This window comes from Dermacentor silvarum, chromosome 10 (genome assembly GCF_013339745.2).
Source record: "Dermacentor silvarum isolate Dsil-2018 chromosome 10, BIME_Dsil_1.4, whole genome shotgun sequence".
Taxonomy (NCBI): Eukaryota; Metazoa; Arthropoda; class Arachnida; order Ixodida; family Ixodidae; genus Dermacentor; species Dermacentor silvarum.
The window spans coordinates 116,803,909-116,865,677 of record NC_051163.1 but is presented as its reverse complement, the minus strand read 5'-3'; the positions used below and the strand labels follow the sequence as shown (position 1 = coordinate 116,865,677).

The 61,769-nt window shown below is 46.7% G+C and overlaps 2 protein-coding genes across 2 annotated transcripts; one reads left to right on the top strand and one right to left on the bottom strand.

Annotated features, from left to right (window-relative positions):
• Positions 1-15,152: 15,152 nt before the first annotated feature.
• LOC119431786 (E3 ubiquitin-protein ligase RING2) lies at positions 15,153-15,617 on the bottom strand. Its single transcript, XM_037699255.1, has one exon. It carries the CDS (start codon positions 15,615-15,617, stop codon positions 15,153-15,155), a length of 465 nt encoding a protein of 154 aa, XP_037555183.1.
• Positions 15,618-15,681: 64 nt separating this feature from the next.
• LOC125941100 (zinc finger protein 513-like) lies at positions 15,682-58,799 on the top strand. Its single transcript, XM_049658043.1, has 3 exons — positions 15,682-15,688; positions 17,598-17,906; positions 58,165-58,799. Exons 1-3 carry the CDS (start codon positions 15,682-15,684, stop codon positions 58,722-58,724), a joined length of 876 nt encoding a protein of 291 aa, XP_049514000.1. The 3' UTR covers positions 58,725-58,799.
• The last annotated feature ends 2,970 nt before the right edge of the window (positions 58,800-61,769 follow it).

The following is a 61,769-nucleotide window of genomic DNA, read 5'->3' as shown; positions in this document are numbered from 1 at the left end:
TTTGCTGGCCGATTCGATATAGGATGCCCCGCCCGCCGCCTAGTCGGCGTCCGAATAGAAGTCACCGCCTATTCGGCGCGGACTTCCGGCGGGGGTGGGGGTGGATTGGGGCGCGGAAAAATAGAGAGTAAGAAGTCGCCTCAACCGTCTGTGGCAGTCGGTTCAGGCAGTATTCATGAGGAAGAAACCGGCAAGAGGCAGGCGTGTAGATGGTGGCTGTTCAGGGGAGCTTTTGGCGGGAAGAGACGTTCAGTGGCTGCTTGAACGGCGCAGCTTCGTACGGTTACTATGGCGCTGGGCTTCTTGTTCTCGAAAAATGGACATTTCCAGCCTACGGATTTTCCCATCCTACGGTCATCCACGTTCACTCATAAGTAGCACGTATTTTTTATGCTATTAGCTATCTTTTGTAGCGTTAATTTGGAAGGAGAGCGCGTAAGGCTACGTTTCTTTGTTTCGAGAGCTCGTCTGCGCTTTTCGATCTGTTGAAAGTGACATTTCAACAGCGCGACCAAAATGTCATGTCTTGTGGTTTCTGGAGCTGCAGTCAATGTGCAAGAGTTTGCATGCCAAAGCTTGTCGTGCACGCGAATTAAGCGACTTCAGGTGCGTCGTGATATGCATTGAGCACCGACGTGTACATGCAGTGCCCGTAGCGTACTATACAAGGGGGCCCAACTATCATGCACCAAGATTTAAAAATATACAAATGCCACATAGCCGGACAGATACTCAGATTATTTTTGGATTCCGCCTAATCACGTAATTAGTCTTAATTATTTTAACTTCGCAAATAATATAGTTAGATAAAAAGTGTCAATGATAAAATTGTAGAGCAACATGAAAAACTCCCGGTACAGCTTTCTGATGCTCAATACGTGTTACATAAAAGGGTTTTACTGAGCTTGAAAGAAGCCCGCGAATACATGCAAAATTGCCGCGCGATTCGCCACACGAGGCACTTTGCGCGTATTCGGGGGCTTCTTTCACACTCAGAAAAACGCTTTTATGTAACACGCATTGAGCAACAGAAAGCTGTATCGGGAGTTTTTCATGTTGCTCTACAATTTTTTCATTGACACTTTTTATGTAATTATAATATTTGAGAAGGTAAATTAATTAAGACTAATTATGTGATTAGGCGGAATGCAAAAATAATCGTGAGTATCAATCTCCAAGCGACGGCAAACGATATTACCTTGGTTCTGTCCAGCTACGTGGTATTTGCATATTTTTAAATCTTGGTGCATGATAGTTGGGACCCACTGCATAAGACGTGCGCACTGTGTATGTATACGTAGGTTGCTGTCGTGGTGACCCGCCTAAGGTAATTTGAAGAAAGGTGAATTTCGCCCCGCTAGCGTCAGATTTTCGCGACGGTTGTTTTGAGGCTAAAAAAATGTCGCAGTTTCACCTGAAAGGCGAAGCATCAATTGCGATAGCAAATTTGTAGAGAGCTATACGGAGTAATGATATTAGCTTTATCAGCTGTATAAACTTGGACATGCAGCAGCACCGGCAACACGCAGAATTATTGTCGACGCCTTCGGCGTTTTGCCCGCGTTCGCTCAAAATGCGTGCGGCGTTGGTGACTGTTGCCGGAACCTCTGATATAAATAGGCACTTGGTGCCGCAGCTAAACGTCGCCTCCCTTCCCTCCCCCTCCCCCCCTGCCCCTCCCCCTCGGCCTCTCGCGCGTCGGAAGAAGGCGCGTTTGCTCTACATATATGGTGATTGTAAAGGAGGAAAGAGACGCTTACTTCTGCAGCCCTTAAGCGAGCACGGCGCAGAACGCGCGTTTGTTCTCCGCCGTGCGTTCACTCCCCTTGAAAGCTAATGTGAGACTGGGCATGCATGTGCGATGCGTATTTAGGTTTTGTCATGAAAAAATCTTAGATTTGTCAGAACCTGTTCATATTAAAGAGTTATTGAGAGGCCACGAAGCATCTGGTCCGATATTCAACACCGAAACAAAAGTTATACATGTCCCATTTCTGAAACTTACGTAGTACATGTCTTTATTTCAGATACCAGAGCAGGATCAGAACAGAATCAGTCCAGTGACCTGGCTGCACAGTTTTTTTGGTAAATGGGCTTACGCAATTCAAGGAAGGACATTTTCAAGTACCCATACAAGACTGTCATTGATTAATTAACATTTTATGTTTGTTACAACCACTAACCTACTATTAAAGCCTTTCACTACAAAGTATTCCTGTTTCTGTTGTGTTTGTGTCTAAATAGTTCAATAAAAGTCGACAAAAATCAACTGTAGTGAGAATTAGTCTACAAATCGCTCGCCTTCTATATATAGCGCGCTTCAGAACATAAACGTGTATGCATGAATTGAATAGCTAATTATATAGGGTGTCCTTTCTTATGTCAAACTATCTTCTTCTATTGCGATAGCAATTATATGGACACTCCAAAGCGGATTTCTGCCGTCGGCGTCGCCGTCGCCGTGAAGTTCCGTGTGACGTCAACGGCGATGAAATCGTCGCCGCGCTCCGGACGCTGCATGTACGAGTGAAAGGGCGCGAGGGACGTGCGCTTTCACGGGGAGCGAACGCACGTCGGAGAGCAAACGCGCGTTCTGCGCCGTGCTCCCTAAAGGGCTGCAGAATTCAGCGTCTCTTTCCTCCTTTACAATCACCATATATATATATATATATATATATATATATATATATATAGAGAGAGAGAGAGAGAGAGAGCAAACGCGACTTTTTCCGTCGCGCGAAAGGCCCGGGGGGGGGACGGGAGGGAGAAAGGGAGGGGAGGCGACGTTTAGCTGCGGCACCAAATGCGTATTTATATAAAAAAACGTTGCGAGGCGAGAAGGTGGGTAAGGTTTCCGACGCAGCTCGACGAGTGTCCCATTCTGATCTCGTAGAAAACCTCCGAGCCGCCCCCAGAGGCACCGGCAACAGTCACCAACGCCGCGCGCGTTCGGTGCGAACGCGGGAAAAACGCCGAAGGCGTCGACAACAGTTCCGCGCGTTGCTGGTGCTGCTGCATGTCTAAGTTTATACAGCTGATAAAACTACTATCCTTACTCCGTATAGCTCTCTACTAATTTGCTATCGCAATTGATGCTTCGCCTTTCGGGTGAAACTGCGACAACTCTTTAACTCTTGTTTAAGATACCAGCATTCCGTTTCCTCATCTGGGTTGCATTTAACAGGTGGACATTACTTTCTAAATGAGTAGTAGTGGATAAGTTGCTAATTGACAAAATCGTGCCAATTATATTTTTAATCATTAACTTTAGTGCACATGTTGCAATGGTAGAAATGAGCCCGTTAACATACAGGGCCTATTCCGTTGAAACCACTTTTGTAACTAGTACAACTTTCAAGACATACGTCAAAGTATGGAGCAAAAATGCCTTGGTGTCACCTGTATTTTCTTGCTGCACTGCGAATATCATCATCATCATCATCATCATCATCATCATCATCATCATCATCATCATCATCATCATCATCATCATCATCATCTCATCATCATCATCATTATCATCATCATCATCATCATCAGCCTATATCTATGTCCACGGCAGGACGAAGGCCTCTCCCTGCGATCTCCAATTAGCCCTGCCTTGAGCTAGCGTATTCCAATTTGCGCCTGCGAATTTCCTAACTTCATCATCCCACCTGGTTTTCTGCCGTCCTCGACTGCGCTTCCCTTCTCTTGGTATCAATTCTGTAACCATAATGGTCCACCGGTTATCCATCCTACGCATTACATGGCCTGCCCATCTCCATTTCTCCCGCTTAATGTCAACTAGAATATCGTCTATCCACGTTTGTTCTCTGATCCACGCCGCTCTCTTCCTGTCTCTTAACGTTACTCCTAAGGTTTTTCGTTCCATTGCTCTTTGTGCGGTCCTTAACTTGTTCTCGAGCTTCTTTGATCTCGAATCTCCCTCATGACTCCAACTGCGAATATATGCAATGCTAAAGGGTAGTAATGAGGACACCAACTCATTTTGCTGACTTTGACTTCGTATATCTCGAAATGGTGCTAGTTACAAAATTGGTTCCGATTGAATAGGTCCTGCGCGCTGACGGCCTCGATTATAATTAAAAATATAATTAGCGCGACTCATTCAATAAAATGCTGCTGCACTTGCAACTTATCCAGAATTTAATGTCTGCAGTTAAGGTAACTGTTGAAGTAGCGGTATATTTGATATCTCCGCCAGGGGCCTTAAAAATCGACATAAGAAAAAAAAGCACTCAGTGCATATTAGTAAAAAAAAGCCTACATATAGATACCGGAAAAAGAATGCTGGCCGTGGACAAGTTACGTTGTGACCGTCGTGCGGAAGTCGGCGGCCCGTATGGCGGCCAACCATGGTCACAATGAAGTAACCACCGTCCATGACGTTGGCCGAATGCCGAATGCCGGCCAAAAAGATTGACCACGTGCAAGAACCGAGCCCGGCCCGACCCAGATGGCCGAGATCGGGCCTTCGTCTTCTTAACTGGCCATGGGCGTCTGCCCAATTTCCTGCCGAGCTCATTTTTTTGCTTGGGCAACTGGAACGTTCATGATAGACATGTTCGGTAGGGTGATGCCCAACGACGATACTCCCATTCTGATTGTGGGGGCAAGATTCACTATTCGAGACCAGTCACAGCTTCGCTGGCTTCCATCTTCACAGTAGTGGAAGGGCTCTGAATTTTTACTGTCATTTTCCCAGGAAACACAGAAACAGCTAAAAAACGTCTAAAACACTTCTTTAATAGATAAGCGAAACGTCTAAAGGAGGTGTCAGTTGAAACGTTATTTAGCTGTGTACTTCTAGATAACCCCCTGTGGGCTATAACGCCACGTTATAAATGTCTAGAAAACTTCTTGAAGGAAGTTCTTGGGACATTTTTGGACTTTTATTTCCATTTGTGAGTGATTTCGACATCAGTAATCGCAATAATTTATATGAGAACTAACAACAACAGCCATTTGTGTGATCCTAGAAAAGACGGCTCGAAAAAAGCCAACCAAAACAAGATTCGAACTCGTGAACATCGCAAGTCAGACGCCTTAATCACTGCAGCATGTCAGCTCTTCTGGATTTGGGCAATAGTGGGAACATCTAACGCAGCTCAACGCAGGTACGCATCACTGCGTTTGTTATGCGCGGTAAGTTTGACGTTTTATGTACTTGAAGGCATATGCAACTGCAAAAGAACAGCTGCCTGATTTCTCATAGAAAGACTGAACCTTAGACATATGGGCGTAATGCGTAGCTAAAACAGGGCACGTCAGACGAAAGAGAAGTGAACATTACTTAAATTGTCTTGACTCTTGCGTGCCACTTTTGCGCTAATCATCGCGTAATGCAATATTAGCTATGGTCTATAAGTTTGTTCTGCTCAGGTATATACGTATATGTTACAAGGATTGTCCGCAATTGAGCAGCCTCCACACAGAGAATGGCATAACAGCTCTGTTATGCTATCCTATTATAGGAAATGTTATTTGCCTGTCGTAATTACATGTTTTGTTTTCTTTGTTTTTTTCACCTCATACGTGGCCATATTCATGCAATTCGTGAAATATATTTTCCTAAGCACCTTTAAATGTATGCGCTTTACTCTGTGGAAAGAATCGAGGCACTAAATCTTTTTAGAAATCAAATTAAGCTTCCTAAATCTTCTTACAAAATATAGAAACTTAGAAGTACAGTGTACAATAATTTATTCACGGTCGAAAACAACAATGTCCAAATATGCTCTTCGAAGTGGACGTTTTGAAAACGCTTTCAAAAACATCTTGCCACAAATGTTTATTCAACATTTGATAATATACCGAGATGTCTACACGCCTTTCAAGTCATTTCAAAAGCTTTCTGGAAGTTTTGTGTTTCGTGGGTCTCTCTTCTAACGATAAACCTATTACCACGAAATTGATGAAAGTAGAGGTCTTCAAGAGCACTTTATCAATTTAATCTGATCCAGTGTCTCTCTTTAGTGTCTTTAAACATGTTACTAAATTAGGTAGAGAAGCATTTTCTTGCTGATTTTTTTTTTGCATTCTGCCATTATGGGACACCAGCCCCTGCGTTAAGGGTCAAACCGTGGCTGAGGCTCCACAGCAGGTTTGATGACCGAGGCAAGCCACAGTACCCGCGAAGCAATTATTATTGCCGTTCCAGTAATCACATTTCTTGAACGTACTTTGCACCCAACCGCAGAGAAAACACGTAATATTTTATTTTCCAATGTTAACAGAATTAAAAAAAATCGCAGATGCATACAACACAATTTCTCTCATTGAACTGGATTTCTTAACACAGCGGACGTTAATTACACTCGAAATCGAAACTAATAGTTGCCTAATTAATAAACAATCACTAATCAGCTTTCTGAGTGGTTACTTTGCGCACATATTGCAATACCCAAAATAAAGCCAGTGATTTCACTAGGCACTTCTACTTAGAACGAATTTTGATAGGAGCAGACGTTTCGAGATAAGCGCTATCAAATTTGCAGTAAAAATGCAGTGTTGTTTCATTTACCTTTTGGAGACAAGGTACCTCAGACCGGGTTGGCGCATCTGAGATCTTAGTGTGTTGTAACCAGTTCCAGAAAAAAAACGGCCCTTTCGCTACTCCAGGGCCTCGTAGCGAGTCGCAAAAAATATCAAAGCGGAGGTGTCAAAGAGACAAGCGATAATTTGTTTGCATAGTAGAAAACAAAATTGAGAAATAACCCTATAATGCTTGACTTAGGTGTCTGCTAGTGGCACTCGCACCTCGGCGTTGGTGTACCCTGGTGTATTGTTTGGGTTAGATGTAAACTGCACTACACTACACTTGGCCCGGCGTCCTCGTCGTCTACTTCCAAGGCGAACGGAACGGGCGGGAAACCGCCACGCACACAGAGGAGCGGGCGAGGGAGCCAAGGAGGGCGCGACGCGTAGCCCCCCAGCGGACGGCGCACGAAGCGCACCTTACGCGCCATTGCGCCGCTGACGTGAGAGCATGTAACGAGCGCCAGAGCGCAGCTGGTGCGCACGAGTGAGCGACGAAGCAAGTGCGCGCCGGGAGAGGAGAAGCGAGTGAAGAGGGACTGACGTCACTCCTCCGCTGTGTTAGGCAGGCGTTCACTCTGTGTCAGGTGGTGTGTAGCTCTAATTAGCTTGTTTTTATTTTAATTAGTAATGAGTGGGTACCCCTGGTTTAAGTGGGACGTCACCTCTGGTCTTGGAGTTTCACGGGAACCTGTACTGATGCGGTAGGTATCTAAAGTGTACGATTGTGTGCTTTGGTGTACGGCAATAAGACTTCCCTTAATTGTTTCTAATTTTTGCTGACACTTAATTAGCTCTTTACTGCACTAAACCTGTGTTCTGATGTCATATCTATCATCAACCATAGGTAGAACCATCGATATCTACCTGTTTTTATTTGTCTATGATTTGTTTTTAATTTCTTCCCACCTCAGTGACAAACCGGAAGTCGGTCCCTAACCGGAAGTTGCTGCGCAATAAACAAAGAGTGTCGCTCGGTGCTCGTGGCACTAAAAAATGGTACGGGTATAATTACAGCACATATAGTCGAAAATATTCCTGTAAAGGGTGCACCGCCGTAGACAGAGGTATGTTGAGGCGAAGCCGCCGTACAACTCACTTTCAAAAAAAAAAAAAAAAAACAATGGAGTGACTTCGCTTTGGCTAAACAGGGTTCGCGCGAGGCAATGGTGGCTGGAAAACGGCTTCGCCAGTGCCCGCAAGAAGGGAGAATTAGTCGCAGAGTAGATAAAATTAACGGTGCCGGCGTAATTAGCTCTAGTATCGAAAAAATGTCACAGTTTCGCCCTAAGGGCGAAGCAATGAATGCGATAGCAACACAGCAATGTCATACGAAGTAAGGTGAGCGGCTTTGGTAGCAAGAACACGCAGAACTGTTGTCGACGCCATCGGCGTTTTGCCCGCGTTAGCTCAAAATGCGTGCGGCGTTGGTGACTGTTGCTGGAGCCTCTGATATAAATAGGCACTTGGTGCCGCAGCTAAACGTCGGCTCCCTTCCCTCCCCCTCCCCCACGGACTCTCGCGCGTCTGAAGAAGGCGCGTTTGCTCTACATATATGGTCATTGTAAAGGAGAAAAGAGACGCCTACTTCTGCAGCCCTTAAGCGAGCACGGCGCAGAACGCGCGTTTGTTCTCCGCCGTGCGTTCACTCCCCGTGAAAGACGCGCCCCTCGCGCCCTTTCACTCGCACATACAGCGTTCGGCGCGCGGCGACGATTTCATCTCCAAATGACGTCATACGGAACCTCACGGCGACGGCGACGGCGACGCCGACGGCAGAAATCTGCTTTTGAGTGTCCATATAATTGCTATCGCAATAAAAAAATGTACCACATTGCACCATAGTCTTTAGTATCTCCGGGATCGGCCCACTTGGCCTCTTTTTCAAAATAAGAAAGAAAGAAAACGTTTAATAATAATAAAAAACAATATTCCATATAAAAGGCAATACCTGTGGTGTCTTCGACGACGTACCTAGATTTGGTGAATTGTTTCTCTCTTCAAAAGGTAGAAAAGCAAGCTGTCGTATATTGCTTACTGGTGGGTATTGGTCCGAATAAGGATGAATGGCTCAACCGTGTGTCGACACTAAAGAAGAAAAGGGCGACGTAATTGCGTGCGAAATACAATGCGAATAATATACGAAATGAGTGAATAATGAACATGAAAACGAGATAGAATATCGCGAGATCAACATTTATTCGTCACATAAGTTGCACTACCATGTACGACGACCTGTTCTTTGCCATCGACACTGGGTTGACCCCCCCCCCCCCCCCCCCGCCATTTTTTTTCTAACAAAACGCCTTTTTTATGCATTCAAGCTCAAAAATGTTCGGAGCACAAATGCGCTTCATCGCAAGCTTTGTGCACGTTTATCTCAAATTGATGTCATGAACTAATTAGTTTACAATATGATTACCAAAATTCTGTTCTGAAGTGATACATTCATTTTTATTTTTAATGCACGTAATTGTCCGCCTCTGAGAGTAATCGAGATTAAAAAGTAGAAGTGGGCTACATGCCCCGAGTGATTAAAAAAAATTAACATCTTTTAACGATAAAAATAGACGTAGGGCACATGGAAGATCTTCATAGGACACGGTAACCATATAGTTAAACGGACTAATAGACAATTTCTTATTACCAAACACATGCAGAAATTAATTTACGTACGAGTGCGTGAACCAAAACATGGTTTAATGTACTTCACGTTCTTGATGAGAGAAGATGTTAGCAAGCGCCTTTCACAATGCTGCATAACTTGTTTCCGGAGTTTCCTACGAGATGCAAATGTGAACAAATACATTGCAGGAGTTCAAACAAAGGAAAAATGCCAAGTATACATAGAAGGTATATGCACGTGCTCTGTGTGCATTATCAATATAACTAATCAACCTAATTTAACGTACATAATTATCGGCACATGTCAGCGCTAACAAACCAGACAGCAATGCGACACACCTCCTGGCTGACAAACACCTGACGGTGTTGCTTAGTGCAACCTCGGGCAACACCATCGGATGTTTGTCAGCTGCTGCAAAAATCTGGTAACTCCATCCCACTGTCTTGTAAAAAAGTGCACGTTTGATAAAAAAAAAGCTGTTATCTCAACGATCGCATCAGAAAGTACAAATACAACGTAGACCACACTTTGGATTGGATTGCTTTATTTTACCATCAAAGTGTACATGATGGCGGCAGCCTGCAGTAAAAGCTGCCTCAAAGCAGCTTGAGCGATTGAGAAAAAATTTATCTCCAGGGCATTTATCCTCTGCAGGGACTGTGGCTGCATGCCACATTTTGAAAAAAAAAAATCAACGACCGTGCGCAGAAACCACAATAAAACTACGCGCGAAATTTTAGAAGAAGAAACCTTAAAGCTACGAGACAATTGTACCAACACTATTTCACTTGCGATTTTGTATTTTATTTGATTCTGGGGTTTTACCTGCCGAAGCCACGATATGATTATGAGGCACGCCGCTGTGGGAGTCTCCGGAAATTTTGACCACTTGGGGATCTTTAACGTGCACCCAATGAATGGCATACTGCGCTTTTGGATAAAGAACTTCATTTCCTGCGCAGCTCAAGCAAATAAAATTTCAACGCGTGCAACGCTAGACGAAGACTGCCCAAAGATGCTATCACATGTCTTTATTTGTCTCTTTTTCATGCGACCTTTTTTTTCTTTTCTGTGCACAAAACCGATCATATCGTGCGTATAAATGTCGGTTCATCATCAACAAAGCTAAGTTCAGTTGATACTGAACCGTGCTGTCGGTTTAACGTTTCTTGTATCCTCGTCTACCCTGCGCTGCTGCCTTGGCAGAAAATAACACTATGCTCTATTTCATCTTCATCGCAGGCAACGCTGCGGAAACTATGCAAGTCCGCAGTCATAGGAGTCTCACTCCGCGTGTTTAGCAGAACAATTGTTTTTTTATGTGTGGTGCCTTCTAATAAAAATGGGGTTGATCCCTCTTATATAGGAATCGGTATAGAACACGAAAGTGAAACGTGTCTTCACAGAAGTAGTGTAATGTTTATTGCACATTGATATATAATGTCTATTGGTGTTTTGTGGCTAAAGCGCCCTTAGGCGTTGATGCACCCACGCTGACGCCTGGTGGCACGTCTCCTCCATCACGACTACCAACGTCGATGACCATGAGCAACCGTCGTGCATATGGAAGCTGCACTACGCTGCACACGCTAGCACAACGCGAAAGACGAAGCACGTAACTGACACACTAATACAACGCGCAAGACAAAGCACGTAACTGAATCGTCACCGAGTCAAATCAGCGCGTACAGCGCGTCGTAATTGCAGCCTCCGCGATGAACTTCAGAAACATTTTCAGAGCTAATTGCGGAGGCCACGCTCCGCTGTGCTGAGTACGGTGAACGCCACCTAAGTGGCGTTGGTAGTGCTTCTTGATGCCAGCGTCCCTTCGAATGCTGGCATCGAGGCGTCGTAGTGCTGAGACCACCGAAGCGTTCACTGTCGGTGCGCGTCAGTGTCATAATGCAGTACTTCTCTTTTCTGCTCGTAGGCGGTGGCACCGCCCCGAGCAAGAGCGCGGGTACACGGAGGAGTGTTAGATATATAAGGCGCGTCTGTGTAGCTCTCTGCAAATGCGTTTGTGGCGCAATGGGTTAAACGCTCGGCGATCTATCGTCGCGGACCGAGAGGTCGTGGGTTCGATTTCCAAATTTTGCATGTTTGTGGAACTTTTTCTTCTGGTTTCTTTCTTTGTATTATGTTCGTGTATGTTCGTGTGACGTATTTCCGTGACGGAAATACGTCAGTGAAGTCTTGGTGGACCCCGGCATAAAACACTTTCGTGTTAATAATTGCTTCGTGTATTACAGCTACAACTTGTGGACCGAAGGGTACATAAACCATCTATAATTTATACACATTTGTGCTTCCAGTAAGAATCCGGTAAGCTTCCTGTTTTAGGCGCAAGCGGTGTGCTGTCGCCACAGGTATCGCATAAACATGCATATCTGCTTGCTGACTAGTTTAGTGTCAGATATGCATTGCCTTTAATGTAGTGAATGACTGAATCATATTTCGCAATATGAAAGTGAGACTTAATGTTACATCGAATTAGATGACGCATACCTATATCTTACATGCGCTCGTCCGTTTCGATGCTGTCTCATAATAGCCTGTCTTTGTCGCAGTATCTTCAGCATCACGAACGAACTCGTCCAACAACTTTTATTGATCGCTAGCTTACTTTCAACTGCAACGCACCATTCCTTGATGGCGAATGCGACAGTTAAAAGAAGCCTCTCTATACTTCGTAGTGTTGCCTGCTTTGTACGACGCAGAGTATACCATGGTTCTGAACAGTTTTGAAGCTGCATATTAGGCAGCGGTAGTCTGGCAGGCACGTGGGGGGGGGGGGGGGGGGTATGCTGCAAAGGTGAGGACACCAACTACGGCAGGCCACACTTTGATGTCACTGACCCCCCTGCACTGCCCGATTAGCTGAGCGTAGTATGTATGTATGTATGTATGTATGTATGTATGTATGTATGTATGTATTATGTATGTATGTATGTATGTATGTATGTATGTATGTATGTATGTATGTATGTATGTATGTATGTATGTATGTATGTATGTATGTATGTATGTATGTATGTATGTATGTAAAAATCATTGTTGTATTTATTTTCATTTAATCTCAACCTTTCACTACAAAATGAGTGCTTGGTTAGCCTATTCTTTATGGCGTTGATGATGATAAGTGGTTCTTGAGGGAAAGGGAAAGGTTGGCGCTATCTTCTGCAGCCCTTGAGGGAGCACGGCTCAGTTGCAATAGAGACAGGTAGGGGGAGAGGGGGTTGCCTGCGCTTCTCTCGTTATAGCGTCACGCGCGTCGGAGGTGCCGGCGCGGCGGCAGCAGTGGTTGCGGCAGATGCATGGGAAGTCTCGTGACCGCGGCGGCGCTTGTGTCGGCGCAGTGTGGTGCCGTACGAAAAAAAATGTATGCTTTCATAATGTATGCAGCCTAAACAGCTTCACCGGTAATCCGTCCTCATATGACTGTTGCGCACCACGAATTTTTTATTCTCGTCTCATTCAAGCTATCGCCTGTGGCCAAAATAAAAACTGGCGGACGCACACGTGTTGTGCAACTTGACGCACGCGGTAATTGTCTGAAACAGCTGCTTGGCGTTCGCACGAAAGCAGTATGCGTGTACCTTTCAATGGAAAAATAAAGTTCGGCTATGGCTTAATGGGTAAAACAGCGAGCTATTGTGCCGAAAATTGTGTTCGATCCCACCTTGGCGGACGTATTTCTTTCCTTTATTATTTATAGAGTCTTTTATTCGTGTTACTTTAATTTTTGTGTGAGCTATCGGTAAGGCATCAACAGCAACCACATTGAGCAAGGTGCGGGAGTGTTCGCCTAGAAAGCTTCGCTTTAAATTTCCACACAAACACGGCCTATCTATCACAGCCAAGTCAAGATTCCAGCTTTCAGCGGAACGGTTGCTTTCAGCAGTTCTTCTTGGAATCTGTGAGCAGCATCGTCGGTCGCCTTTCCCAGTGTTCACGTGCGTGAAGTGCGCTTTAGCTGCCTTCCCCAGTGGTCGTGTGCAGGCAGTGTGCTTCAGCTGGGCTGCATCGGTCGTACGATACCGCGTTCTCCGGAACTAGTCGCACGTCGAGGCGAGAGGAAAGGACTTGAATCCTAGCGTGTATGGTTGTCGAGTAGAGAGTCTCAGTCATTCGGTTTTATTGCGATAGCAATTATATGGACACTCAAAAGCAGATTTCTGCCGTCGGCGTCGCCGTCGCCGTCGCCGTGAGGTTCCGTATGACGTCAATGAAGATGAAATCGTCGCCGCGCGCCACCGAACGCTGTATGTGCTAGTGAAAGGGCGCGAGGGACGCGCGCTTTCACGGGGATCGAGTGAACGCACGGCGGAGAAGAAACGCGCGTTCTGCGCTGTGCTCCCTTAAGGGCTGCAGAAGTAGGCGTCTCTTTCCTCCTCTACAATCACCATATATGTAGAGTAAACGTACCTTCTTCCGACGCGCGAAAGGCTGTGGGGGAGGGGGGGGGGAGGGGCAGGGAAGAGAGGCGACGTTTAGCTGCGGCACCAAGTGCCTATTTATATCAGAGGCTCCGGCAACAGTCACCAACGCCGCACGCATTTTGAGCGAACGCGGGCAAAACGCCGGCGGCGTCGACAACAGTTCTGCGTGTTGCCGGTGCTGCTGCATGTCCACGTTTATACAGCTGATAAAGCTGCTATCATTACTCCCTATAGCTCTCTTCAAATTTGCTATCGCAATTGATGCTTCGCCTTTCAGGTGAAACTGCGACATTTTTATTTGAGTAACACGACCGGACGCGGCTTCAACATGGTTCCTACGTCGTCGCTGTAGTCCTGCGACGGCGAGGAGACGGCGCTGGGCTTGACCCCAGTTGCGCCAGACATGTCGTGGTCAACTAGTCGCGGTGGGTCTGTCTCCTGAAGCATGAAAATGTCCGCGGATACCGTGTGTCGAGTTTTCTGTCTGAGCTAGGTCAGTATGTTGGAAAGAGGCTTCTTTACGATGTACAGGTGTTCCAGAAAGTAAATGGAGCACGCGAGCGGTGGCTGAACTGCACCTCCGTGCACTAGCGGCGGCATCGTGCACTTCAACGCATGCGCAAAAGTAGTATGTGGGAGACGTGCGATGCGCTTTTCAGCATTGCCTCATTGACGGCTCAGGCGAAGGAAAGGTTATTTCAACGGGCGCCACTAGGGGAGCTCTTTGGGCTTGCAGCAACCATTTATCGGTGGCAAGCAGCTCTTTGCAGAAGCGTTTGCTTTCTGCAGGTGTACTGAGAGTCCCTGGGCGAGCTTTGTTTCCTTAGCAAGAAATAACTGCATTGGAATTTTTTTTGCAGAAATCCATTTTTGTACTCACTGAATGTAGCATGCTAATTTGCCGCACGCGGAGGGAATCTATCGCGCTTACAAATCGCCGAACCACGGCACGACCACGAAGTTTGTTCCCGGTGACGGGGATACAATGGCGATTGTCGCATGCCAAGAGAAACAAAGGTCGGCCACTGACGCTAATCGCGCATGCAAGAAGCAGACAATTCTGACAAGAGCTGCTTCATCGATAAATGGTTGCTGCAAGTGCAAAGAGCTCCCCTAGCGTCGACCGTTGGAAGCAGAGCACTTTCGCCAGATCCATCGATGAGAGAGTGGTCAAATGTGTATCTAACGGCCACCGCAGATTACTTTTGCGCATGCTCTGTAGCACGAGCTGCCGACGCTAGCGCACGGAGATGCATTTCAGCCGCCGCTCGCGCACTCCGTTTACTTTCTGGGGCACCTGCGTATGGTGTTGGCCAATAACGTGGTTTCCACTCGAAACTTCTGTCAATTCAAGGGAATTCATCCGAATACTTTTTTTCCTGCGCAGTCCAATGTGGACACCAGTGGTGTTGTCGAGGGTGCTGTCTATTGGACGCCCGTGTCTTTGGCCGTGCTTGTGGCAGTCGTGCACGTAGACAAAACGTTGACAGTCACTGCCGCTATAAACTGGCACAATCGTCCCTGGTGAAGCTCACGTCTTCACGGCGCTAGCGAACTTCTTGCTGCACGTTCGGTAGCTCTTCGGCGCCCTGTTCTTCAGTTGCTTGAGCGAGCTGACAATCTGGTGACTCAGCCGGATTAGGCAGGTGGGCCGCACAGTACTCCTCTTGGTTACGGAAGAGCACAGCAATCATATTGTCCATGCAATGGTCACGTCGCAGAGATCGCTTCGACTTGATCTTGGTGCGACATACCGGGCAGCTTTTGTTGCACCTGCGGAGAACAGCAGCGATGCACTTTTCGCAGAAGCGGTGTCCGCACTCTGTAGTGGCGACAGTGTTCTGCAGCAAGCCTAGGCATATGGCGCACGTGAACTCATTACGAACGCTGTCGGCATGCACGGCTACTTCTTCCATGGCGTCTGTGACGAGCTTTTGAGTTGTTCGCTGCTGCTCGTACGGGTTCAGTTGCCATTTGCCGCCGGTCCCGTTTGGTGCACCGGACGACGACATCTTCGGCAAAAAACAGACAAGTCAGTCTTAAACCTGGCAACTCTCGCCGTACCTATAGGAGACGATGAAAGGTGCGAGACATACGTAGTACGCGCGGCATTATGCAAATGGAAAAGAAGTCACGCATCTTGTAGTGCAGTTTGGGAACGATCTCTGCGCCACCTGTCATATCCGCTGCGATATACTTAAGAAGTTCGTGACTGTTCGTCAATGCAAACAACGTGATCATGTTGCCTTTATAGGGATGGCAGTTACACCTACACTCGAGGAACGTTCCCGCCGCCATCATCCTGTCGAGGTAGCTACTGCGCATGCACGGCATACGCGTCGGAGGTTACAAGGTTCCAAAAAACAAAGATGCGCAGTGGCGTAACCAGGATTGTTTATTTTTTTGCAGGGAGGGAGAAGGCTGGTGTTGTCGCACGTCATTTTACGTCAGGTATCATGGTTCACAAAAATTTAGGCTGGGTGGGGGGCACGTCTCCAGTGTGCCTCCCACCCATCGTCGTCATCGTCCGATCGTCGTCATGCATTCGTCGTCATAGCGTCGTCGTAATGCCGTCACAGTTATTACATCGCCGTCGTTGTAGTTTCGACATCCGACTCTTGCCATGCGCCGTTGTCGTGAGACATCATCATCACACAGTCATCGTAATACAATTGTCGCTACGCCATCGCCTTCACGTTGTCCTTTCACCATCATCATCATCACTTCAGTAAGGTTATTCATTGCCGTCATCCCGGCGTCGTCACACCCCCATCGTCGATTCATCGTCTTCATTCCTTGTTCGTAATTCTATCGTATAATCATGCTGGCGGCATTCACTCGTGATTATGCCACATGTCGTCACGCCATTCTCGTCATTCTGTCGCTATCAGACAGACGATATCATGCATCCGTCGTCATCATGACGCTGTGGTCGCGCCATTGTCGCCATTCAAGCTTCTTCGTCTGGTGGTCGCCATACCCATGTCGTCTGCCATTGTACTCGTACAGTCGTCGTCATCTCATTGTCCTAATGTCGTCGTCCTCACGCTGTTGTCGTTAACACCATCGCCATAATTTAAAAATTGACATCTTATTGTCTACATGCTGCTGTTGTGCCGCCTTTGCCGTCCCATCGATATAGTTGCGTCTTCGTCTTTCCATCATCCCTGCGTCGGCTTCATACAGTCGCCGTACTGCCGCCATGCTCATGGGTAACATCGGCAAGTGAATGACAAAGCAAAGTGGGACGATATTGGAGTATGCGGCACATATAAGCCGGAATAGGCCAAAGTCTCAGAATTACCATTACACGGGTTAAATAAATGTAATTTCGGGAATACGGTTTGTCGCTACATTGCTCGAATGCTATTCACATTGCCGTTGGCAGGCATCGTGAGATGAAGTCTGCCGTAATTATTTCATTGACACTTATGCTCTGATTATAATATTTCAGCAGTTTATTAAGCATTAACAACTAATCATGCAGTTAGGCGAAATACAAGAAACACTCTGACTTGCTCGAAGCGACGCCAAACAACATGAACTTGGTTCTGTCTAGCTACATGGCACTTGCATATGTTTAACTCTTAGCACAAGCTACGTGGGACACGTGGTATACTCGCAGACAACGTTTGGTGGTATTGAAGGAAAAGCTACGGAGGCAAAGTACACGCGCAAGTGGCAGTGCTCCTTAATATAGTTCCAAAGTGTAATTCGCGTTAAAGTCGGGTAATAGCAAGCACAAACATCCGATTTAATACACCGTGTATAATAGAATAATACCTAAAATAGACGACATGGTATCACATCTGGCGTATACGCTCGCTTCCCTTTCTTTTTGTTCGCTTTTTGGCAAATGCGAAATCGTCGCACGCGGAAGCGGACACAGCGTCTGCTTCAAGAAACCCAAACCCAAAGCGTTGTCGAACCCTGCCGGACTACTTGGCGTAGTAACACATTAAGACAAGTGCAAAAGCCAGTACTCACATAAGATCGCTCACGTGCACCGCCGTTCGCCGGGCTCGTTCTCCAGCGCGCGCCTCGCACGCGCAAGTGCCCTTTGCAAGGCAAACGCAACAGCCGAGTCGAGGAAAGAAGACGCGTTGGTCTGGTCGGGTCTGTTGTGCTCCGAGAAGGCCTGTGCATTCCAGCGTGTAACCCAGCGAGAGTAGACGCACGGGAGAAACTTCGCAGCGTCCACCTTGGGACCCAACAGAGACGCAAGACCGTGCAAGAGCTTTGCCTCCGACCGACTCTTCAAGCGACGCTGCCAGGACATATCACCGGAACGCCGTCAAGCCGTGAGCACGCTGCGCTTCGAGAGAATGGTTTGAGAGACGCTAAGCTTGCAACTTGTGTTTGGTTAATGTAAAAAAATAGCTATATTTGCCTTTTTGTACAGTAATCGACTCACTTGTCTACAGGGCTAGAGTAAGGGCGCTGTGGCCGATAACGCTTGCTTCGACATAGTTTGCACCTGAACACGTGCAGTCGCGCTGCATTAATATTTTTCGCCTTGCCGGTTATCTAGGCTTCAACAGCTGCAATCACTTGCGACCACCGATGAAAGTGTGATAGGATGCGTGAGCAAAAGCGAAGCTGACACACAGCACAACTTACAGGAGAGCAGAGTGCCCCTGTGGCACCTTTGCTTGCGATCGAAGCTGTTGACGACTCGGTAACCGACAAGACGAAAAGGATTAGAGGTGTTCCATTAGCCTGACAGTGCGCGCTAAGATACACGCAATCTTGAACCGATCGTTTTGGCTGGCAGGCGTCAGTGCAGCTCAAAGTACGGCGATCGAACGCTGTAGACTTATGTGCGGATAACTGTATAATTTTACTTCGCGCGGAATCGAACCAGGGACCCCTCGCTTCCGAACGCGCGGCGCTAGCCACTACGCCACGAAGCGCACATGGAGACACGCACCACGATGACAATAAATACCCAACATTAACGAAAGACTGCGCGTTTCTAACGCGTTTGTGCTAGTGCGTTACGGCCCGTGTAAGAAGCTGGTGTAAGACGCTGTTGCCTCTCCGCCTTACCCCCGTATTCATAAACGCTCCTCGACTTGAACTTGACTTGCCACCGCCTTAGGCAGCGCGTTCGAAACGCGTTGAAGGCGGTGGCAAGGCAAGTTCAAATTAAAGTTGATTTTGTATATATACACACAGTGTTTCTCACGTCTTTACATGATGATCGACTGGGCGAATTACACGGAAGATTCACGGTTTACCGATGATTCCCTCCGGAGCTTCGCCCACTCATCATCATTCACCCCGTGGATATGCTGTGATTTTTTTCCCTAGAGAAGCGAGACGTATTTTATTCACTTCTACAGAGTACAGAGAAAACCACTATATGAAGGTATACAATCTTTAAACAGTAAAGTAGTCACTTAGAAGAAAGAACGTGCATTATTCTGCCGTCTAGCGTGACATGGAGCCGTCTGTAAACTAGTAGTCTCCTTCGCCATGTGGGCACAAATCCCTGCTGTGAGCAGGAACTTCGACGCCACAGGCTTCCACGAAATGGTCTATGCAGTCCTGCGGCACCGCGTCCTTCAATTCTTTCCGGGTCCACAAGGAGCATACTTTGAGGCGTGATATTCGCTGGTCACAAGGAACGCTTGTGACGTTTCTCCACGGATGGTTTCCGAAGAGCCCTGTTAACACGGTTCCTCTTCATGGCAGCGTTCGATTTTGCCTTTGGCACTGTACTGCTCACGTCTGCGGTCCTTCCTGACGTGCCTTCATCCTCGTCCGAACAAAGCACAGGCATTTTCTCAGCCACAGTGCTTGCATCCTCTGACTCTCACTCCAAGGATAAGTACGCCTCCGGCGCCCCCGCGTCTATCGGAAGGTCCGTGGCTTCAGACGCTGCTGGCGTCTTGGGACGGTCTGCTCTCAGGTCCACATAGTCTGTTTCCATCGCAGGGGCCGCGTCTTCAGACGCCACTGGCGTCTCCGGGCGTTCTGGTTCTGCTTCTGGGTGGATCACTTCAGCCGCCTTGGCCGAAACCACTGGCACTCAAGGGCACGGAGCTTCAAGCACTCCGCTGCACTCTGGTTCCGGCTCCCCGAAAGTTTTATCTGTTATTAGAGACTCAGCAGGCGAAACTGCTGCCGCATCTTTCACTGGAGAATCCACGTTCTCAGTTCCGTTTAGCATGGCTGGTGTTTCAGGTCCAGGCACCCATGAGGAAAGGTTAATGTTACGAGGCTGCAATGTTTCTACAGCTTCCTCTTCGTCCATGAGCAACTCTGTATCGTCGTTATCGCCATCTTCTCGTGTCATAGTAGCGTATGTTTTCCTGCAGTCGTCGGCTTCATTGCCAAACTTGCGGTATTCAGAACACCGCGGAATAAGACAATCCTTTCTTATACGGCCCGATCTCTTGCATCTTAGACACAGCGTGGTCTTCCAGGCACAATTACAAGAGTATTGCTGCCCTGTATACGAATTTGATGCAGGGAGCATTTCGACAGTAAATCCGTGTTTCAGTTTCAAAATCACTGACCTTGATGAGGTTTGGGCTCCCTTGAATTTCCCGGTCAGCCACGTCTCCCTGCTCACTTCCTCAACTTTTCCAAACGGTTCCAGTGCTTTTCATATGACATCGTCGCTGATATGGTAAGGAAGACAATGAAGCTTCACTCTCACCTGACTGTCGTTGGGATCGATGACAAGGCATTTTTTACCTTTGATGCGCAGTCCCTTTGCTTCTACGAGCACTTGCTTCGCGGCAGTTGAATGTGTCGTCAATGGCCAGACATGATTCATCTGGTATGCACCTATCGACGCCCCATCTTTGACTACTTGTAGTCGCTCACATTCTTCCTCCAAGTCGTTGATTAGATATGGCCTGGCAGACACATCACAATAGCATAAAAACAGTGTTCAATGACATATTTTCAGTTGGCAGTTGGGGCAGAGTAACCTTGCAGTCTTCAGCAGAAACAGTAGAACCGCGGCCTGTGGCCGCTGACACCGCTCGGAGAGAGCACATGATCGCAGCCTCCGACGCGCGTGAGAGCCGACGAAGGAATGATACTACGCTATACACGCATGCCTGCAGAGCTCCGCTGTTTGATCAGATTTCACGCACGTGGAACGGGTTTAAATTGTTTTTGGTGCGTTTTGTACGCGTCCGCCGAGCCGGTTCGTCATGCCGGCGCGCTGTTAGCGCCGTTGGAAGCGTAAAATACGCGAAGAAAGGCAGTGGGATTGCCTTTCTCTCTTAGCCAAGAGGCGAAAAGCAGCGACAAATGGGGCGCATGCGGGCGAAGTGTCGCGTCAAGTGGCAGCCGTCAGACACCGACTCAATCAGCGAATTTCACTCGCATTAAAAAAAAAACAATCTGACTAAGCGGCTGTTAAATTAACAGTGTCGTGCTGATTTAATTCTCGATGTAAATTTATACTGCGAAGGCAGCAGGTAACCGCCGGGACATATGCGGTCACGTTGGCGTTTCGTTATGAAAACAGCCATTTATAGTTAGTCTGTTCTCTTCTTGACATACTGGATTAGTGTGAACTGCGTCAACAGCGGCTCGCTACTGCAGTGAACAAGCATTTGAACCTCCTGCTGCATCGATTGATGCCGCTGATACACGGGCACTTTCGATCACGGATGAGCCAGATCCAGATAGAGTGCTTTAACACGGGCATTTATAATCGCGAAAATTTTGCAACCACTTTCATTTCCATTTATTTATCATTTATTTAATTGAATTAAGAACTACAAGTAATTTCGCAGTTGGCCTGGTGTCATTGTTTGTTGGCTCCTTGTGATCTGACTATATATAATAGTTACCATAATGCATAGTTTCCTGTTTTTTCTGACCTTTTATGCTTGCCTGAAAGCTTTCTGCATTCAGTAAAGTCTTCTTCTCCTCGACAAATACTTGCTTGAACGCAAACAGAGTATGACAGTTTATTGCGAGTGGCAGAGTTCTTTCTTTGCAGGGTTCAAGCAACAGAGGGAGGCCCTGCTTGAGACTGGCGACGTGTTTCGACGCTTCGTCCGGGCCATTCTGATTGTGGCATCTTTCTTCAGTTTTTTTATCCTTCCATGTTTGGCTTCCAGGGCGAGAAGGCTTAAGAGTTTGGTGACAGCGATAGCAGAGGAGACGTTTTTGCAAGCGTGTCAGGGATACGTTTGCAAATATTTCTTTTTCTAAATGTGTACTTTCCTGATTACTTACCCGACTGTATATGTATAGTATGTTTTTGCTATATATACTATATATTATTCATCTAAATGCATTTTACAGGGGTCCTGCTTCTGTTTTATGCCATATCCCTGATTTGTGGTGCATCTGTACTGCTATTCATTAGAATACATAGATATGCTGTTTACTTGTAATAGCATCCCTGCTATAAACTTGTTGATCACTTCCAGCATGGAGGTATTTCAAACCATGATAATTAATACGCTCCTTTAAACTGATAACGATAAGAGGTAGCTAGCTGGCATTTGAGTGATGTAATTTTGCATTGCAGGAGAAGTAAGAGGCCGACGAAGCCATAAACGATATTGTGCTGTTAAGAGGAGGCATATCTCTCTCTGTCAGCCTTAAAGAATACAGAAGCTGGCAGAAGAAGAAATGTAAGGATTGAAAGCTTTAGGCACTGCGCAAAGTGCAATTGATGTACAGATGGTCATCACACGAGAACGCGAGTGTGTATCCCATTTTATGACGGGATCAGAAGCAGCATTGTCACAACGTTTGTTCGGTATGGTCCAATTACAAAGTTTTGGTGTGGTAGATGGAGCTCGCAATGTTCGCTCAGGCTAATTGCCCGCCACCGGGAACCCTAATATCACGATTGTGTTGGTAACATGCTTTCTGCTCATGCTCATCGGCTCGGGATCTATCTGCGCAGTACGATGTATCGAAAACAAGTTAGTAATAATGCTCGGCACTTGATACCAGGCGATACTTAAGATCACTTCAATAAACGCTTACTTTGAAGAACTCCAGTTAAGAAGAGCCTACGCTTCAGTTCGTCAATAGAAGTTATCTCGTAGCGCAAAGCACATTCAGATGCTAAACAGCAGCATCAACGCGAGATGGTTACTAATAGTACTTAGTTAACGAAACAGTGTACATTTTCCGAGTCGATGCCAACATCTATGCCTAGAAGGAGTCGCTACATGTTGCTAACCGAAAGTGTTTAAAAACAGTCCAACCCCCGGCCCTTGGTTATGATACTTGCATCGCCTAACTACGTGTATACGCTGAGCACCAACTGTGAACGTCGAGGGTAAATACTGAAACACACTAAAAACTGAAAACCATCATGCACACGTGGTTAGGTTTTTTTCGCGTCTGCGGTCACAATTATAAGCACAGTGGCAAATTTATTGTCATTTTTTTCTTTCGTTCCAGGATCTTTATAAGAAGAATCTCCGAATTTGACGCCATCAAGACACTCCACAAGATGTATTCGAAGCCTGAGAAATGCTTCCGTGAAGACGAACGTTTCAGTGCTGAAGTAGACGTTTGAAGTGCCCGTAGCATCAAGCGAACGAAATTAATGCGCATTTAAGGCGGACTTCGCTTAACAACAAATCTGCTTGAGGCAGAATGTGTTGTTCTTTCCTTCGTGTGTTTTCTGTACTGTTTGACTCATTTATAACGAGATATTTACGGTGTTGTTGCTTTAAGCCTAAAGCGCATGTACTCAGTTTAAAATTGATGGCATATTTAGCGCTAAACGTTTAGGCGAAAGTACATTCAATTGTCAATTGCTTTGTTGTTGTTTATTGAAGTTATTATGCATTTTACATTTTTAGTTTTTGTTCATGGATACAGTGTATTTGTTTGCGGATTGTGATTGCGAATGTGTACTATACTTGTTGATAAGAACTGCTTTTTCGTTTAGTTCATATTTGCTGAAGACATAATTGCCGCCCGTGCGGTCATCAACCTGTCTTGCATTTTGTCTTTTCTTCCTATATCTTTGCGCTGTACCATTGCTGTTGATTCTGCTTTAAGTTCGACTCCCTAACATTTACTATCATCATCATTATCATCATCATTCAACAATTTGTAATCCAACGACAGGCGGATTCACACCAGTGGTTGTTTGAGGCGTTGGCGACTGGCGGTCATTACGGACTCGCAGTGACCGGTGTTCGCACCGACAAGCGCTACCTGCGAGTTGACAGCCTTAAACTTGTCGACATCGGCCGCGTTTACATGAATGCAACAGTGGCGTATCGCATTTCCTAGCATATCACAGGTAAAAATGTGTGACAGCGTTTTCATGTCGCACATTCTTCCTATTCCGAAACAAACTGGTACCAGTTTCCGGCGAGTGCGTTTTACCGGTGAGTGGAGGAGAGCACAAGGCGGCGGCCGTGTCTCTCCCTCAATACGATCAGACAGCGTTTACACGCACTGCGCAGTCTACTCACCTGTCGCATTACAGCTAATCTCCTATTTAGCGCACTACCGCCGTGTAATTGGATTCGATGCACTTGAAATTGCGATGCGCGACTTATCACATTCATGTACACGTGGATCTTGCTATAGCCTTCGTAAGCGCTTTCGCACTGAACGAATCAATAACTCGTAATTAAGCAGCATCAAATACTGGAAAATCAGATAACCTCCTTTTTTCCCATGATAGGCGAGAAATTCAACCACGCAAATATATGGGGCGCACGCATATCTGCGTTTTGTATTGCGAGCACGCTTTTATTCTTCAGCCGTGAATAAATAGGTGGCCTCGAAATCCCCGCGCCAGCAACAGTTTTGTCTAGATGGCAGAAACCAATCTAGAAGGCACTGCTTTTGCTGACTGCATGCGCCAGAAGCAATTGTAGAGCAATACGCATGTTATGCTGGCCTTCATGTTATGCTGGCCTTCGTCGATTTGGGCGCCACCTATTGAAACGAGCTTCGCAAAGGGCATTGACGATAGAACCACGGCGTCAATTGCCGCAGCGCTGATAGCTGAAAAAAAAAGAAAGAGAAAGCGATAGTGCCATGGTTATTCCGGTGACACAGCCATTACCACGTAAAATAACCGTAAGTGTATTCTGTTGCCCTGTTCTTGAACAGCAATAATTGAAAAATGTTGCGAGCGACCTGGGGTGCCACAGGTGCTTTTTACCGCATCATCCATTTGTGATGGTCACTTTACCACCATATTTATAGCACGATCTTTACGATTGCTCGGTGTGAATGCGCCTTAAGTGAACTCTAAAGGGGAAAAATAATTTCACTTGTATTAGTAAATCGACATTCTACAACGTCAAAATAACCACTCTTCCCAGCAGAAGATGCCAGAAAAGTCAGAAACACGCAAGACTGATGGGGACATCATAGATATTGACTGCTTGTTCTAGGGCGCACTTAATTGTCTTTTTCGGCAGCAAACGGACTATACATTGTATTCTAAAGGAAGTAAAGATTGAACTTGGCATGTTTTGCGAACTTTTACTACGAAAAAAGAATGCTTTAACATACGCGAAATCACATTGAAGTACGAGTCCCCACGCGAAATTTGGAACATTGAACGTTTGCTTTAGTATCACATTATTACCAAATTGACAAAAGTAAAGCTTTCGATGAATGTTTTATCTGGGTACACTTATTTAGTGTTTTATAAGTGTTCCTTTAAGGCATCTCCCAGCCGTCGCCAATTACCTGCCTTAGGATAGGCGACTGCCTCTAATATTTCCCCTAATCCCTAATCTTCATCGAAGACTCAATAATATGCGGTTCCCCAATTCCTAGTCTCCACCGTAGATTTCACCGCATGCAGTTTGGTACGCTTTTCCAATTCCCTTCGCCATGCTAAGTGTAACAGACCGGCTATGGATCTAGTTGTCGACTTCCCTGCCTTTGGTTCCCTTTTATTACTTTCTCATCATCATCATAATCTTCAGCCTATATTTATGTCGCTGCAGGACGAACGCCCTGCAATCTCCAATTACCCCTGTCTTGCGCTAGTTGAAATCAACCTCCTCATAGTATCCCTTGAAATGTCCAATGTTTCGATGTCGCCTTGGGATTTCCGCAGTGCTCACGAAAGGCGAAACGACAGAAAAGCATATTGCACGGGGCACGCGCTGTCCTTTTCTGCCGTTTCCTGTTTTGTGAGTGGTGCACAAGTCACGCTCAGTTTCTCAATCCTAATTTCGATGTCGCCCTCCCTCCCTCCCCCTACCACCAAATCTTTCACAGTGCTCTGTTGAGTATGCTTTTCCTCCAGCATTTCTATTTACAACACATACTTCAGCAAACAGCGCAAAAACGCATCACAGAATAGCAGCACACGACACAGGCGCTCTTGTGCTCCTTTTCTGTGTTCCGTTCTTTTCGTGTGCCCCTGTTCTGTGTCCTGTTTTCGCGCTGTTTGCTCAAGTATGCATTCGTATCAACAAGCCCGGCTAGCCACCATAATGATGTTTAAAACAGGGTTAACTTTTCCGTACTTTCATGCGATGCAGTTGCTGCTGGAGAAGGCAGTTGTCGTCGACGCAAGAAGGTCCGCAAGTTCACAGCGAGGATCGCCGGCACAGAAAAAAAGAAAGATGCTTCTTCTACCGGTGGACGGAAAAGCAGCGCTCGCACAGAAGCCACACGAAGCGGTGATCCGTATTGCTGCCACCTGTGTGCTTACGTCTCGGACAGCTCGTGGCAATTGAAGAAACACATAGGGACACACAGTGCAGAGAAAGAGCTGCAATGTCATTTGTGTCCCGCGACATTTGCGTCTCTCGGAAATTACAATCGCCACATGCGCGGACACACTGTCGTAAACACATACGAGTGCAGCTTCTGCCCATTTACATCGGCCTACAGGTCGTCGATAGACTACCACATGAGAACGCACACGGGTGACAAGCCTTTCGCTTGCGCGATGTGCCCGTATGCAGCTAGGAGCAGCATTAACCTCAAAAAGCACGTACGCACGCACACGGGCCAGAAACCATACAAGTGCCCGAAGTGCCCTTATGCTGCCTCGCAGGGCGGCCACCTGAAGCGGCACATGAACCTGCACCCTTGAACATGAGTTTAACTTAACGCTCTGAAATACACAAAATTCATTAGTGAAATGACAAGGTTGAGTGGTGTCTGCAATAAAAAGTTTAACTTTAAAGCAACTTTCTGCATTGATGTCATGTGTTCTTCGTGGTCTTGTTGAGAGGCTACAACAGAAGGAGTAGGCAGGAGAGTTTTTATATTGCATGCAGATGTGTGTGTGTGTATGGGTGGGACGGCCGGTATAAACTATTTGTATAAAAGTTGCGACCTTCGAGTGTTGGTAATTTCCATTAGCCCACAACTCTGGCCTCAAGTCCACGCTACTATACAAACGATACATTTATACACTTTGGAAATGCAGCAATTAAACGCCATGCCTGGCAGTCGGTTCTCATTTATGGGGTCATAAAACCGCCTCGCTATGCATTTCCCAACTTCTTCCAAATTCATTTTCAAAACATCTGGCATTATCTTCAGGTACAGCAAGCTCTTGTTTTGAGTGCCTACGGCATTGGAAGCCATCTCAGAGGAACCCACCGGGGTTGCTCAGAGTGGCTATGGTGTTGGGCTACTGAGCACCAGGATTGCTCAGTACATAAAGTTCGGCTCGGGTACTTGTTTATATATATATAACAAGGATTGTCAGCAAATGAGCAGCCATTCACACAGAGAATGGCATAAGAGCTCTGTTATGTGTATGAACCCATCATATTATATGAAGTGTTATTTGCCTGTCGTAATTACATGCTGTTTGTTTTCTTTGTTTTTTTCACCTCATATACGTGGCCATATTCATGAAATTTGTGAAATTTCTTTTCCTAAGCACATTTAAATGTGTGCGCTTTACTCTGTGGAAAGAATCGAGGCACTAAATCCTTTTAGAAATCAAATTAAGCTTCTTAAATCTTCCTACAAAATATAGAAACTTAGAAGTACAGTGTGCAATAATTTATTCACGGTCGAAAACAACAATGTCCAAGTATGCTCATCGAAGTGGACGTTTTGACAACTTTTTCAAAAAGCTCTTGCCACAAATGTTTATTCAACATTTCATAATATACGGAGATGTCTACACGCCTTTCAAGTCATTTTGAAGACGTTTTAAGGAAGTTTTATGTTTCGTGGGTCTCTCTTCTAATAATCAACCTATTACCACGAAATTGATGAAAGTAGAGGTCTTCAAGAGCACTTTATCAATTTAATCTGACCCAGTGTCTCTCTTTAGTATCTTTAAATATGCTACTAAATTAAGTAGAGAAGCATTTTCTTGCTGTTTTTTTTTTGCATCTTGCCATTACGGAAGACCAGCCATTGCGTTCAGGGTCAAAGCGTGGCTGAGGCTCCACAGCAGGTTTGATGATTGAGGTAAGCCACGGTACCCGTGAAGCGATTATTATTGCCGTTCAAGTAATCACATTTCTTGAACGTGCTTTGCACCCAACCGCAGAGAAAACATGGGATGTTTTATTTTCCAATGTTAACAGAATTAAAAATATCGCAGATGCATATAACACAATTTCTCTGATTGAACTGGATTTCTGAACACGCTGGACGTAAATTACACTCGAAATCGAAATTATTAATTGCCAAATAATAAACAATCACTAATCAGCTTTCTGAGTCGTTAATTTTGCGCACATATTTCAATATCCAAGATAAAGCCAGTGATTTCACTAGGCACTTCTACTTAGAACCAATTTTGAAAGGAGCAGACGTTTCGAGATAAGCGCTATCAAATTTGCAGTAAAACTGCAGTGTTGTTTCATTGGCCTTTTGGAGACAAGGTACCTCAGACCGGGTTGGCGTATCTGAGATCTTAATGTGTTGTAAATACTTCCAAAAAAACGGCCCTTTCGATACTCCAGGGCCCCGTAGCGAGTCGCAAAAAATATCAAAGTGGAGGTGTCAAAGAGAGAAGAAGCGATAATTAGTTTGCAGAGTAGAAAACAATATTGAGAAGCGACCCTAATTCTTGACTTATGTGTGTGCTAGTGAAACTCGCACCTCGGCGTTGGTGTACCCTGGTGTAGTGTTTGGGTTAGATGTAAACTACACTACACTGCACCAGGCTCGGCGTCCTCGTCGTCTACTTGCATGGCGAACGGAACGGGCGGGAAATCGCCACGCACACAAGAGCGGGCGAGAGAGCGAAGGAGGGGCGACGCCGTAGCCCCCTAGCGGATTGCGCACGAAGCGCACCTAACGAGCCATTGCGCCGCTGACGTGAGAGCATGTAACGAGCGCCAGAGCGCAGCTGGTGCGCGCGAGCGAGCGACGAAGCAAGTGCGCGCGGGGAGAGGAGAAGCGAGTGAAGAGCACTGGTGAAGAGAGACTGACGTCACTCCTCCGCTGTGTAAGGCAGGCGTTCACTCTGTGTCAGGTGGTGTGCAGCTTTAACTATCTCGTTTTTATTTTGATTAGTAATGAGCGGGTACCCCTGGTTTAAGTGTGACGTCACTGATGACATCCCCTCTGGTCTCGGAGTCACATGGGAACCTGTACTGATGCGGTGGGTGTCAAGAGTACAATAGTGTGCTTTGGTGTACGGCAGTTAGACTTTCCCTAATTATTTATAATTAGTCCTGACACTTACTTAGCTCTTTACTGCACTAAACCTGTGCTCTTATGTCATATCTATCATCAACCACCGGTAGAACTATCGATATCTACCCGTTTTTATTTGTCTATGATTTATTTTTAATTTTGTCCCAGCTCTGTGACAAACCGGAAGTCGGTCCCTAACCGGAAGTTGCTGCGCAAGAAACAAAGAGTGTTACGCGGTGCTCATGGCACAAAAAAAAAAAAAAAAAAACATGGTACGGGCATAATTAACATCAATATAGTCGAAAATAACCATATTGCACTATATTCCTGTAAAGGGTGCACCACCGTAGGTATAGATATGTTGAGGCGAAGCCGCTGTACGGCTCATATTGAAAATAAATGAAGCGACTTCGCTTGGACTAAACAGGGTTCGCGCGAGGCAATGGTGGCTGGAAAACGGCTTCACCAGTGCCCGCAAGAAGGGAGAATGAGTCGCAGAGTAGATAAATATTTTTTTATTAAAAAGTAAATTAAAATTAGAGCAATTAGGGCGAGCGTAATTAGCAGCAGTATCGTAAAAAATGTACCACATTGCACCATAGACTCTAGTATCACCGGGATCGACCCACCTGGCCTCGCTGTCAAAAAAAGAAAAAAAAAAGGTTATAATCAAAATATTCTACATAAAAGGCAACAGCTGTGGTGTTTTCGGCGACGTGCCTAGATTTGGTGAATTGTTTCGCTCTTCAAGTGGTAGAACAGCAAGCTGTCGATATCGCTTTCTGGTGGGTAGTGGTGCGAACACGGTGAAAGAATAAGGAGAGGTGCTGACACTCTCCCCCCAACGCGCGCGAAAGCGCCGCTCGCTCGCGTCCAGATTATGTTCGGCTTAGTTGCAGCTGGTTCGGCGCCGTCGTAGAGGGCGCTGCGGTATGCGGTCCCAGCCTCGGCGGGAAGGCGCGTGCTTCGTTGTCTTTGTGCGCTTTGTGATTGCATGTGCGGCCGTGCTGTTTGGAAGGCACACTTTTTGTTCACGCGCGTTTCATCATCTTGTGCTTGTGTTTTGTCGCCACGGGCCCTCGACCAAGGTGGAAGCGGCCTTCTGAGAGTTTGAAATGGGTAGAAAGTGCTTCGTCACGAACTGCAATTCTGGAAACCGAACTTGTGCGCAGCGTGTGCCTCTATTCAAAGTGCCGTCCGACAGCGATCGTCTAGAGCAGTGGCGCCGTGTAAATCGGAGGGCATACCGAACTCTAATGCCTACCGAGCATGTTTGCGCCAAGCATTTTTCAGAGGATATGATATCGACGGCATATTACGCGGAGCTCGATAAAATGGTGCTACTTGACGCGCCAAAGAGCCCTGTTCTGTCTGCAAATACAGTTCCCACCTTATTTCCGAACTGCCCAAAGAACCTCACACGGTCAAATAAACCTCGAAAGCCGCTGCGGAAGAGAGAACCTGCTGTGTGCCACAAAAACTCCTGTGTGCCACAAAAACTGCTGTGTGCCACAGCAGTCAGTGCAAATTTTGCTGCATGTAAAAGATATATACTGGGTGTCTTAACTATCATGCACCAAGATTTCAAAATATGAAAATGTCACATAGCTGGACAGAACCAAGGCAATGTTGTCTGTCGTCTCTTGGAGATAGTCAGATTATTTTTTGCATTCCGCCTTATTGCATAATTATTTTCATAACTGATTAATCAACTTTTCTAATGCTATGATTAACTAAAAAAGTGTGAACGAGAGAATTGCACAGCAACATGAAAGATTCCCGATACAGCTTTTTGTTGCTCAATACGTGATACATAAAAGTGTTTTCCGATCGTGAAAGAAACCCGCGAATAGACTCAAAATTGCCTCGAGGCGCTTTGCGTGTATTCGTGGGCTTCTTTCGCGCTCGGAAAAATACTTCTACGTAGCGTGTATTGACTAATAGAAAGCTGTATCGGGAGTCTTTCAAGTTGCTCTCCACATTTCTCATTGAAGATTTTAATGTTATTATAATATTGAGAAGTTGATTAATTAATTAAGAATAATCATGCAATTAGGTCAACTGTAAAAAATAATCTCAGTATCTCCAAGGGACGGAAAACAACATTACCTTGGTTCTGTTCAGCTACGTGACATTTACATGTTTTTAAATTTTTGTGCACCCTGTATAATACTGCTGTTTTCTGTGCAGATGTGTGCCTGATTTTCATATTTGTGCCATCCTGGATACTGAATGTATTTTTACAATTCGCGTGCGGTGTATATTACACGCTTGCATGTTATTATTCAACATTTTTCCATTGTGGGAGTGTATGAGAGCGTAAGCTTCTGGGATGGCTACCCTCTATTAAAATTATCGAGCTGCTTCATGCACAATTTCTTAATTATTCTATTTTTGCAAAATAATAAATAACAAGTCTATGAGATTATTGTGTGCTGGGTATAAGTGTATTTGTGGACAGGCTGTAGCATGCATTCTAAAATACGCTTACATTGGCATATTCTCATATGCAATTTAAGAAAAAAGAAAGTCACCTCTTAGATCCTGCAAGAGTCACTCGCTCCCCAAACGACGAAATCCAAATGAATAATATACAAAGTCTATATTAAGTGGAATTGAAATAAAAAGATTTTCACAAGTACATTGTATTAGTGATATTGTAATCCAAGATAAAACGCCTGCCTTCGTCCCGCCTGATAAATGATCTTTTGAAAGATTTCTTTACATAGCTATGTGCTTTCTCTCATAGGTTCTAGCTATGAACACCCACTTTGCTCTAGTGCGTTGCATATCGCAAGCTTGCGCCGTTTCATTTCTTAAATTATATCGCGCCCACACTGAATTCGCGTGACGATGCTTGAACGGTTTTCTGAGTTTGAATTTTCCGATGCAGTCACTATTTTCTTCTGATCGAGGGGTAGCACGCGGGCTTACGCTTTCATTTTTTATGCTTGTATGCGTGACTAGATCGGCCGCAACAAAATGTGCGCGCGAGCGGAATGTGAGTGGGCGTTGAGTGCTGCCCAATCGATCCGTGTTCACGTCATTAACGCCCTGCACAATATACGTTCATGTTAGCAAAGCATTCAGCCTGGTACACTTATCACCTTAATCTGAAATAACGAATTTCGTTCGCGCTTTGAGTTTTACTGGCGCCACTATGAACGAAAATTTAGCGGAAGCAGAGGAATGCCAAGCCGCCGGCGCCGCTAAGCTGGTGGTGATGATGATGATGATGATGATGATGATGATTTATTGGCATCCCCTTTGAAACGGGGCGGCGACAAATAGTCACCTAGCCTGCTTGATTTAATCAGGTATACTATACATGTTCTTTATCTAGCATTTTTGTATACCTCTCATTAATATTCTTTTTCAAAATTTTACCTTGTACCGCTGCCTGTGATTTTAAGAGATCAGATCGTATCCATCTTTTCCCTGCTTTTTTCCACCAGTACTCTAATCGTCTCTTGCTGATCTCTACGGCTGATCTGTTTATGTTTCCTTCCACTTTAAACCCAAGCGCTTCTGGGAGTAGCACGTTACCTACGGTTCTCGCTGGGTGGATCCCGTCGCATTCCATTAGGATGTGCTGAGTGGTCTCTGGATCTTTACTGCAGCATACACATGTCTCATCTAGTTCCGAATATTTGTTCCGATATGTTTTCGTCCTTAGGCAACCGGCTCGAGCCTCAAATAGCAAGGCACTGCCCTTTGTGTTATCGTACAGATTTTCCCTTCTAATTTCTTTCTTCTCATTCTTGTAAATCTCCATTGTCCTTTTCGTTTCCATGGGACCGCTGGCCGCGGCGCCATCTATCTGCTCGCAGCAGAGCTACTCGGTGCGCCCGCGCGCGGCCGAACATAATCTGGACGCTCGCTCGCGCGCAGGGTCAACACCTAAATATTCTTCCGCCGTGGTTGCGAATAAGGATGAATGGTTCAACCATGTGTCGACTCTAAGGAAGACAAAGTCGACGTAATTGCGTGTGAAATACAATGCGAATAAGATACGAAATGAGTGAATAATGAAAACGAGACAGATCGAGAGATGTAATCAACACTTAATCGTCACATAGGTTGAACTACCATGTACGTCGACTTCTTTGGCATTGACTCTGGGTTGACCCCCCCCCCCCCCCCTTTTTTTTTTTTAACGCAACGTCTTTTTTATGCATTGAAGCTCAAAAATGATAGGAGCACCAATGCGCTTCATTGCAAGCTTTGTGAACGCTTATCTCGAAATTGGTGCCATGAACTCATTAGTTTAAAAGATAATTAACAAATTGTGTTATGAAGTGATATATTCCTTTTTATTTTAATTGTTCGCCTCTGAAAGTATAATTATATTTTTAACGATAAAAAAAAAACGTATAGCACATGCAAGCTCTACACAGGACACGTTTACCATATAGTTAAAAGGACTAATAGAAACTTTCTCATTACCAAACACATGCAAAAATTAATTTACGTATCAGTGCGCGAGCCAAAACATGGCTTTTTATGTACTTAACGTTCGTGATTGGAGACGTTACCAAGCGTCTGCCACCATGCTGCATAACTTGTTGTTTTCAGTGTTTCCTGCTACATGCAAATGTGAACAAATACTCGTACATTACATGAGTTCAAACACAGGAAGGCAAAATATACATTGAAGCAGGTGCTCGTGCTCTGTGTGCATTATCAATGTAACTAATCAAACTTAATTTTACGCACATAATTGTTGCCACATGTCAGCGTTAACAAACCAGACAACAATGCGACACACCTCTTATCTGACAAACACCTGACAGTGTTGCTTAGTGCAACCTCGGGTAACACCGTCAGATGTTTGTCAGCTGCTGCAAAAATTTGGTAACTGCATCCCACCGTCCTGTAAAAAAAGGTGTACGTTAGAAAAAAAGGCCGTTATCTCAACGATCGGATCAGAAAGTACAAATACAACGTAGACCACACTTTGGATTGGATTGCTTTATTTTACCATCAAAGTGTACATGATGGCGGGAGCCTGGAGTAAAAGCTGCCTGAAGGCAGCTTGACAGATTGAGAAAAATTTATCTCCAGGGAATTTAGCCTTCCTCTGCCGGGACTGTGGCTGCGTGCCGCAGTTTGAGGGAGAGAGAGAAAAACGTTTATAAAAAAAAGCAACGATCGTAAGCAGAAGCCACAATAAAACTATGCGCGAAATTTTAGAAGCGGAAGAAACCTTAAAGCTACGAGACACTTGTATCACTCGCGATTTTGGATTTTATTTTATTCTCGGGTTTTACGTGCCGAAGCCACAGTATGATCATGAGGCACGCCGTGGTGGGAGTCTCCGGAAATTTTGACCATGCTTGGAGATCTTTAACGTGCACCCAATGCATGACATACTGCGCTTTTGGACAAATAACTTCTTTCTGCGCAGTTCAAGCAAGTAAAATTTTAACGTGTGCAACGCTAGACGACGACTGCCCAAAGATGATATCACATGGCTTTATTTGTCTTTTTTCATACACCTTTTTTTGTTCACAACACCGATCATATGGTGCGTATAGATATTTGTCGGTTCATCAGCAATAAAGCTCAATTAAGTGCTCGAGCTGTCTGTTTAACGTTTCTTGTATCGTCGTCTTTCCTGCGCTGCTGCCTTGGTAGAAAATAAAACTATACTCTCATCTTCATCGCAAGCAACGCTGCGGAAACTATGCAAGTGCACAGTCATATGAGTCTCACTCCGCGTGTTTAGCAGAACAATGGTTTTTGATGTGTGGTGCCTTTTACTGAATAATTACTTCGTGTGTTACAACTACAACTTGTAGACCGAAGGGTACATCAAACCATCTATAATTTATGCACATTTGTGCTTCCGGTAAGAATCCGGTAAGCTTCCGGTCTTGGGCGCCAGCGGTGTGCTGTCGCCACTGGTATCGCATAAACATGCATATCTGCTTGCTGACTAGTCTCAGATATGCGATGACTTTAATGTAGTGAATGACTGCATCATATTTGGCAATATCAAAGTGAGACTTAATGTTACATCGAATTAGATGACGCATACCTATATCTTACATGCGGTCGTCCGTGTCAATGCCGTCTTATAGTAGCCCGTTTTTGTAGCAGTATCTTCAGCATCACGAACGAGCTCGTCCAACAAACTTTATTGATGTTTATCTTACTTTCAGCTGTGACGCACCATTTCTGAATGGCGAATGCGACAGCTGAAGGAAGCCTCTCTAGCCTTCGTAGTGTTGCCTGCTTTGTACGACGCAGAGTATACCATGGCTTCTGAACAGTTTTGAAGCTGCATATTAGGCAGCAGTAGTCCGGCAGGCACGTGGGAGGCTATACTGCAAAGGTGAGGACACCAACTGCGTCAGGCCACACTTTGATGTCACTGATCCCCTGCAGTTCCCGATTAGCTGAACGTGTATGTATGTATGTATGTATGTATGTATGTATGTATGTATGTATGTATGTATGTATGTATGTATGTATGTATGTATGTATGTATGTATGTATGTATGTATGTATGTATGATGTATGTATGTATGTATGTATGATGTATGTATTGTATGTATGTATGTATGTATGTATGTGTATGTATGTATGGATGTATGTATGTATGTATGTATGTATGTATGTATGTATGTATGTAGTATGTATGTGAAAATCATTGTTGTATTTATTTTCATTTAATCTCAATCTTTCACTAGAAAATGAGTGCTTGGGTAGCCTATTCTTTATGGCGTTGCAATAGAGACGGGTAGGGGGGAGGGAGAAAGAGTGTGGCGACAGCGCCTGTGCACGTTACCTGCGCTTCTGTGGTTATAGCATCACCCGCGTCGGAGGTGCCGGCGCGGCTGCAGCAGCGGTTGCGGCAGATACATGGGAAGTCTCGTGACCGCGGCGGCGCTTGTGTTTGCGTAGTGTGGTGCCGTATGAAAAAAAAATGTATAATTTCATAATATATGCAGTTAACAGCTTCGCTGGTAATCCGTCCTCTAATGACTGTTGCGGCCCCACGAATTTTTTAGTCTCGTCTCATTCAAGCTATCGCCTGTGGCCAAAATAAAAACTGGCGGACGCACACGTGTTGTGGAACTTGACGCACGCGGTAATTGTCTGAAACAGCTGCTTGGCGTTGGCACGAAAGCAGTATGCGTGTACCTTTCAATGGAAAAATAAAGTTCAGCTATGGCTTAATGGGTAAAACAATGAGCTATTTTGCCGAAAATTGTGTTCAATCGTACCTTGGTGGTAGTATTTCTTTTTTTTAAATATTTATGCAGTCTTTTATTTGTGTTACTCTAATTTGTGTGCGAGATATCGCTAAGGCATCAGCAGCAACCACAGTGAGCAAGGTGCGGGAGTGTTCGCCTAGAAAGTTTCGCTTTAAATTTCCACACAAACACGGCCTATCGATCACAGCCAAGTCAAGATTCCAGCTTTCAGCGGAACGGTTGCATTCAGCGGTTCTACATGGAATCTGTCAGCAGCATCGTCGGTCGCCTTTCCCGGTGTTCACGTCCGTGAAGTGCGCTTTAGCTGCCTTCCCCAGTGGTCGTGTGCAGGCAGTGTGCTTCAGCTGGGCTGCATCGGTCGTACGATACCGCGTTATCCGGCACGAGTCGCACGTCGAGGCGAGAGGAAAAGGGCTTGCATCCTAGCGTGTATGGTTGTCGAGTAGAGAGTCTCAGTCATTCGGTTTTTGAGTAACACGACCGGATGCGGCTTCAACATGGTTCCTACGTCGTCGCTGTAGTCCTTCGACGGCGAGAAGACGGCGCTGGGCTTGACCCCAGTTGCGCCAGACATGTCGTCAACTAATCGCGGTGGGTCTGTCTCCTGAAGCATCAAAATATCCGCGGATACCGTGTGTCGAGTTTTCTGTTTGAGCTAGGTCAGTATGTTGAAAATAGGCTTCTTTACGATGTACAGGTGTTCCAGAAATAAATGGAGCACGCGAGTGGTGGCTGAACTGCATCTCTGTGCACTAGCGGCGGCAGCTCGCGCTTCAACGCATGCGCAAAAGTAGTATGTGGTGGACGTGCGATGCGCTTTTCAGCATTGCCTCATCGACGGCTCAGGTGAAGGAAAGGTTATTTCAACGGGCGCCACTAGGGGAGCTCTTTGGGCTTGCAGCAACCATTTATCGGTGGCAAGCAGCTCTTTGCAGAAGCGTTTGCTTTCTGCAGGTGTACTGAGAGTCTCTGGCGAGCTTTGTTTCCTTAGTAAGAACTAACTGCATTGGAATTTTTTTGCAGAAATCCATTTTTGTACTCAGTGAATGAAGCATGCTAATTTGCCGCACGCGGAGGGAATCTATGGCGCTTACAAATCACAGAACCACGGCACGACCACGAAGTTTGTTCCCGGTGACGGGGATACAATGGCGATTGTCGCATGCCAAGAGAAACAAAGTTCGGCCACTGACGCTAGTCGCGCATGCAGGAAGCAGACAATTCTCACAAGAGCTGTTTCGTCGATAAATGGTTGCTGCAAGTGCAAAGAGCTCCCCTAGCGTCGACCGTTGGAAGCAGAGCACTTTCGCCCGAGCCATCGATGAGAGAGTGGTCAAATGTGTATCTAACGGCCACCGCAGATTACTTTTGAGCATGCTCTGTAGCACGAGCTGCCGACGCTAGCGCACGGAGATGCATTTCAGCCGCCGCTCGCGCACTCCGTTTACTTTCTGGGGCACCTGCGTATGGTCTTGGCCAACAACGCGGTTTCCACTCGAAACTTCTGTCAATTCAAGGGAATTCATCCGAATCCTTTTTTTTTCCTGTGCAGTCCAATGTGGACACCAGTGGCGTTGTCGAGGGTGCTGTCTATTGGACGCCCGTGCTTGTGGCAGTCGTCCACGTAGAAAAAACTGGCACAATCATCCCTGGTGAAACTCAGGTCTTCACGGCGCTAGCGAACTTCTTGCTGCACGTTCGGTAGCTCTTCGGCGCCCTGTTCTTCAGTTGCTTGAGCGATCTGACAATCTGGTGACTCAACCAGATGAGGCAGGTGGGCCGCACAATATTCCTCTTGGTTACGGAAGAGCACAGCAATCATATGGTCCATGGAATGGTCACGTCGCAGAGATCGCTTCGACTTGATCTTGGTGCGACATACCGGGCGCCTTTTGTTGCACCTGCGGAGAACAGCACCGATGCACTTTTCGCAGAAGCGGTGTCCGCACTCTCTAGTGGCGACAGTGTCCTGCAGCAAGCCTAATCATATGGCGCACGTGAACTCATTACGAACGCTGTCAGCATGCACGGCTACTTCTTCCATGGCGTCTGTGACGAGCTTTTGAGTTGTTCGCTGCTGCTCGTACGGGTTCAGTTGCCATTTGTCGCCGGTCCCGTTTGCTGCACCGGACGACGACATCTTCCGTAAAAACCGACAGGTCAGTCACATACGTAGTACGCGTGGCATTATACAAATGGACGAGAAGTCAAGCATCTTGTAGTGCAGTTTTGGAACGATCCCTGCACCACCTGTCATATCTGCAGCGATATACTTAAGTAGTTCGTGACTCAATGCAAACCACGTGATGACGTTGCCTTTATAGGGATGGCAGTTACACCTACACTCGAGGTACGTTCCCGCCGCCATCATCCTGTCGAGGTACCTACTGCGCATGCACGGCATGCGCATCGGAGGTTACAAGGTCCTCAAAAGTAAAGATGCGCAGTGGCGTAACCAGGATTGTTTATTTTTTTGCAGGGAGGGGGAAGGCTGGTGTTCTCGCACGTCTTTTTATGTCAGGTATCATGGTTCACAAAAAATTCGGCGGGGTGGGGAGCACGTCTCCAGTGTGCCTCCCACCCATCATCGTCATCGTCCGATCGTCGTCATACCGTCGTCGTAATGCGGTCACAATTATTACATCGCCGTCGTTGTAACTTTGACATCCGACTCTTGTCATGCGCCGTTGTCGTGAGCCATCATGATCAACACTCAGTCATCGTCATACAGTCGGCCTCAGGGGTTGTAACCCCCCCCCCCCCCCCCCCCTGAGGCCGACTTAACCCCCCTCATTTGTTTAACCCCTTTTCTTTCCTTGCGCATTTGAGTACTGCAACTAAGATATAAGACGGGCAATCGTCTCCACACTCACAAAAAGCGCATTTTTTGACAATTTCCCGTGAAGAAATTGAAATTGGTGCTATTTAGATGGTATTGGCAAACTGTCCGTTTGGCAATCAGCCCGTTCGTGCTCGCACCAGAGGCAGCCGGGTGATGGGTGCCGCGCGGGCCACAGGCGGTGCTAGTGGTAGGGGTTGGTGAAAGTGCCTGTCTGCAACCGCCTCAGGTCGACTGCCTGGGACCTGTCCAGCCGCCCGTGGGGTTGTGGATATTTCTTACGTTCTTTCTTGTAGTGACCAAGAACCTCTCGGTTTGAGGCTGGAAACTCCTTGATGTCGCGGTTGCCGTCCCCGTGGCCCCCAGCTCCGTCCGCCGCGATTTGGGTTGTGTTGATAACTTCTCCGTTGGGGCCCCGCACAACAACGGCGGCGACTGCCCTCTGGGGGATCGCGTCGCGGTGGGTAAGCTGCCTCGCGACGAGATGGGCGCGCTCGTTGTGGTTGGGCGGAATGCCGGTGTGTCTTCGGCCGTTGGTATTGTTGTTGTCGTTGTTGTCGCGGCTGTTGTCTTGGGTGGTGCCAAGCTCCCCGACGTGCGCGGGGAACCATTTGAGGGCCTTGTTCGTAATCGTGCCGGACACGAAGTCCCCGACTCTGGCGTTGAGCATGCGCGCCACATCCGCGGACACCCAACCTTTGGTGTAGTTCCGGATAGCTAATTTGGAGTCGCTAATGATCAGGCTATCCTCCGTACTTCCGTGGAGTACCGCGAGGGCTATGGCCATCTCCTCCGCTGTCTCGGCCGACGGCAGCTTCGCTGATGCCGTGACTCGTATCATTCCCTTCGTATCTACGACTGCCATGGAGAAGGCGGTCGCCGACGCCGTCAGCCGGCCGTGTGGTTGATGTTGGCGCTTTTGCTGTTGCCGTTTTTGTCGTAGTAGTAGTAGTGACGGTGGTGTTGGCATCCCCGGTTCGTCTCGCACATTCTGTTGTAGTGGCTCGTGGTGGTCGTCGTCCCTCTTCGCCGCCAACGTTAAAGGGAAACTGAACAGGATTTAGATTTCTAAAAAGTGACGTTTTTCTGAAGCGCAGATACTTGAAATCCCCGGTACGAAGTTTTGTTTTTCCATCGTACAAGTGGCGGCGGCGTAATTAAGAATTAAAATCGCAGCTATGCTCCGCTCACCACGGCTCGCGGAGTCCGCCCACCGCGGCGGCGGCAGAAGGGGAAAGATAGCGGAAATGACGTCAATATAGGGGTCCCAGGCGCCCGCGCGGAAAGCGTGTGCACGTTTTGCGCGTCAGTCGTGTTGTATCCATGGCCTTTATCGCAAGTGATCAAGATCTCCACCCTGCGTTTCCGGCTAACGCGCTTCAAAGGACTGTTACCGCAAGGAGAACTCCGTCTAAGAAGCATACAGTGTCACCATGCCGTCCTTTTGCGCTGCTTACGGCTGTACAAGCACCGGCGGCCGAGACGATGTCATCTTTCATAATTTACCATGGCAGAAAAAACAAGCTGCTCAGTGGATCGTAGCGGTGAAACAAAGTAATTTCAAACCTTAAAGAACCACTCTTTTCTGTTCAAAACATTTTTGGGACAGTGATTACCATCAGAGTTTATCGCTGATGCCTGCAATGGGAATTCCAGTGAAATCTGCTCGACTAAGGCCAGGCGTGGTGCCATCGATCTTCGCTCATAAACGGAATGAATCGCCGCCACCCAGAGCAGCCTTCTGCGATACTTTTTTTTTCTGTCTTGCAAGAATTTCGTTTACTTCCTGGCAGCACAAACATTCTTCTTCTATTTCCATTGCACTGCAGTGCATACAGGAACACCTGTCGCAACAGAAGTATACGTCAGGTAGAAAAGACACCTAAAATAAAGTTTCAGTGTCACGCCAGGCATCCGGCCGCACTCGGATACCTAAGTGCCCATACGCCTGAGTGCTTACATCACTTGCTTTAAGGAAAGCGGCGGATTGTTCAAAAGCGTGAAACGGCAGGAGTGGGCTTTTACCTCTCATCGTTTCAACACAACCGGGAATCGAGGGCCAAAAAGCATAAAATAGAACTACAGTAAACCGCATAGATATGCATAACAACGTGCAGTGGCACACGTTTTTGTTTTTCGTCAAATTCCCGCACGACATTGCAAGCAGCCCAAGCATGCCGTCGCGGCATCGAACGCTGCTTCTAGCACCGTGGGTCACAAAACAGCACAGCTATACTGCAAAATTAAGAAAAATTCACTTCCGTGCGGCGTATATTTTTCTGGCACGTCTGCACATTGTATTGCTATCTTAGTAACTTGGTAACTGCAAAATGCACTGTGCTGACAGTGCGTCTCCGCATTCGCTGCAAGATCGAATAACGCAATGATTGCACGCATTGTTTGTTGCAATCACAGCAGAGCAGAATGCATCATTGGACCTAATATCTACACTGAATTAAATTATATTGCAAATACAATAATTTCCATGCGATGTGTACCTTCAGGCAAATCGGCAGTCGCACTTTATTACTTGCAAACCAGCAACAGTAGAATGCGCTGTATACAAAACGAGTCTCTCTACTGTGTGCAAAACGAGTCTCTCTTTCCGTATTCTGTTGTAAGGACGCCCGGTATGAAATAATACAATCGCACTCTGACTGCTAAGGCTATATAACATGGTACAGCTTCAGAAAAACTTACGAATACGTACCAGGCGATACTGCCAAAGCGGGTAAATGTTGCAATTAGGTCCTCGGATCCGGCACGCTCCGGCCATTCCAACTTCCGCGCTGGCGATCGCGCTCGCGCTTGGCGTAGGTGTTTCTCGTTGTCGGGCCACTGGTTCAAACGCGTATGGTGTCATGCCAATCACCCCTAAGGGATCAAAATTATCCACAACAGCAACTGAACTGTGCGAAATCGTCTGGAAGGTAGTCGCAGTACCTGGTGAGAAACTGTCACGTTGCGGTGGGCTCTCGTGGACCCATGGATTGACGTCACTATGCGCTCCACCAATCATCGATGCGAGCCGGATTCGTCGCGCGCCGCCCAGTCGCAGCTCGGAGTTTTTTTGCTAGAACGCGTTTTTTTTGAGGTGAGCTATTTCTGCGTGAGACCTCAAAAAAGAGAACGCCATTATGCGTGACCTAATTCAAAAGCTCTCGCAAGAGGTTCGCGACCTCAAACAATCCAAAACACCCGCTCCTACACCACCCGCCGAAGCGTCCCCTTCCTCTAGCCATGACGCCCCAATGACACCGGCCCCCAAAAAGCGGGCCCTTCAAGAGGGAGCCGCGGGCCAAGTGCGCTCAGAGGTTAAGGACATGCTAGTCTCACTACAAAGCACGATGGAAACACTCCAGAATGCAGTCGAATCCGTACAACACGCCCTTCTTGCTCTGGCACAGCGCGTGACAAACGTTGAAAACCACCTACAAACTCTCCCCATGCCCGCTCCCCCTGCCCGCGAAACTCCGGCACTGCCCATGATGGCATCCCCCAATCCCCATCATGGCCCACCCTAACAACGATACACTTATCTGGCAGTGGAACTGCCGAGGCTATCTCCGCAAGCAACCAGTCATCCGTCAACACCTACGTACCCTCACCCGGCAACCGGACGTCATCATGATTCAAGAAACCCATATCGATTCGGTCACCCTCCCAGGTTACCAACCTTTCATCCCATCAGACGCTTCTCGCCGCCTCTGCACCTCGTCCGCAAGAGAATCACCGCCATTGAACACAATCTGCACGTCCGAAACATCGAACACCTTCTCGCTGAACTTATGCCCACTAGGAAACGTAAGGAAAGTATTTTTCTCCTTAACGTGTATAGCCATCCCTCTGCCAAAGTTCGAAGCCGCTTTCTCACCCTCTTCAAAAAGGCCCTTAACGTCGCTGGCAGCAACCCGCTCGTTATCGGTGGAGACTTCAACCTCCTCCACACGGTATGTGGATATGGCTACTCTACGACGGCGGCTCGAAACCTCTGGCAAGACTCCCAGGACCTCGGCCTCACCTTTATTGCAGACCCCACGTTCCCTACACGCCTCGGTAACTCCACTTCCCGCGACACTACCCCCGACCTCACATTTACCAAGAATGTCACCAACGCCCAATGGAGCAACACACAACATGATCTCGGTAGTGACCACTTCATCATTGCCATACTTATCCCTCGGATAGCTGCAGTCACCGCAAAACCCCGAGAGTTCACCTGGGTTGACTGGGATGCATTTCGAAAGCATCGATCTGCTGACCCGCACGCGGAACGCATAGCGGACATTGATGCATGGACCCGAAATCTCCAATCTGATACCAAGGCAGCCACACACACCGTTACCACCGATGCCCCCGTCGAGCGCATGGACAGCAGACTAGCTCATCTCCTCGCGGCTAAAGCATCCATCTTATCCCGTTGGAAAGGGCAACGTCTCAACAGGCGCCTCCGCGCTAAAATAGCCCTCCTCAACAAGGAAATCGAAGCCCATTGCCTCACCCTCAGCCGTCAACAATGGACTGAACTGTGCAATACTGCTGACGGCAAGATCCACTGTGCCTCTTCTTGGAAGCTTCTCAAACACCTCCTCGATAGTCAAGCCACCCGCTCTTCCCAACAAGATCGCCTCACTAAACTTCTCTATACAGAAACCAAGAAACAGGGCAGCGCCCAAGTCTTAGACCAACTTACTAACAAGTATCTCCCCGTGGGCCCAGTGCAGTCTCACGGCTCCTACACCGGGGCCCCCAACCCCCCACTGGACGAAGATTTTAGTGTCGCTGAGATTCAAGCCGCCCTACACAAATTAAACAGCCGCTCGGCCCCTGGCCCCGACGGGGTCACTAACAAAGCCCTCCGTAACCTGGATGACGCCTCCGTCACCCACCTTACAGATTATATCAATGACTGCTGGCGTAAAGGTGCAATTCCCCCAGCCTGGAAAACAGCAAAGGTCATCCTTATTCCCAAATTTGGGAAACCCTCTAGCCTCGATCACCTTCGCCCCATCTCCCTAACCTCATGTGTGGGAAAGGTTATGGAGCATGCCTTCCTCACCCGAATTAACACTCATCTGGAAGACACTGCAGCGTATCCTCACTCAGTCATTGGCTTCCGGGCTAACCTGTCGACCCAAGACGCCATGCTACAACTTAAGCACCATATACTTGAAGGTGGAACCCGCACTACAAAAGCAATACTCAGCCTCGACCTCGAAAAGGCCTTTGACAGCATAGCCCATTCCACAATTCTCGACCGCATCTCACGCCTTAACCTCGGTGCGCGCACTTATAGGTATGTTAGAGACTTTCTGTCTAATCGCACGGCCTTCCTCTCGGTGGGGGATCTCCGCTCCGACGCCCGGACTCTGGGCAGCGCGGGAACCCCCCAGGGCACCGTTATCTCCCCAATGCTCTTTAATCTCGTCATGATGGATCTTTCCAAGGAGTTGCAGCAAGTAGACGGTGTCAACCACACCATCTACGCTGACGATATCACCATATGGGCCCATCAAGGCTGTGATGGCCAAATGGAAACGGCACTACAATCCGCCATTGAAACAGTCGAGACCTATCTCCAAGGCACTGGGCTTCGCTGCTCTCCCGAGAAGTCCGAACTCCTCCTCTACAGGCCTACTCTCCGTGGCCGCCGTCCGAAACATTCCACCGCTAAACGCCAATACGAAGACATCGTGCTTCACCTCACGGATGGCAGCCCCATCCCCCTCGTCACCAATATCCGTGTGCTCGGCATGCTTATAGAGGCGAACGGAGCGAATGGCATGGCCCTCACAAAAATCCAGGTCAATGCATTCAACACCATGAGACTTTTGAAGCGGGTCTCCAACCGCCGTGGGGGTATGAAAGAGGAGAATCTCCTCCGATTAATCCAGTCATTCGTAATTTGCCACATCGCCTACGTTGCTGCGTTTCTAAATTGGTACAAGGCTGAACAAAACAAACTGAACATCCTCCTACGCGGTATCTATAAACAAGCCCTCGGCCTCCCCGGTTACACCAGCACTGACCTTCTCCTTCAACTAGGCGTCCATAGCCCACTGGACGAGCTCATCGAGGCCCAACGCTGCTCTCAGCTGGAGAGACTCACACTCACAGCGACGGGCCGCCACATCCTTACCTCGCTCGGTATTACCTACCACAATCAACACGGCCATAAACACCAGATCCCCTCCACCATACGACCCTGGATTCACGCCGACCCTATCCCCAGAAACATGCACCCCGAATACAACCGCGCACGCCGCACAGCACGTGCCACGGCTCTCACCAAAGCCCTTGCTCGCAACGACGGTGTGAGTTTTGTCGACGCCGCCGAATATCCCCACGATACCCGCTTTGCAGCCGTCACCACACGTGAAGGCTCTCTCCACCATGCTATCAGCCTAGTAACCCCACACGCTGAGGAAGCTGAAGAAGTGGCCATCGCGCTAGCCACACTAGACCCAACATGCCATACCATCGTCTCTGATTCCCACTCCGCCGTTATCAACTACATCAACGGCCGTATCTCCCACCAAGCCTTGCACATCTTGCAACAAGCACCCCGCTCAACCGACCATCAGGTTACACTCGTCTGGTTCCCAGCTCATGTAGGCACCGTCCACCCGCACCTCCCCAACCTCAACGAGGTTACCCACTCCCTAGCGCGAGGGCTCGTTTGCCGCGCGGGAGGGGGAGGCTGCCCCCACCGGTAGAGAGCGCCTGGCACGCTACAATGATGTAGTGAAATCCTTCTACTTAGAGCGTAGAACTTTCCCCGGCCCGCACAGCAAGCTATCCCGAGCGCAGGCTACAACTTTCCGCCTGCTACAAACCAACACTTACCCCTCGTTACACCTTTACAACAAGATTTACCCAGACATTTACCCCAATCCCACGTGCCATATCTGCAAGACACAGCCAGCCACACTTACACACATGCTTTGGGACTGTACACAACAATACCCCGACACTAATCCCACGACCCTCTCGTCGAGATGGCACGCTGCCCTGCGTAGCTCCAACCTCGACGACCAACTATGGGCAACCCAGCAAGCTTGCGAGGCGGCGAAGAGGCAACACCTCGACGTCCCCACGTGGGAGGCCTAGGCCCAGCCACCACCTCTTGCTGGTTTTAATAAAGTTTATTCAGTCAGTCAGAACGCGTTTTTGGCTGCGCCATGTCAAATTTCTTGTCGATTTTCGTGTTCAGGGTATTCAAAAGTATCAAATGGTGCTTATAACTCGATTTTTTTGGAAACCTGTTCAGTTTCCCTTTAACGGCGGGCCGCGGGTACCTGGCTGCATCGACGAAGAGGACGCCTTCTCGTCTTCCGTGCTCCTCGAGGATTGCTACCGCCCTGCGTTTACGTCGTTGCACGTCATGCACCGGGTGCATGTTCTCCTCGTCATGTTCTTCATGTCGGCTTTATACAGTCGTCGTACTTCCGCCATGCTCATGGGTGACCTCGGCATGCGAGTGACAAAGCAAATTTGGCGTATTCGGCATATATAAGCGGAATAGACAAAATTCTCAGAATTACCATTACACGGGTCAACAGATAGACATCAACTTTATTTGTTACACGTGTTTAATAAATGTCATTTCAGGAATACGGTTTGTCGTCGTCAGACGTACGATATCATGCATCCGTCGTCATCACGACGCCGTGGTCGTGCCATCGTCGTTCAAGCTTCTTGGTCTGGTGGTCGCCATGCCATTGTCGTCTGCCACTGTACACGATCGTACAGTTGTCGTCAATCTCATCGTCCTAATGTCGTCGTCCTCACGCTGTTGTCATATCCACCATTGTCATTATTTCAAAATCGGAGTCTTATTGTCGCCATGCCATTGTTTTCCCACCTTTGTTGTCCCATCGATATAATTGCGTCTTCGTCATTCCATCATCACTACGTCAGCTTTATATAGTCGTCGTACTTCCGCCATGCTCATGGGTGACCTCGGCATGCGAGTAATAAAGTAAATTTGGCGTATTCGGCATATATAAGCGGAATAGACAAAATTCTGAGAATTACCCTTACACGGGTCAACAGATAGACATGAACTTTATTTGTTACGCGTGTTTAATAAATGTCATTTCAGGAATACGGTTTGTCGCTACATTTCCTTTATGCTATTCGCATTACCGTTGGCAGTCATCGTGAGATGAGGTCTGCGGTAATTATTTCATAGACACTCTTGCTCTGATTATAATACTGCACCAGTTTATTATATATAAACATGTAATCATGCAATTAGGCGAAGTACAAGAAACAGTCTGACTTAATTGCTCGAAGCGACGCCAAACAACGTTACCTTGGTTCTGTCCAGCTACGTGACACTTGCATATGTTTTAACTTTTGGCACATGTTACCTGGGACACAAGGTATAATCGCAGACAACTTTTGGTGGTATTGAAGGAAAAGTTACTGATGCGAAACGCGCGCCAAGTGACAGTGCTCCTTAGTATAGTTCCAAAGTGTCATTCGCGTTAAAGCCAGGTTGCAGCAAACACAAACATACCATTTAATACACCGCGTATAATAAAATGACACCTAAAATACACGACATGGTATAACATCTGGCGTATTCGCTCGCTTCACTTTCTTTTTGTTCGCTTTTTGGCAAATGCGAAATGATCGCACGCGCCAGCTGCTCTCATACAGCGTCTGCTTCAAGAAACGCACAACCGAAAGCGTTGTCGAACCCTGCCGGACTATTTGGCGCAGTAACACATTAACACATGTGCAAAAGCCATTCCTCACAGAAGATCGCGCACGTGCACCGCCGTTTGCCGGGTCAACGGCCGGGCTCGTTCTCCAGCGCGCGCCTCGCACGCGGAAGTGCGCTTAGCAAGGCCACGGCCGCTGGATAAAAAAAAAAAACTTTTCCAGCGGCCGTGGCAAGGCAAACGCAACAGCCTAGGCGAGGAAAGAAGACGCGTTGGCCTGGTCGGGTCTGTTGTGCTCCGAGGGAGCCTGTGGTTTCCAGCGTGTAACCTAGGGAGAGTAGACGTGCTGGAGGAACTTCGCAGCGTCCACCTTGTGACCCAACAGAGACGCAAGACCGTGCGACAGCTTTGCCTCCGAGAGACTCTTCAAGCGACGCAGCCAGGAGATTTCACCGGAACGCCGTCAAGCCGTGAGCGTGCTGCGCTTCGAGCGAATGTTTTAAGAGATGCTAAGCTTGCAACTTGTCTTTGCTTAATGTGGAATAATAGCTGTATTTGTCTTTTTGTACAGTAATCGACTCACTTGTCTACAGGGCTAGAGTAAGGGCGCTGTGGCCGATAACGCTTCGATATAGTTTGCACCTGAACACGTGCAGTCGCGCTGCATTAATATTTTTCGCCTTGCCGGTTACCTAGGCTTCAACAGCAAGGTGTGATAGGATGCGTGAGCAAAAGCGAAGCTAACACATAGCACAACTTACAGGAGAGCAGAGTGCCCCTGTGGCACCCATGCTGGCGATCGCAGCTGTTGACGATTTGGTAACCGACAAGACGAGAAGGATAAGCGGGTTTCCAATAGCGTGAAGGTACATGCTAAGATACACGCAATCTTGAACAGAGAGTTATGGCTGGCAGGCGTCAGTGCAGCTGAAAGTACGGCGATCGAACGCTCTGGACTAGTGTGTGGATAACTGTATATTTTTTCTTCCAAAGGCATCCCCTTTCTGCTGTACCTAAAGAAACACAGTTCCCGGTAGTTCCAAGATTATGAACTGTGTTATGATACTGCGTTAGCGATGCCAAGCTGTGGTCGAGGACAACCGGTTATCGTTCGAATAGTTTCAAGTGTTCCAGAAACCGGACTTCGTGGCGGTAAAACGTGGCTTCGATTGATTTGGCATCATGTGTTGGTGTGATTGGTATCGGATGTCGGGTAGGGGACAGCCAAAAGGCAGGACGTGGTGAAGCGACATAACCACAGAGAGACAGACGTGTAGACACGCGACCCTAGAACCAGTGACATGTGCCCTTATTTATTTATTTATTATTGTGTCGTTGTGCGGCATTATGTCCTTCTTAAAGTAGCAACTATACTCGTGGACAACTTTCTGTGGCAATGAAGGGAAAGCTACGGAGGCAAAGCGCGCACAAGTGAGAGCGCTTTTGAAAAGAATCCCGCGTTTTAATCCACGTTGGCTTAGGCTGGGGAAGCGAAAACATAAAGTGCTTATTAGCAACAGTTAAATAAGGCAGAACACACCACTAGTGTAAAGGTTCACTTATTTTGCGGCTTTTATCTTCCGCGTCTGGGCAAACGCGAAACAGACGCAGTGGAAGCTGCGTCGATTCAGCGTCTGTTCCGAGCAACCCAAAGCACTGTCAAACGCTGCCGGACTACTTGGCACGGTAACACATGTGCAGCATCCACGCACCCGTAGCTTTCCTTTCATTGCCACAGAAAGTTGTCCGCGAGTATAGCTTAACGTGTTCTCCCGCAAAAGGCATCCAGAAATGCCGCTTGCGTTTGAGGCTTGAAGTGGCTGTACGACGAGTGGGCGTCTGCGACAAAACGCAGCTGGACGCCGGCATCGGTTGCGCCGTCGCTGCATATTGTAACATGCGTCGGTTTTATATAGTGCAGAGAATAGAAGTACTAGGCTTGGATACTGAGGCACGTAGTATCGCTCTTTGTCCGGTGACTGTTTTTTACCGCCTAACCACATCTACAAAGCTATTACTAGGCGCCAAACGCGTCTACATGCGCGCAGAATTGCCCTCCTTGGTGGGGATGCGCACGTAACGTGAAGTGGCGTAGTGCATTCTCGAGCGTACGCGAGCACCACACATTACGCTTGAATGCATGTACAGTGAGTCATGTATGAATAGACCCCTCTCGGCCTACGTCAGGCCTAGTGGCTCACGTTATCTTCCAGTACGCGGGGTAGTGTTTGGTGGGCAAAATGCACGCACGCGCTGACAGCTTCGTGCGCGGCTGTTCTTTCTTGGCGAGCCGGGATTCGAACCCGGGTACCCACGGTCCAAAGGCGAGCGTCATATCCACTACGCTATACACCCACGCTTGCAGAGCGCCGCTGTTTGATCACATTTCACGAGCGTGGAACTGGTTTAAATTGTTTTTGGTGAGTTCTGTACGCGTGCGCCAAGCCGGTTCGTCATGCCGGTGCGCTGTTGAGCCGTTGGATGCGCAAAATGTGCGAAGAAAGGCAGTGGGATTGGCTTTCTCTGTTTGCCAAGAGACGAGAAGCATCGATAAATAGGGCGCATGCGGTTGAAGTGTCGAGTCAAATGGCAGCCGTCAGAAACCGACTCAATCAGTGAAGTTAACTCGCATTAAAAAAGAAAAAAAAAACAATCGGACTACGTGACTGTTAAATTAGCAGTGTCCTGCTGGTTTCATGCACCACGTTAATTTATAGTGCGAAGGCAGCAGGCTGGAACATATGCGGTCACGTTCCCGTTTGCGTTATGAAAACAGCAATTGATGTCAAATAGACAGCCATGCTCTCTACTTGACATATTGTATTGGATTCGAGTGAACTATGCGAACAGCGGTTCGCTACTGAAGTGAACAAGCATTTGAACTTCCTGCCGTATCGACTGATTCCGCTGTCACACGGGCGATTTCGAGCGCGACCGAGCCAGATACAGATAGTGCTACTACACGGGCATTCAGAATCGCGATTTTGCTCGACACGGAATAATTCAATCGTCGCTGAGCTTCTTGATCGCGATCGTAGGTGTCAATCACCTGCACCCTCAACGATCAGTGATCACCCGCCAAGGTGATGTAGTGGTTTTGGCGTTACACTGCAAAACCCGTGGGCGTGGGATCAAAACACGGCCTCGACGACCGTATTTTGATAGGGGCGAAATGCAAAAATAAAAAAAAGGCCTTGCCATCTCGGCCCTGCGAAAGTGGATGAACCGTGAAGCTATGGAAAATCACAACTGCTGAGTAATCTTTATAAGTACGCAATAATTATATGGTGTATGAAACGAAACATTCGGCGTTAAAATCCCGTGGTACCAAAATCCGTGTGACCAACTGGTGACGTCACGTTTGACATGATGACGAAACGTGATTACGTCATCACCTCACAGGTAGCGCGATGCCGTCATCACACCAAAGACCGCGTGATAACATCGTGTCAAACGTTACGTTACGTGATAACGCATCGTCACGTCACGATATCGCCTGATGACGTCATCGTCAGGTGATGCCTGTTGGAGAAGCAGCACGCTGTGCACTTCCCACTTCTTTGCCCTGTCTCCGGGATCAGCCCACATTTTTGCGTGACAGTTCTCTTCTGTAAAATGTAGAATACCCTATAAATGGTCCCTTTATCACATGTACAGCTGCAGCGGAAAAAGATTAGCAGTAGTGACTGATGACCCGGGCAGATAAATTGCAGCACGCGACGCTGTTGTGCCCTCGCACGTCTTAAACGAGACTGTCTGGCATGTCTTGGAAACATAAATCATCTGGCCCTTTTGATATCAGTGTGCACGGGAACAAGAGCGCCGCGTACCGCAATTTACCCGGCTCCGGCCATCGGTCACTTGTGCTAAACTTTTTACGCTGCAGCTGTACATATGCCACTGACTAAGGGTGAACTGAAGCTAAGAGTGAACGATTGCTTTGAACTTATACGATAATACAACCTTGCCAGTGAAGCGTGAAGTACTTGCTTGATGAAGTGAAAGTGACATGTGAGAGCAAGCAGGGAAATAATGAAGCGAAATGAGCTTGAAGAAGTAATTATGAATTGAAGAAGAAAGTATCCATACTGGATCCGAGGACTACTACTGAAGAGGTGAAAATGCATTGTAGTCTAGTAGTTGCTGAAAAGGCGAATTGATTGCGATGCCAGAAATTCCTCGATAGGTATGTCGAATCATGCAAAGCATTTGAAACTATAAGAAAATATGTTTTTGAATGAGCTCTTCTTGGCGATGTTTCGAGTAAGAGTTTTTTTGAGCGAGTCGGAATCAACATAATGAGTTTGCAGTAGCCGTGCTTTCCAGTACCATTAAGGGTCAGAGAATAGTGGGCTTTGCGAAGGCTTATTTGGGTGCCCCTTCCGAACGAAAAAAAGAACAATATAAAAGCACCGCGGCGAATGCTCTTGTGAATTGGTTTACGTTTGTGAATTACAAGCTGTGTTGGCACAAATTATGTCAGATGTTGGTCGTGACGCAGATGTATTGCCGGCTTTTCATCCGTCTCGTATGGTCTAATAATCAATAGCCACGCCAACTGGCGTGATGGGACCCGCAAATGAATGCTGCGTGCCTTAGCGGAGCCGGAACTGCGCGCTCAGGTAATCTTTTCAATTTTAATATTATCTCTTGACATTATGGCGTAAATGCGTTAGGTTAAACTGTTTCTTCATTTTTTTCAGTTAATTTTCTTTTCCCACCCAAAATCTCATGACCGAGAGAAAGCATTCGAGCCGGGCGATGGGTGAGCCTCATTAAATTTATCGACGGAAAACGTTTGAACAAGGTTAAACCAAACACGAGATAACTCGACAGCTACACAACACAATGACGACGTAAAACCAAGATTGTCTTTTTGTTCGAATTCCGTCACTCGCTGTCTTAAAATGGATGCATAGCACGCGTTTTTCGTCAATAAAATTTGGCTGCAGTTCAGCGCTTTTGCGCGCATAAACTAAGCGTTCCTCCTGTTTGAATTCTTTTTTTCTGTCCTTGCTCTTCTTGTGCCAAATTCACGAAGCTTTAAGAGCTGCAGCGCATTGGCGGGACGCCTTCGGTAATCATATGTCGGACATTACGATTGGCGCAAACCTCTCATAGGCATTCCTCGCGTAAGAAATGTTTTATAAATGCGGATACTGTTCATCCCGCAGTCTGTTCACCGACAGCATGCGGCGAGCGCGTCCAACGATACCATATTTGGAACAAAGCGCTGCATGTGTGGAGGTCTGTCTGCGGCGACTGCTGTGAATCGCGCCCATCCACGTCCTCCATGCGCTGCCTCTCGTGATCTCCCGATTAGCCAGGCAGTCGCGCCACACTTCGCTCCGTTTCCAACGCCCTGCACGAGACAGAATTCCGCGCCAGCCAATATATAGCGAAATGAAAACACGTATGCAGCTGCGCTATAATTTCGCATTAAGGAGTATCGTAATCACCGGTGAATTTTTGCAACCACTTTCATTTCCATTTATTTATCATTTATTTAATTGTATTAAGAACTACAAGTAATTTCGCAGTTGGCCTTGGTGACATTGTTTGTTGGCTCCTTGTGATCTGACTATGCATAATAGTTACCATAATGCATAGTTTACTGTTTTTTCAGACCTGTTTTGCTTGACTGAAAGCTTTCTGCGTTCAGTAAAGTCTACTTCTCCTCGACAAATACTTACTTGAACGCAAACGGAGCGTGACACTTTATTGTGAGTTGTAGAATTCTTTCTTTGCAGGGTTCAAGCAACAGAGGGAAGCCCTGCTTGAGACTGGCGACCTGTTTCGACGCTTCGTTCGGGCCTATCTGATTGTGGCATCTTCAGTTTTTTTATCTTTCCATGTTTGGGTTCCAGGGCGAGAAGGCTTAAGAGCTAGTTTGGTGACAGCGATAGCAGAGGAGACGTGTTTGCAAGCGTGTCAGGGGCACGTTTGCAAATATTTCTTTTTCTAAATGTGTACTTTCCTGATTACTTACCCGACTGTATATGTATATATATTATGTTTTGGCTCTATATACTATATATTATTTATTTAAACGCATTTTACAGGGGTCCTGCTTCTGTTTTATGCCCTATCCCTGATTTGTGGTGCATCTGTACTGCTATTATTCATTAGAATACATATATATGCTTTTTAATTGTAACAGCATTCCTGCTATAAACTTGTTGATCACTTCCAGCATAGAGGTATTTCAAACCATGGTAATTAGTACGCTCCTTAAAACTGATAGCGCTAAGAGCTAGGTAGCTGGCATTTGAGTGATGTAATTTTACATTACAGGAGAAGTAAGAGGCCGGTGAAGTCATAAACGATATTGTGCTGTTAAGAGGAGGCATATCTCTGTCAGCCTTAAAGAATACAGAAGCTGGCAGAAGAAGAAATGTAAGGATTGAAAGCCTTAGGCACTGCGCATAGTGCAATTGATGTACAGATGGTCATCACACGAGAAGGCGGGTGTGTTTCCCATTTTATGACGGGATCAGAAGCTGCATTGTCACAACGTTTGTTCGGTATGGTCCAATTACGAAGTTTTGGTGTGGTAGATGGAGCTCGCAATGTTCGCTCAGGCTAATTGCCCGCCACCGGGAACCCTAATATCACGATTGTGTTGGTAACATGCTTTCTGCTCATGCTCATCGGCTCGGCATCTATCTGCGCAGTACGATGTATCGAAAACAAGTTAGAACTAATGCACGGCACTTGATACCAGGCGATACTTAAGATCACTTCAATAAACGCTTACTTTGAAGAACTCCAGTTAAGAAGAGCCCATGCTTCAGTTCGTCAATGCGAGTTCTCGGATAGCACAAAGCACACTCAGATGCTAAACAGCAGCATCAACGCGAGATGGTTACTAATAGTACTTAGTTAACGAAACAGTGTAAATTTTCCGCGTCGATGCCAAAATCTATGCCTAGAAGCAGTCGTTACATGTTGCTAACGGAAAGTGTTTAAATACAGTCCAACCCCCTCCCCTTGGTTATGATACTTGCATCGCATACCTACGTTTGTACGCTGGGCACCAAGTGTGAACGTCCAGGGTAAATACTGAAACACAGTAGAAAACTGAAAACCATCATGCACACGTGATTATGTTTCTTTCACGTCTGCGGTCACAATTACAAGCGCTGTGGCAAATTTATTGTCTTTTTTTCTTTCGTTCCAGGAGCTTTATAAGAAGAATATCCGAATTTGACGCAGTCACCACATCCCACAAGATATTTTCGAAGCCTGAGAAATACTTCCGTGAAGACGAACGTTTCTGTGCTGAAGTAGACGTTTGAAGTGCCCGTAGCATCACGCGAACAAAATTAACGCGCATTTAAGGCGGACTTAGTTTAGCAACAAATCTGCTTGAGGCAGCATTTGTTGTTCTTTCCTTTGTGTGTTTTCTGTACTGTTTGACTCGTTTAAAACGAGATAATTACGGTGTTGTCGCTTTAGGCCTAAAGCGCACGTACTCAGTTTAAAATTGATGGCACACTTAGCGCTAAACGGTTAGGCGAATATACATCGAATTGTAAATTGCTTTGTTGTTGTTTATTGAAGTTATTATGCATTTTACATTTTTACTTTTTGTTCGTGGATACAGTTTATTTGTTTGCAGATTGTAATTACGAATGTGTATTATACTTGTTGATAAGAACTGCTTTTTCGTTTAGTTCACATTTGCTGAAGACGTAATTGTCGCCCGTGCGGTCTTCAACCTGTCTTGCATTTTGTCTTTCCTTTCTTATGTCTTTCAGCTCTACCATTGTTGTTGATTCTGCTTTAAGTTCGCCTCCCTAACATTTACCATCATGATCATCATCATCAGCATTACCAAGCTTTGTAATCCAACGGCAAGCGGATTCACACCAGTGGTTGTTTGAGGTGTTGGCGACTGGCGGTCATTACGGACTCACAGTGACCGGTGTTCGCACCGACAAGCGCTACCTGCGAGTTGACACCCTTAAACTTGTCGACATCGGCCGCGTTTACATGAATGCAACAGTGGCGTATCGCATTTCCTAGCGTATCACGGTAACAAACTGCGACAGCGTTTTCATGTCGCTCATTCTTCCTCTTCCGAAACAAACTGGTACCAGTTTCCGCCGAGTGCATTTTACCGGTGAGTGGAGGAGAGCACAAGGTGGCGGCCGTGTCTCTCTCTCAATGCGATACGACAGCGTTTACACGCACTGCGCACTCGACTAACCTGTCGCATTACAGCTAATCTCCTTTTTAGCGCATTACCGCCGTGTAATTGGATTCGATGCACTTGAAATTGCGATGCGCGACTTATGACATTCATGTACACGTGGATCTTGCTATAGCCTTCGTAAGCGCTTTCCCACTGAACGAATCAAGAACTCGTAATTAAGCAGCATGAAAGACTGGAAAATAAGATAACCTCCTTTTTTCCCATGATAGGCGAAAAATTCAACCGCGCAAATATATGGGGCGCACGCATTTCTGCGTTTTGTATTGCGAGCATGCTTTTATTCTTCAGCCGTGTTGTTCTTAGGCTCTCGTGAATAAATAGGTGGCCTCGAAATCCCCGCGCCCGCAAGTTTTTTCTGGATGGCAGAAACCAATCTCGAAGGCACTGCTTTTGATGACTGCATGCGCCAGAAGCAATTGTAGAGCAATACGCATGTTATGCTGGCCATGTTTTGGGCACCACCTATTGAAACGAGCTTCGCAAAAGGCATTGACGATAGAACCACGGCGTCAATTGCTGCAGCGCTCATAGCTGAAAAAAAGAGAGAGAAAGCGATAGTGCCATGTTATTAAGGTCACACAGCCATTACCACGTAAAATAACCGTAAGTGTAAGTGTATTCGTAAGTGTATTCCGCTGCCCTGTTCTTGAACAGAAATAATTGGAAAATGTTGCGAGCGACCGGGGGTGACAAAGGTGCTCTTTAGCACATCATCGATTTGTGATGGTCGCTTTATTACCATATATCTAGCATAATCTTTACGATTCTTCGGTGTGAATGCGGTTTAAACGAACTCTAAAGAGGAAAAATAATTTAACTTGTATTAGTAAATCGACATTATACAACGTCAAAATAACCAATCTTACTAGCAGAAGATGCTCTTACTAGCAGAAGAAAAGTTAGAAACACGTAAGACTGATGGTGACATCATAGATATTGACTGCTTGGTCTAGGGCCCACTTAATTGTATTTTCGGCAGCAAACGGACTATACATTGTATTCTAAAGGAGGTAAAGATTGAACTTGGCATGCTTCGCGAACTTTTACTACGAAAAAAGAATGCTTTAACATACGCGAAATCACATTGAAGTATGAGCGCTCCAGTCTCCACGCGAAATTTGGAACATTGAACGTTTGCCTTAGTATCATATTATTACCAAATTGACAAAAGTAAAGCTTTCGATGAATGTTTTATCTGGGTACACTTATTTAGTGTTTTATAAGTGTTCCTTTAAGGCATCTCCCAGCCGTCGCCAATTACCTGCCTTATGTTAGGCGACTACCTCTAATATTTCCCCTAATCCCTAATCTTCATCGAAGACTCAATCATATGCGGTTCTCCAATTACTAGTCTCCACTGTAGACTTCACCGTATGCAGTTTGGTACGCTTTTCCAATTCGCTTCGCCATGCTAAGTGTAACAGACCGGCTATGGATTTAGTTGTCGACTTCCCTGCCTTTGGTTCCATTTTATTACTTTCTCATCATCATCATCTTCAGCCTATATTTATGTCGCTGCAGGGCGAACGCCTTTCCCTGCGATCTCCAATTATCCCTGTCTTGCGGTAGCTGATATCAACTTTCTCAGAGCATCGCTACAAATGTCTAATGTTTCGATGTCGCCTTGAGATTTCCGCAGTGCTCACGAAAGGCGAAACGACAGAAAAGGATAATGCACGAGCACGCGCTGTCCTTTTCTGCTGTTTCCTGTTTTGTGAGTGCTGCGGAAGGCACAAGCTGAATGCGTACCAGCTTGATCAGTTTCTCAATCTTAATTTCGATGTCCCCCCTCCCCCCTACCACCAAATCTTTCACAGTGCTCTGTTCTGTATGCCGTTCCTCTAGCATTTCTATTTAGAACACATACTTCAGGAAACAGCGCAAAAACGCGACACAGAATAGCAGCACACGACACAGGCGCTCTTGTGCTCCTTTTCTGTGTCCCGTTTTCGCGCTGTTTGCTCAAGTATGCGTTTGTACCAACAAGCCCGGCTAGCCACCATTGTGATGTTTAGAACATAGTTAACATTTCCGTACTTTCATGCGATGCAGTTGCTGCTGGAGAAGGCAGTTGTCGTCGACGCAAGAAGGTCCGCAAGTCCACAGCGAGGATCGCCGGCACAGAAAGAAAGAAAGATGCTTCTTCTACCGGTGGACGGAAAAGTAGCGCTCGCACAGAAGCCACACGAAGCGGTGATCCGTATTGCTGCCACCTGTGTGCTTACGTGTCGGACAGCTCGTGGCAATTGAAGAAACACATAGGGACACACAGTGCAGAGAAAGAGCTGCAATGTCATTTGTGTCCCGCGACATTTGCGTCTCTCGGAAATTACAATCGCCACATGCGCGGACACACTGTCGTAAACACATACGAGTGTAGCTTCTGCCCATTTACATCGGCCTACAAGACGTCGATAGAGTACCACATGAGAACGCACACGGGTGACAAGCCTTTCGCTTGCGCGATGTGCCCGTACGCAGCTAGGAGCACCAACGACCTGAAAAAGCACGTACGCACGCACACGGGCCAGAAACCATACAAGTGCCCGAAGTGCCCTTATGCTGCCTCGCAGGGCGGCCACCTGAAGCGGCACATGAACCTGCACCCTTGAACATGAGTTTAACTTAACGCTCTGAAATACACAAAATTCATTAGTGAAATGATAAGCTTGAGTGGTGTCTGCAATAAAAAGTTTATCTTTAAAGAAACTGTCTGCATTGGTCATGTGTTCTTCGTGGTCTTGTTGAGAGGCTACAACAGAAGAAGTACGCAGTCGAGTTTTTATATTGCATGTAGATTAAGTTATTTCTATAAAAGTTGCGACTTTCGAGTGTTCGTAATTTGCGTTAGCCCACAACTTTGGCGTCAAGTGCACGCTACTACACAGGATACCTTTAAACACTTTGCAAATGCAGCAGTTAAACGCCATGTCTGGTAGCCGGTTCTCCTTTATGGGGCCATAAAACAACCTCGCTTTGCATTTTCCAACATCTTCCAAATTCATTTTCAAAACATCAGGTATAGCGGGCTCTTGTTTTGTGTGCTTACGGCATTGGAAGCCATCTCAGAGGCACCTGCCCCCACCACTGGACAAGGCAATGTGGCCCCTTGTCTGTCACATAATTTCGATAAGAAACCATCGGTGGTCGATTGTCAAAGTCGTCCGATAGCCTCCCAATTGAAAAACTGAGACAGTCGTATGCCGCTATGGGACACTTATTGGTTGGCTTTATCGCACATTCCTTTTGCATCGCACTGCTGAGCTTGACGTAGCCGGTTCAAATTCCTGCTACGGAGACGGCATTTTGGCGGTGGCGAAATGTAGAAACGCACGTGTACTAGATTTAGGCGTACATTAAAGAACCCGGTGTGCTCAAAATTTATCCGAAGTCTCTCACTACGGCGTGCCTCGAGCAGATTTTGGTTTTGGCTCGTGAAACCTCAGAATTTTAATTTTTTTAATGCGAGTAGCAATATTTGCCTGCTTCAGGTACTTTGAGTCTACCTATATCTCTAGCTAGCCATTTACGCCGACCCAGTGACCCAAGTTGTCTCCTGGCTTGGGCCATTAGGTATATGCTCATGGTTGTGAAGCCATCGTGGTCGTTCCATGGTCACCAACTTCGTCATCTTTACGACCGTGCGTGTGAAAATTTGGGCACGCTATGTCACAGGTACTGCCGAATTATTAATGTGATAGCGTTAAGGGCCCCGTGTCGCAGAAAATCTGGTGTCGGTGTCCGCGGCATTGTCCGTTAGAGAAAGATCATCCCGAACAACGCAGGCCCTCCACGTGGCGCTTAGGCTTTGCTGAAGTGATTAAATTTCACAAACTAAATTCCACCAGAAAATTCGTGAAGCATGTCTTATACATAGCCTACAGACATAATAGCGTCGGTGTGTAATTTGAATATGCCAGAAAACGCAGTTATATTACGCGGAAACTCAAACACAAACGCGTTTTGTAGCTGCCGTTTGAGGTGTGTCTTAGTATGAGCGGAACGCCCCGCCCGGTTCCTTGCAACACCATCCAGGTGGCGCTCGCCTCCGCGCGTCCGCGGCAGCGCCCACCGCGCAGGATAAAAAAAAAAGAACCAGAAAGGTCGCCTTCGTTCATAACGTTCGCCACCAGCGTTTCCAGGGAAACACAAACGTCACCAGAGTCAGTGTGTGGCAAGTGCTGTTGTACCTTTAAAGACGATGATCAGTTTATGGAGTTTTCTGATTGGTCAGCCTATTAACTGCATGCTCCTGGAGATTCTGAGAGCACTTATCCATCTAAACGGGAAAACTACAAGAAGTCTTGGCGATGCTCGTCATGTCGTAAGGGCAAAGCAGGGCAGAGCGCGTCTGTGACCTAGGAAACTGAGGGTGCAATAGCGATGATGCTGATCGAAATAAACAGGAAACTTGACGGACTACTGCCCCTCAAGCAAATAGTAAATGATATTGAAGAATTGGTGAATCTGCTATCATCCAAGTATGACAAAATTTTTGAGACCGTTGCGAAGCATGACAATGAACTAAAGGTGCTCAAAGACAGAGTGGCCAGGCTAGAGGAGCCTAACATGAGTGCAGAATTGCTTGCAGTGCGCTCCTCAGAAAATGAACTTGAATATCACAGTAGGAAGCTAAATATTCAGGCACATGGTATAAAACAAAACAAGGAGTGTCTCATGAACAAAATGAGCGCGTCCCAACTGAAACTTGCCCGTTTGACTGAACAAACTGTCACCTCGATTCACCGGCTTCAGTCGAGAAGGAACAGGCCACCAGGTATTATCATACGATTTTCGAATTGGTCAACAATGAACAAATGGCTCAAGAAAAAGAAGTTTTTGTCAGTCGCTCAGCATGGTCTTACTGAAATGTTGACTGTGCAAAATGAAATGCTCCTAAGGGCCGCGAAAGATTGGGTGAACCCGTGTAAACAACTTCCGCTTTACATGGAATCGCGCTGGAAAAGTGTTTGTAAGAAATGGTGAGGGCGATCGCGTACACTTGATACAGTCTGCTGCTGATCTGGCTAAGATCGCTTCTTGAGTAGGAGAGCGAAAGGAACTAGTAGTTAACGTGACAACGTTGCTACATTTCTATTCAATATTTTCGTCGGATGTTCCTGATAATGTAGGCACACAGAATAGTGGATCGATTAGTTGCATACACATTAACTGCCAGTCTATGAAAAATAAAAAGGATGAACTTGACATTTTTTCAGCCACCTAAACTTTGATTTTCATTTCATAATGCTTTCTGAAACATGGTACAATGATTGTACTGTCCCTGGCGTCTACCGAAGTACGAGTGCTTTACACGATCAAGAATGAATTCGCGTGGTGGCGGGGTTAGCTTACTTGTGTGCGATTTCTTTTATGCATACTGTGTTCAAGAGTTTTCTTGTGTTAACGAAGACTACGAGGTATCGTCTGTTTTACATGCGCGTAATGTATATTCTGTTGTTTACAGATCACCGCGAGGTAATCTGCAAAACTTTTTTTTATGTTTTTCGAGTTTTTAATTTATATAGTTCAATCTCGGTATAAATTGATTTGTGGCGGCGATCTTATTATAAGCATGCTGGTTTACTGCAATGTGACGCGTGAATTAGAATTGCTGGTAAAATATTATGGGTGTTTCAGTGTTATAAATACTCCTA

Bases quoted from the DNA above. Each gene is read 5' to 3' on its own strand.
- LOC119431786 (XM_037699255.1), bottom strand. From the start codon at position 15,617: ATGTCGTCGTCCGGTGCACCAAACGGGACCGGCGGCAAATGGCAACTG.
- LOC125941100 (XM_049658043.1), top strand. The intron at 17,907-58,164 runs GTGAGCACGCTG...CATGCGATGCAG, and splicing joins CACCGGAACGCCGTCAAGCC to TTGCTGCTGGAGAAGGCAGT.